Source organism: Cucurbita pepo, chromosome LG01, assembly GCF_002806865.2.
Source record: "Cucurbita pepo subsp. pepo cultivar mu-cu-16 chromosome LG01, ASM280686v2, whole genome shotgun sequence".
NCBI classification, from domain to species: Eukaryota; Viridiplantae; Streptophyta; class Magnoliopsida; order Cucurbitales; family Cucurbitaceae; genus Cucurbita; species Cucurbita pepo.
In genome coordinates, this window is record NC_036638.1 from 10,459,085 (window position 1) to 10,520,032 (window position 60,948).

The following is a 60,948-nucleotide window of genomic DNA, read 5'->3' on the forward strand; positions in this document are numbered from 1 at the left end:
CATGAGGTCCCTATATTTTCCTTGGTAATAAACATAACTTTCAAATCATAGCATGGGGTTGTGCTTCGTAGCTTTTCTTCCATTCAAAACATTTCATAGCATGTCATAGTCTAACATAACACATCATAGTACATCATGACATCTCAACATTATATAGCTTATCATGACATAATATAACATTTCATTAATACCATCATATTACTTGACATATCTGGTAAGAATACAATCATAACATCACATCCCAAAGCATATCACACATATGACACGTGCAAGACTATTGGGCAGGTGTTATCATACATAAACACAATTCTTCCAACTAGACCGATAGTAGAGCCACTTGGTTGGTCCAACCTTAGCTCAGGAATCCCACCATCATAAATTACCAACCTTAGATCAGAAATCTCACCATCATAAATTAGAGTTCTACCATGAGGATTGACTCACCTAATCTGTATAAAATAATTTAAAGCTAAGAAGTAGTCATGGCTGACCTAATTTTGCTTAAAATAATTCAAAGCTAAAAAGCAGTCATACTACCTTTACATTCAAGGGTTGAAATTAGTAAGAAAGGTTTGAATAGCTTTCAAAAGAGTTGAAAGTAGTAGAATCAACCATATTAAACTCAAGCCAGATTAGCCAAAATATCGGCTTGGAGCATTTAGAAAGTGTACTCTCCGACTGGATTCAAAGTAAGTGGGATGAAAGAAAGAAAGGACCTCCCTTTTATAAGTAGAGCTCAGCTATTGAAAGAAAGTAAGTTACTTTTGAAAGAAAGTAAGTTTGTGAATATTCAAGTCGATTCTGGCACGTACCATTTTAAGATGGAGTATTTTAAGTAACTTTTTATATATACCATTTTAAGATAAAGTATTCTAAGCCGTTTCTCGTACATACTTATAAGAACGAACGTCGTTTTAAAGAAAAAAAAGTAGGATCGTAACACCAAATTTTTTAATTTTAAATTCACCATTCCTACCATAAAATTTTCTTGTTGGGATACTCGAACAAATAATTAAGATTTTAGTAAAAAGTTAGTGTTAAAATTTTTCCATATATTTTTATATATTGAAAAATAACCTTAGAAATGTATTTTTGTAATAATTTTAAAAAATTTAGGTACAAAATGAATTTCCTATTTTCCTCTTTATCCCTTATTTTCTTAAAATTGGTTTAAACGATTATTACTTTCCCTTGACTAAACCCTACTTCACGTTCAGCCAGCCTCTACCGCCCATTACCAGTCACTGTACTCCGTCCCGCCGCCTCCTGCCCGCCGCCTCCTCCTCCCCCTCCCCCTCACATTCTCTCGCCCTCCCAAGGACTCAAGAGTCACATTTCTTTGTTTAATTCCCTCAGAAACACAGTGGTTCAGCCCCTAACCCGCGCCGTTCTTGAGATGGTGCTGCTGCCTCTCACTTTTCAGATTCCTAAGGTCTGATCTTTTTTTGTTTCTTTTTATTCTTTTTCGTTGGGTTATGCGCTTCATCCAAGGAGAAGAAAACTAATAATGTATCCCTCGCAAATTAGACAGAAAACACCGATTGAACCAACAAGTACAGAGGAACATAAAACAAACCAATTCTTGTATGAATCAGTAAATTTATAGGAGAAGTAATGTTTAAGAATGAACAATGCTTAAAAAGACCCTGTAGTTTTGTTGGCTATGAAAAACTTGTTGGAATTGAAAAGCTGTATTTGAAAACATTGAAACTATAGCAAACTATGGACAAACAAAATAGAAAACTTAACTTTTGATTTTAGTTTGATTGAATGACGTTGAGTCTTCTTGAAAATAGAAGAAACTATCCACGGAGAGAAGAAATTATTATCTATTTTTTAAAAAAATTTCATATGGAGTAGAGTTGGAAACAGAATTTTGAAGTATTAAATCCATACAAATCAGACCTATATAGAAGTATATTTAGGGGTTCCAACACGGGTTAGCTTTATCAATTATGGAGGTATATTTTATGATTTATGGGTTTTACTTTCTGTGCCTTGATTTGTCCTTTTTAGTTCAATCAAGTCTCTAGGTTTTGTATGGCCATGAAGAAGCCGGAAGAAACAGTTGTAGCTTCAAGTGATCGCTATGAGATGAGGATTCCACATGTGTTGAGTGTTGCTGGTTCTGATTCAGGAGCAGGGGCTGGAATCCAAGCGGATCTTAAGACTTGTGCTGCTCGTGGAGTGTACTGTTCCACTGTGATAACTGCTGTTACAGCACAGAACACCGTGGGGGTTCAGGTCATTATCACACACACATAATTATTATCCATATTTATTTGTTGGTGTATTTGTTTTGGCTTGAAAGGACAATGGGGAGGACTGGTGAATAAATAAATAATGTTCCTTGCCTGCCTGCTATGGTATAATGGGGTGTATAATGTTATTGTGAGTTTAGGATGATTTTTGAAAACAAGGTGCTTCTGAGTGAAAGCTTATCCTTTGTTAGCACTTTATTAAGTGCTATCCTGGGTATGTTTAGGAATGCTTTAGGCATGGTGAAAAACACCTTTTTCTTATGCTCAAAAGCATGTATCATAAATATCATGTTTGGGAGCAACAACAGATGCTTTTAAAAAAGTTAATAGTACTTATAATACTTGGTAAAAAGCACTTTTAGAGTGCTTTTGTCTAACTGGGAAGTACTTTATAAACACTTATTGATAGTGTGAAAGCAAGCATAAAGTAATCTTTCGTAAAGCAGTTCTTTTCAAAATGCTTACAGTACTTCATCCTTATTCTATAAGCACTCCTAAATACATCCGTAGTCCTTTTAATAAGTTTTCAAGTATCACTTCTAAGTATTTAACTCAAATTATGAAAACTTTGAAAATACTTTTGACAAGCCAGAAACACTTTTTACCTTTGCGAAAATCATCCTAAACTCACTCTTAGAATATACAATGCCCTTGAAGTTAGTTTTTGCTTTGTTCTCAATGAAATTAGCTGAAATGTTTTGTCCTAAATTATACTGCTTGTAACACAAATTTTATTTAAGACGAAGATGTACTAACTTTTTCAGGATGTAAACATTATGCCGGAGGGCTTTGTTTCAGAGCAGCTGAAATCTGTTCTCTCTGATATGCAAGTGGATGTGGTGAGTATAATTAAATTTTAAGTTAGGATTGCCTTGCAAGTTTTTTAGGAGCTCATATGGACAAGACTGTGGACAGTTCATGTATAGGATATTGAACAGGCTAGCTGTTATTGCTTTTTCAGTGCACGTACTAATATATACTTTATGTAAGCTGGAAAACACAGAAAGACTACTAATGATTACATTAATTCAGGTGAAAACAGGAATGCTACCTTCTACTGGCATCATTCAGGTTATACGTCAGCGCCTGAAGGAGTTTCCTGTTCAAGGTATAAAGTATTTCAGTAAGTTATTGGTGCATTTCTTTGATTTAATTATCGTTTTTTAAAGATTTTAATATGAATAAAGGCAGCTTTGGTGGTTGATCCTGTCATGGTGTCTACCAGTGGGGATGTTCTGGCTTGTCCTACAATTATTTCAGTGTTACAGTAAGTTGATTATCTGTTTATAGGGAGTATCATTAGTCCTTCAAACTAGTTCTTATGATAATTTCCTGCGCTTCCTGTTTGCATTTTTTAAATGTCCTCAGAATTAGTATATTGTTTTTTGGTTCAAAAGGACTCTGAAGCTTTTGGTATGGACTTCAAGCTTTTAGCGTTAAGGCTTACATCGAACGAACCTTTATAAGAACCTACTGAGGCTTGAAATTCTTATGCCTCATATAATAATTAGAAAAATAATACTATTTTATTGCCTATTCTCTCAAAATGTGAATGTTCACCTGTGTAAGTAATGCTTATAGCACCACAATTTATTCATGCTTTTCGCTGATGTCCATACATCCAAGTAAGGACTACATGAAACTCCCAACAATTTAATACTGTTTTTAATGGTATTGCTACTGTTTTTACTTTCACATGTTAGATTGAGTGATTTTGCAAAACCCCTTCGTTTGCAAGGGGACATCTTGTCCGTTTTTCCATATACTGTTTTGGAAGCTTTTTTTTAATAATGAAATTTCTTGCATGTTTCTTATAAAAAGAAGAGAGAGAGAGCGTGAAAAGGAGAAAAATCTTCTTGGTAGTAGCTTCTTCTTAAAGTTGCTGGTTTTTCTTGTTGAGAGAGGCTTTTAGTTTTGACTTGGCAAAACTTGTTAGTCTTTGTTTGGCTGCAATTACTCCCACAAATTTGCCTCACATTGGCCCCAAGGTGTGTCCTTGTTGGTAAGAAATTACAATATTGGAACCCCTCCCAAATCTTTAATTTAAATAGTGGGTTCTAGGGATCGAGAGAATTAATTTCCTTGCCCATCTACTAGAGCTGGGGCTGCGGGTTTTGCTGGGGATTAGAGTTGGTGGGGCCTGGATTCCCCAATTTACAGCCATAATTTGCTTAATTGAATGAAAATAATGCTTTTTCTTTAATCAAAATTCATGTCTGATCTTCATATGTTAGTTTTTCATAATTCTATGATACGTCTTTTGCTTTCAGGGATGAACTTCTACCAATGGCTGACTTGGTAACCCCAAATTTGAAGGAAGCATCTGCCTTACTTGGCGGTATGCCCCTTAATACAATTTCTGACATGCGTCATGCTGCAACGCTAATCCATCAGATGGGATCCAAGTAAGTTTTTAATCCATCACATAGCTTGCGTTCTTTTGTAATTCCATTTTATCAATGAAATGAAAATCAATGTTTCTCATGAAAAAAGAAGAAGAAATTTTATGCTACCTCTAGTCACAAGAGACTGACTTTGACACTCAATTTTCCTCATTGCCGCCTGCCTCCTAGCAGTAATGTTAATACCATTCTACTTAATTCAAAGAAGTTTTTTTAAGTCTAAATTATAAAAATACCCCTGAATTTTACTCTTTGTTTCAAAAGTTCAGAGGTGTCTTTTATAATTTAACCATTTTTAAAACTTTAATTCTATGGTTATTCGGATTACATTAGCGATCGCTAGTCATTCTCCCTCCTTTGCCACCCAATCTTCACCTTCTTATAGACCCATCGAATCTTCGCCCCCTTGCCTTCTCAATCCCTTGACCAACCCTCCTCAACAATCGCTAGCCATCCTGACCCCAATCCCTTCTTCCTTTCCCTCCTCATCAGCCAATTAACCTACCTCACTGCATTTACCAATTGGCCTCGAGATGACTACAAATTCCATGGAGTAATCAGGGACAAAAAAAAGGCTCAACGAAAATCGTGATTGGCGACGAAGAAGACAGGAGGTGTATCTGATATTGGGAGAAAACCCTTCATATTTTCCTTGACCCTTATGTTAACCTCCATCATATTCATCCGAGAGAAAGATTTAGTGGCTGTATCGATGTATCCTCCATGGGCATTCCAAATTTTCTTGAAGGATTCAAAAGATCATTTCTTGAAGGATATTTATCAATTGGAAAATTTCTGATTTTCATCCATCCCCACTGGGTAGGCACTGGAGGATCTTTAAGAAAGGACTCCATACTCAAATTTTCAAATCTTACCCTATAAGTTCCCACCTTATACCACCTATATTTCCCAAAGTAGTCTCTCGTTCTTTGCCTTCCTCCACGAGGAGTGCCCTATCAGGTTGAATGGGTCTAATAAACCCAAAATCATATACTTATTGTTAAAGAGCTCATAAAATCACATGCCCGTCATTATGAAAGTGCACAAAAGATAAAAGGATTGATCTCTGCTTGTTTCAGTGATTTTTAACCCTTTTCCACCCTCAATCAGTGATTGGTGCGCACCGTCGAGTTAGGCAGCAGGAGAGCATGGTAGGGAGGGGTGGGATTGGGTTGGGTATGTGAGAAGAGAGAGAAGGGAACATTTTTTTTCTCTTAAATCAAACAGAGTGAAAGCCAATTGGAGAGCTTTGTTGTAATTCACCAATAGTTGCTTGGAGTTTTTACTCCCGTGTTTCATCAACTAGTGAAATTGTTTCTTCTTCTTCTTCTTCTTCAAAATAATATAACAATAAATTAATAAAAATCTTTCTAGTTTTCTAACAACAAAATGTTGTAGGTGCACATGGGTGTCCATGAAATTAGTGAGGTGTCCACCAGTTGGCCTAAATGCTCAATCCATGGATATCAACGAAAGGAAGAAAAACAATGGGGTTTATAAAATTTTTGGAAGGAAGAAAAAAAAAAAGGGAGCTGCAAAAAGAGTGACGGAGGGAGGTTGAGAGAAGCAAATGTTTAGTTTAGGCTTGGGTTTACTCAAATAACAGCATCCAAATTTCTCTTAGAATTATTTGTTTATTTATTTTTCTAATTTCTTATTGATTTAAAACCCTAGCTAATTGGATCTAAGAACCCTTATCAACCCTTAGATATTCTAACCCATAAATCACAAATTCTAAAACCCCCAAATGAAGATGAGTTCATCCCAAATGATTGTAAGTATCGAGAATTCAATTTGAAGAATAAGACCTTTAGATCTAAAATATCCCAGAACTCTAAAATGACAAGGAATACCCCAAGGAAAGTTAGATCCGGATTATTTTATTGATCAAATATCTCAAGTATCACAAGGCAAGAAAACTTGTTTGAGATTTGAATCACTTCACCAGCAGAATCAATCATGTCAAGCTTAAATGATTCTAAGCATACAACCTAAACTATATAGAATTGCAAATCAACTTAGCCCTTGGCTAAGAGAAAGCATGAATGCTATTTTTACTATATTTTCTAAGTCTATCTTACAAAGACAACATGCATGGCTTTATATAGCCTCAAAATGAAACCCTTGACCTTTCATGAGGCATTTCAAAAGTTGTAACCTTCATACTTCATGGCTATAATTGGCCACTAAGGAAATGTATCCTAGAAACATCATAAATTTAGATTATCATCTACCAAAGAATTTGTAACCATCCAAGAATAAATGAAGTTCCACCTGACGTAGTTTCATTGTTGCACAATTGAAGTTTCATTGTTGCACAATTGAAGTTTCATTGTTGCACAATTGAAGCTTCATTGTTGCACAATTGAAGCTTGATTCTTCTTTAATGTGACATTAATTGCAACTTGAGCTTATCTCGTGGTAATTTGAACCACATTTTTTCACATCTTTCTGACATGATTGTTAGTTCTGCATGTTACAACTATTAAGATAATTTTGAGTTCAATTTTCTACCCAATTAAATTCAACCTTGCACATTTTAGACGCCCCCTCCGCTTCATACTACCATTTTTATCAATTTACTCCTGACTGATGCTGAAGAGCGTTATGTTTGATTTTAGAAATGTACTTGTCAAAGGCGGGGACCTTCCAGATTCATTGGATGCTGTAGATATATTCTTTGATGGTAAGTACAGTACAGATTGCATAATTCTGACAATTTGATATATATATTTTTTTGTTATGAAGGAAGCCCATCCACTGAATCCATATTTTTTTCATAGGCAAGGATCTGCATGAGCTACGATCTTCACGCATAACGACTCGCAACACTCATGGCACTGGATGCAGCTTAGCATCATGCATTGCAGCTGAGCTTGCTAAAGGGTCTTCAATGTTCTCAGCTGTTAAGGTAATAATCTACGGACACTTATTTTAAACCCACCAATAAGAAGATTAAAGTCTCAACGGTTCATAATACAACTTCCTATTGAATAGTTAAATAATTTTTTAAAAATAAACATCTTCAATTTGTTATAGGATAATAGTTGTTGAAAATAACGCTATATTCAATATGTATGCTCACTGACCTTGACAGATGATCAAGACGGGATGTTAAGAGTTACTTTAATGCTTTTTTTTTTCTGGCTTTTCATTGAAATGATGAAAAATAAAAAAATGTTCTAGGGATACAAACTCCCAAAGGGAGTGAAAAAGGGAAAAAGGAAAAAAAATACAAACAGTACATACAACCAAATAGAGATTAGTCAGGAAAATAAATAAATTTTTAAGGAACCAAGAACTTTCTCTGAACACTTGGAGAGCTTGCCAATGAATAATGAAACTGTGAATAAAACCTCTATCAAACACTGAAATTCGATAGATGCTTCAAAACTTCAAAAAGAAAACCAAGAATCGACCACAACCAACAACTCTTGAGCCAATTTTACTCGTGACACCTTCATCAACTCTTGAGCTTTGCAAGAATTACTAACCATTGTTAAAAGCTTTGTAAGAACGATCACCGACAAAGAAATAAAAAAATATCCTCATGCAAGTCAATTCAAATATTTCATGCAAGTCGATTCAAATATCCCAGTGAAGACAAAAAAAAACTTTGTAAAGCAAAACCATGACGTGGCTACCCTCTCGAGCTAATGGAGAGTCTTCTTGTCACAGTCCTGAAATAATAAGCCAAAAGTTTAAGAAAAAGAATCTACAAGAACATCAACCTCCCTACTGAAATCCATGGATGAATGAGTGATTCCACGCTGTTCAAACGTACCTGGGAGTCAACCTCAAACACGTCATTACATGGTGGTGAGTTCTTTTTCGAGTGAATGACTCCTCTCGTTAAACCTTGAGTGAAGTCAAAATGGTTGTTGAGGGGATAAGTGAAGGGGGAGGGTGGTAAGGCGACATTCTAATTGAATAAGAATTTAAAGAAGTTTCCTGGAAGCATGAATGGTAAGAAGAAAAAAGCACATCTTTTTTGTGAGAATAATGCAAATGATAGGCTGGAATATATAAACATTCTTCCCCTCCTTTTTAACACTTGTGGGCTTGGAAATCTCAATCCGTAATGGAGGCCTCTAGGATTCTCAATAAATGAGGGATATATCTTTCACAGTCCTATTTGATAATCAAGCTTTTAAAAGTTGTACTTATTTTTTCACCTTTCTTTACAGCATCTTTCCTAATGAAACATTTAAATTCACGACCAAATTCTATTTACAAACCCAAGGTTTTCAAAACTACTTTTTTATGCACTAATCAAAATATGGTTGCCACTCAATCCAATTTGGAGCTTCAAATTCTTTGGTTATTTGTTTTTTTCTTTTTCTTTTTTTTTGGATGAAAGAGACGTATCATTTCACTCCATATATATAATTTGAGTAATTCAAAACGCAATAGGCTTGGTTGTCGTTACCAGACTTGATGATTGTCCACAACTAAGGTTTTATTTATCTGGATCTTTACAGATAAGCAAACAGTTTATTGAAAGAGCATTGAGTTACAGCAAGGACATTAGCATTGGAAATGGACCTCAAGGCCCATTCGATCATCTATGTCGTCTTAAGAGTCGAGAACAAAGTTCGTATAGACAGGGGAGTTTCAATCAATCTGACTTATTCTTGTATGCTGTTACGGACTCGGGTATGAATAAGCGTTGGGACCGTTCTATCACAGATGCTGTTAAAGCTGCAGTTGAAGGAGGTGCTACTATCATTCAGATAAGGTTTGTCTACTGTTTTCCATTAATCAATTGTTGTTAGTTTGTTTGCTTAAAAATGTTTTCAGAAGTTCATACATATTCAAGTCATTACTTCAAATGTATTGAATTCCTTGTTGCATTTTAATACCTCTTAGCACCTTCTCAGTTGTTCAAAGGTTGAATGGCTTTAGAAACTTACCCATAAAGTGTAGGCTAAATATGCTCCCTCTATAGGCTAGCAATAGTGAGGTAGTAATCTTGGGTTAATAGAACCCGACTGTAAGATTTGAATCTCTTAACGTGTTGCATTATTGTTGACCGAAGTTATAAACTTGGTATAATTAAAACTTGTATTCAATTGTTAATTTGCTTCCAATGGTCGCATGATCTTATTTTTATGAACAGGGAAAAGGATGCTAAAACTCACGATTTCTTGGAAGCAGCCAAATCATGTATAGAGATTTGTCACACACACGGTGTTCCATTACTGATCAACGATCGTATTGACGTCGCACTTGCCTGTGGTGCTGATGGTGTACACATTGGTCAGTCCGATATTCCTGTTCATGCAGCTCGTAGCCTTCTTGGCCCTGATAAGATTATCGGTGTCTCATGCAAGACACCGGAGCAAGCGGAACAGGCATGGCTTGATGGTGCTGATTACATCGGGTGTGGTGGAGTTTATCCCACAAACACAAAGGCAAACAATCTGACTGTTGGGCTTGATGGATTGAAAAGGGTTTGCTTAGCTTCCAAGTTGCCTGTGGTTGCAATTGGTGGAATTAATCACAGTAATGCAGCGGCTGTGATGGAAATTGGTGTCCCAAATCTTAAAGGTGTTGCAGTTGTGTCGGCTCTTTTTGATAGGCAATGTGTTTTAGAGGAGACCTTGAAGCTACATGCAACATTAGTGGAGGCTACAGCATTATCACCTGCGAAATGAGTGAGTGAGGGACCATAGTGCAACGACACAGTTTCTTGATTTTGATGAAATCAAATGTATGAATAATTGTAATGCTTTGATTTTAGTAGAAAGGTTTTTGAAATAAATGTAATTGTCTCAATGTGATTATAATGTAACAAAAATTTAATTTCGTGATAATAAGCATGGTCATTATATATTCTTTAAAATAAGCATGGTTGATGGGGCGATTTAGCTGTGTTAAGCAAGTCGGGATCTGAGGTTGGTTGGGAGAATTTGATCCAAGTTGCTATGTAAAAGAGGTCTAGCATTATGTGGTGCTTTGTTGATCATGCTGTTCAAATTCAAACATGGAAATGGTACATACAATAAGATCGGTAGAAAAGATAACTCGTGGAGGCTCTTGAACCTAGGATGTCTCTCTATAGCCACTTGTTCCTTGTTCCAGATCCTGGCCTAAGGCTAATTGTGTCTATGGTTGATGTTATGGTACCACACTCTAAACTTGACCATAAGGAATAACAAAAAGGTTTTAGGACCTAGGTCTTAAGGTTCTATGTTATGGGTTTTGAGTTCTTGAACTCAAAAACTTATCCGTCTATTGGGTAGCCTTGGCTTATGCACTTGTGTGGTATGCACTTGTGTGGTCCCTAGCTCTAGGATGGGTTTAAGGAAAGTGGATCCCAATGTGTTGTCCGCTTCCACTCCATGCACAATACATAGCAGCTCCATGCACAATACATAGCATTAGTACTGGTCCTAAAACACTTCCCTAAAAAAAAATATGCTAGGTTACATGGTTGGTAAACAACATGAATTCGAGTATAAAAAAAAATCTATGTCCAAGATTTGAATAAAGACTCAGAATTTGAATTTGTTCTTTAACTGTCCCAATATTCTCCTATGTCTCATGCAACATAGTCCCAACGTCTCATGCCTGAGATTTGAATAAAGATCCAAAATTTGAATTCGGCATCCATCAAACTTGACATTCCCCTATATCCCTAGCGATATAGTATGAGTCCAAAATTTTGCAAAACAAAGCATCCTACAAAAAGCCTTAACAGGACATCCTACCTAAGTGAGAAAAAAATAAGATCATGATGTACCACATAGATGGGAGGTCTAGGGTGACTTGGGATATAAGGGAAGTCTGATAGAGTGGTACCTAGCTAACTGGGCGTCGTGTTAATCTTTGGGTTCGTGATTTTGACTTTAAGTGCCAATCATAAAAGGCTAAGGCACAACAAAAGCATATTATGTTCTATAAACTTCGTAAAGTCATACTTCCAAAGTATATTTATCATTTTCATGCTTAAACATGTATCATAAATTCATAATATTAGGTCATACTTTAAAATTTCATGCACAAATTTAGTGGGTTAATTTTATGATTTATGCAGTTTTAGGTTCTATTAGGTATTTACAGAGTAAAACGTTTAATTGAAGTTATAGGTTATTGACCTAACCCTTTCCTATTCACTTAATAATAAGTGAACATAACTTCGTACGACATATGTCTAAGGGGTTCTCTACGAAGTGCTTCATAAGAAAAGGCCATGACAAATTACTTGGTGAAGCCTAAGAGTCATTTCTAGCATGCTCCTTAACTCCAAGTTGCACCAAGTTCTTTCTTTGAGCAGTTTTTGTAGCTTTCAAATTCCTTTTAGTCTATGCATCTTGCCCTCCCAACACAATCTCATCTGCTAGCTAGATTCTAGTCATGAATTTTGAGTACAATACATGGTTTTGTTGGAAGGACTTTGGTCATAAGGTTTTGAGTTCTTGTGCATACTTCAATCTTGAGGACTGAGATTCTGAGTTCATGAGCATAGTTTTATTTCGAAGACATTTAGGTTTTGGATTATTAGTTCTTAGTTCTTGTTTCTTGTCCCTTGGACATTTTCCTTGGAGACTTGTAGGTTCCTATGTTGGTGAATAACGCGAACCTAATTTATGAGCAAGGTTTTATGCTTCCTCAACGACATAGTCTAAATCATGATACTTGTATCTAGGGCTACATGTATTCCCTTTTAACATAGTCTGTATGCTTGTGTCCAGGGCTTCATGTGCTCCCTATGAGATATTCTAAATACTTACCTCTAGAGCTTCATGTGTTCCCTGCAACATAGTATGAATACTAGGTCGAGAGGTTTATGTGTCCCCTACGACGTAGTCTAAGTCATGAGATCATGTTGCACCGCTCATTGGGAGGCCCTTAGAGCATGAGGTGAGTATGGGTAGAATGGTACCTAAGTAAAATTCAAGAAAAAAAAAATACTAGAATGTAGGTGGTTCTACAAACTACAACTTTACTGAAGAAATCGTCTGATTTGAGCCCTAAATTGAAAGATACAGACCCTAAATCGAAAGATACAAAAATATGAAGTTCAAGAAACCTAATTCTACTTTGCGATTTCGTCTAATAGGAGGAGAGATAAATTTTTTTGGCTAGGCTAGGGACACGCGTTGCCCATTACGTGGAGTCACGTGTTGAGCGTTGAGTGGAGCAACGTGGCTCCAGCCATTCTGTGACATGCGACATCGGCAACACACCGTTTGACCCGCAACCCGCCAATCAACCCAATCCAATCCGCAACCCAGTTGACTCACAGTCCAACCCGAGCAAACCAAACCTCTCCAAACTGGACAACGACTGCATATTTTCTGCTCGCACATGCCACTTGCGACTAGGACCATTCCCGGCACGTGAAGGCACATGGCCAGCGCATGTGAGTCTAATTTTCACCATTTGACTTCTGTTGGCCCGATTTTTCATCCTTATTTCAATTCTAACCTCATTGTATGTGAATAAGAATCTAAGGAAGAAAAATCATTATTTTTGGACACCCTATTTGTGTAGGAATGCTAAGCGAATGACACGCGTCAACCAAGTAAGTTACCATACGGTAGGAAGAAATACTTGTAGGAATCGCTTGGGTATGCATGCATACTAGTTTAATTACCTTAGGTGGTTAGATTTCCCAAAAAAAGAGCTTCGGTAATAAGATTTAAAGAATGGATGCGTAATGTGAAGTTAATCATGCTTTATGCTTCTGCTTAGTATGTATGTTCTTAATTTATGCACAAAAGAGGATGAGACATTTGTGAACTCTACGCTCCAGGTGTTGATGGATGATGTTGCCCCCATTGAGCATGTTTGCCTATTTTGCATGAACTTTGTATGATGTATCTAGATTTTTGATGTATGCACATCAAATTATTTATGATTTATTGTTATGTTGAGACTAGGGATTTGTGGTTAGAGTGACAAGTCACTATTTAGACCTAACTTTTTCGGTAGGAGCCTAACATATCACCACGACATGCGAACGACTTTAAGAGGTACCCTTAGGCTGAAAATTGTGTGAACGGTGTCATAGCTTCGTGGGGGACCAGGGGTTCCTGATTAGAATTCACTGCTCCTAGTTGTTTCGCATGGGAAACGTGAACCCCCGTCGTACAACTCACTTCCTAGGTAAGATACAAAGTAGTCTGATAAGTCATGCATGATGTAGCTCCTCATAGGTCACCACCGGTCATTCACAACTCAGCATAAGGAACTCTTAGGGTTCAAATGAAATGACGAAGAATCAAAATAGCCCCAAGGGGTTAAGACTAGAACCAGACGTCCTAGACCCAATGAGAAGTCCGTGTTTATCTGTTAAACCTAAAATGCGATGAGAGCCTACAAGTAGGTAGCTTACCGAATATAACTTTTATATTCATCCTTTCTATATCTTCTCTTTTCAGGTGCGTGAGGCGTCAGGTCAAGAAAAGACTTGTTGAGTGATGTGGATTGTCATAGAGGAAAACATGTCCCAAGGCGTCAATCCAATCTTTCTTTTTGTACACACTATCCTTCATGTTCTTCATTGTCAAAACGGATCACATATTGATTTCTTGTATTGCAACTTTCTTCTTATGAAATAAATGGTTTTTGAACTGATGTCTTCCTTTGAGTTTTCATGCACACACACTACACGTCATTGTCATTTTGAGTCATGACTCGTAGTAAAATATTGGGTCGTAACAAGATCATAACATTATTGGTATCTTTTAGATTAATTTCTAATGGTCTTATTATTTGTAAAGTTATTAAATCCATCCTATCACATGATTGAAACACTTGTACACATAAGAAATAGATTGAATTAGGTGTATTAAACAAAACAACATGCGATCTAAGCAATGTGCTTAGAAGTTAATAAAGTAATATTTAGCCACTAATATAGATATATATATATATAGTATCCAACTGGTCCGCGGGGCATCATGGCAAGGTGTCGACAACGGAAGGCAGGCCGAAAGGATCGGCGGAGAGGGGTGGGTTGAGGCCATGGTTTCAGGGGAGTCCTTCTTCAACGCCCTTTCCTCTCTTCCACATAAATATTCATTCTCCTCTTTCTTCTCTCTTCGGATTACTTTCCCTCCTTCCCATTTCCCTCTGCTTCCCATTTCCTCCTCCTAATCCAAATGCCTTTTCTTCCTCACCTTTGCGCCTAAATGCTCTTCTTCTTCGCGGGTATCTTCTTTTCTTTCCCCTTTTATTGCTTTTTCTTCCCATTGTTGTTGTTCGATTTGATTTGATGGAATGTAAGTTGTATTATTATCGATTTGGAATTGGAATTGGAATAGAGTTGTTTTCATCGTTTATTGTCAATCAGGTAATGTAAGACGTCGTTTTCGTTTCTCAATTTGGATGTGAGGAATGATGAGACGGACTAGGGATCTCTCGTACCTACAACTTGGCTTGTTGAATTGCTTAATCACATCTTGTGAAATGAAATGGATCCTGTTGTGATAATTGTTTCTTTATGTTTCTTTATTTCTTAATTGTCTGGAGCATGCTTGTTTCTTTTCTTCACTTCCTATTTCTGAGGAATCACTAACCTCATCTACGTGATATTCATAAGCTCTTATAATTTTAATAGCCCAATGTGGGACTCCTCCCCGCACTCCTCAACAATCATCTCTTCGAACAAAATACATTAGAGAGTCTCCCCTGTGACCTGGGTCCTCGAATAGCGTCTCCTTAATCGAGACTTGACTCCTTCTCTGGAGCACTAGAATAAAATACCCCACCTATTTGACAATTGAGTCATTTTTTACTACACCTTCAAGGCTCTCAACTTCTTTGTTCGACACTTAATAATTCCATTGACATAGCTAGGTTATAGACATGGCTCTGATATCATGTTAGGAATCACGGACCTCTACGATGGTATGATATTGTCCACTTTGAGTATAAGTTCCCATGGGTTTGCTTTTGGTTTTTCCAAAAGGCCTCACACCAATGGAGATGGTATTTCTTACTTATAAACGCATGATCTTCCCTTTAATTAGCCAAGTTAGGACTCCTCCCGGCCATCCACAACAGTACTTGATAGAATACTCTGTATGGTTGCTTTCCATAAAATGGGTTGTTCTGCATATTACTACAGTTGAGGTTTCCTTTTCAATGGGTAGGTTGAATGCATACCAAGATACATTGTTAAGTGGATGAGCGTTTTACCTCTTAGAATTGGTGGGTCCCCTCAGTTTGAGTGATTGTTTCATGCTTTAGTTTACTATTTAGAACTGTTCTATTTGTCTCCGAAATTAGACACTAAATTTTGTGCACAGGGGTTCTGTACAATTGTGGTGAACATTAAGAAATGGATGGAAATGGTGGGATGAAGTGGACTGGAATCCGCCATTTTGTGAGGCTGAAACAGACTCTCCAACACTGGCAAGCTGTCACAGTTAACCCGAAATCCCAAGCATCCAATAAAAATCAAAGCCAAAGCCAAAATCATAATCGTGGGATCCTTTCACCAGCAATCAACAAAAGGCTGATGAATGCCATGTGTTGTGATTCGGATGAGGAGAGCTGCCAGAGCCCTGAGCATCTATCCGATGTCCCGAAAGGGTACTTGGCTGTTTATGTTGGGCCGGAGCTTCGTAGGTTTATCATTCCCACCAGCTATCTTAGCCATTTGGTGTTCAAGGTGTTGCTGGAAAAGGCAGAGGAGGAGTATGGATTCGATCACAGTGGTGGGCTCACACTCCCATGCGAGATCGAGACCTTCAAATACCTTCTCAAGTACATGGAGGTTCAGCAGCTCGATGATCATCCTGATGAGCAGACCCCAGGTAAAAAAAGAATCCTCAACCTTCCCATATCATCATCTTTTATCAAGTTCTTGCAGTGAATTCCATTAGCAAAGTTCATATATTATATGAATTGCATGAAGATTATATTGAGAAGAATGAGGCAGCTTACATAGAAAAATGATGCATATTTGGTTTGGTTGCTGCAGCTGAGAGTTCTTTAAGCATGGAAGGATAAAAAAGGTTGTGATGAACAGCAATGAGGGCTATTGGGAAAGCCGGATGGATGTCAGATATACTGTGAAATTGATGCGTTGTGGTTTTGGTTTGAGAGTCAGAAACATTAGTAGGGATGTTTGTTTGTGTTTAATTAGTTAGAAAAGTGGAGGATGGATTAAATTAATATTACCTTTTCTTTTCTTTTGTTTTTTTTTTTTTTTTTTTTTTTTTTTTTTTTGCTTTTGGGAGGGAATAATAATCAATTAATTACCCTTTCAAGGGATATGAACTTCAATTTGCTTCCCTGTATTTGAATGTGAAGCACATGATTGTTTTATTATAAATAATAATAATAATATCCACCGTCTAATTCAGCCCTAAATGTGAATGTGGATTTTACAACCTTTCTTATCCTCCTCCATCTCGGGTCGGGTTGGGTTATACAAAAATGTGTCAACTTGTATCGTTATCGTTCTTAAATTTTCAATTTTATCAATTTCATTGACTTGTACCTCGAACTTAGATAAATATTACTTATACATTGAATCTCTTAATTTATGAAAAATCATAACAAGACATAAAAATCAAAGGATGGCTTCGGAAAACTCTATAAAGGGAGTGCGAGAAGTAGGCATTAAAGGGAATGAAGAACTCTTTATCTTTGGAGAAGTAGGCATTAAAGGGAATGGAGAACTCTGTAAAAGAACTTAGGACAAACCGTAATAAGAACACAAAAACTCTACTTTTGTAGGAACCTTAGCTTTACATGTCTTCTCAATGTAGTCCAACAATTTAAAAGTTCTCCTACATCCCACGAGATTTTCTACAACTCGAACACAAAACCAAGGCATGTGAGACCTTCAATTGAGCCAATAACAAATACAGGGTAGAAACAAAAGGCGGTCACAGCTCAAAGTAGAAGTCCAAACACAAGCTCAAAAGACGTAAGAAAACACAGACAAAACAAAATTGAAGTAAAACACTACTTTTAACTAAGCCCACAGCTCAATCCTCTTCTTCTTCATCTCCATCTCCGCCAGCAGCCTTTTTCGCAGCCGCCTTCTGGTTCTTTCTCTTCACCCGTCCAGGACGTCCGCCTCCAAATGGACTTGTGAGAGAGAAGTCTATGTGCTTTTGGGAATCAACCCTCACCATGAAAGAGGGGATGTTAACTACCTGCCTCCCTACCCTATCAAGGCAAAGAAGAAAAATGTGCTATATGTATTGAGCATCATCATGAACTAGAACGATGCAAGCAACAAAACGGCAGAAGAAATGTTGTTTACAAGCATTAATCAAGCAATATATTTGAGTTAAACTGTATATGAACTCTATTTCATTCTGGGAAAAAGATGGATAGTGAGGCACCCTACCTTATATGCTTCTGCCTGATGAGCACTCTAGCGTGGTGGATAGATTTTGCCATTCCCGACTTGAACACAAGGGTTTGGAGACGACGCTCAAGGAAATTCTCGACAGTAAGTGCCAAGACATAATCGAGCTTGTTTTGGCTTTCATCCAAAAGACCATACCTGTTCATCCTCCTAAGCAGGGCCTCTCCCTCAAAAATTCTTCGTGGATTCTTTTCATCAAGCGTCAAAAGCATCCTGGCATTATTTCGGATTCGGCTCAATGCATATTGAACACGCCATAGCTCTCTTTTACAACGAAGCCCATATTCACCTACAAGTTTGAGCTCTGCATCCAGACGCTCCTTTTCATAAGGGCGCCGAGGTTTCTTGAAGGTCTTCCCATCTATATAATGACAAATCCACAATTCAGTGATCCTAGGTCTATATAAAAGCAGGAAGAAGCAAACATCACCCAAGCATTATTGTTTTTCAAACATTTTTCTGTAACATTTACAGCCACTATCGTCATTGATTTTATAACACCCTAGAAGGTCGAGTCCAGAAAGTGAAACTTACAATGGCATCCAGTTCCAGCTTAAAACAGTCGTAAAAATGTATTGAGCTACAAGAATCTAAGCCTAGAAAATCTGAGATTATGCAATTTAATATGATGAAACCGTAGGTTCCCAGATTGAAATGAAGCAATTAAGAGAAGAAATTGAAAGGAAAAAATAGATGGTAAATTGAGCATACTCACAGTTCCTGTAGAAAGAGACGTGGACCATGGTATGCTCTCTGCTAGGGCTTCAACCAAGCGGAATGGTGGAGGTTGAAGAGGGAGGAGCTAGGGTTTAATTGTATTTTTTATTTTTTTATTTTTCGTTTATAAATAAAAGTGGAGAGGAGAGTTGGGAAGTGGGCTGGGCCGAAGTGGGTTGGGCCGAAGTGGGCTGGGCCGAAGTGTGAGATGGACTCTTACTGTTCAAGGGATACGAGTTTGAATTTTAATAAGGATTATTCATCTTTTGAATATAATTGTTTATTATGATATTTTCTAATAAAATTACGTGTATTTCTCGGATATATTCCTTAATAAAATCATGTCTCTATTCAATAAAAATAATTAATTCTTACTTTAAATAGTTTATAATTTGAATTTACAGGTTCATGTATATAGGACCGTGAAGGAACAAGATTACCAGATAGAAAATTTCGATGAATTCAACTCCAAATTCAGGATGATCTTAAAGTTTTCAGGGTCGGTGGAGCCGGGTTATATAAAGAAGACTTGGAGATGATTTTCCTTCCTTTATTGACCCATGGTTGGGCATGATGGTACTGCCCTTATAATCCTACGATTGATTTAAGATTTAGAAGTTTGGTATTGATTATTTGGATACATATACGATGATTAAACCTATCGGGACATGATGAAATCCATTTGATATAAATTTAGAAATATGACAAGTATATTAGACAATTTAGTTCGGCAAATTATTATGCCCTAATTATGACCCATGATTAGTGTCGGTGATTTGATTGACTTATTACTATAAGAGGACGATAAGGGTTTCGCTAACTAGATCCTAATTTGAGCTTGTCCTAACTGAGGAGGATTTGCCTAGCATACACTGGGTTAGACTCCCTATTTGATAGTACATTTGAGTTACTATTAAGGAGGCATGTTGCTTAATAGGGAATCTACCTGGACAAACAGGTGCATGCATTCGTACTTATGATGATACATGATATAAATCAAAACATTTCAATCATGCCATATGAATTTTAAGGAAGGATTCTTGGATGATTATAAATTTTGGGTAGATAATAATTTATAATTATTGTATTTTATTAATATATTTTAAGATTTTTAATTTACTCTTAGGTTACATTTACACTATGGCTAATTATGACTATAAAGTATAAAGTTACCACTCTTGAAATGTCTCCTAAAGTTAAAGATTTCATTTTTTTAGGCTATATAAAGTCATGCATGTTGTCTTTGTAAAGGAGACATGAAAAATAATATAATAAAAAGAGCCTTTATGTTTTCTTTTAGCTTGCAATTCTATATTAGTTTAGATTACATGTTATAATTCTTCAAACTTGACCTGATTCATCTTTCTTGTAGAGTGATTTGAATTTTAAATAAATGCACTCGCCTTGAGATATCTAATCAATAATGTAATTCAAGTATTATCAATAAGGTAATTCAAATCTTACTCTTCTTTTGGGGTGAAATCAAATTGATTTGGGGCTTTTAGCATTTGTGAACTAGGAGTTTGCATATCCAGGCACTTTTGTGGTCCTTAGATTCAACTTCCCAAAGATGATTGAATTTCAATTTCTTTGTGGTGACATTAGATATTCTAAGATGATTGAGGTTAAGTACCAAAATGACTTTAGGTATTTTAAGATCAAAAGAGATTACTCTCTTTCTCCTTATAGTGGAAGTAAGATGATTTTATTAAGAATTAAAACAAAGCATTTAATAGAAGATTAAATCTTTACCTTTGTAGAAATCATGGGTTGCAAGCTTCCCAAAGTGTATTCAAACCGTGCAAGAGTTCCTCCAAAAATCTCCAGATTAATACTTGTGAAAGCCTCTTGAAAGAAAGTCCCCTAGAACTTGGTCAACACTAACGTGTACTTCAAATCTTGAAAACTCGCTTCACAAGCCTTAGTCCACACAAACGAGATACCCCTCTTGGTCAATTGTGTGAGCGGTGATGCTATCTTAGCAAAGTCTAGCATGAAGCGTCATAGTATACTGCTAATCCCAAGAAATTAGGTACTTCGGTAACTGTAGTCATTGCTAGGCTAGGGAGCCTGATGATTATTTATAGCTTATTCAAGCGTTATACATAGTAAAGCTATATTTGGTAAATGACATATAAAGTAAATTGTCATCTAGTATAGTAAAGGTAGGGTAGATAGTTATATATAGTAGATGGTTATATCTGGTAAAACTATATATAGTAAGCTAAACCATATATATCTCCTCGGGTAGAGCTTTGAAAATCTAGTATTCGTTGTATTCTCTCTGTACATACTTGAAGTCATCAATATAAATCCTTTAGCAGAGCTCCTCTTGCATTTTCTCTATCCTGTTCTTTGTGTTCATCTAGATCGAGTGTGTACGTTGTTGTGCGATCCTAACAACTGGTATCAGAGCTAGGCGAAATTCACCACGATCTGTGAAGATGAAAAGTTCAAAGATTGAAATTGAGAAGTTCGATAGATCCGATTTTGGTTTCAGAAAGATGCAGATTGAAGATTATCTGTACCAGAAAGATCTTCGCGAACGCCTATTGGGGGTGAAGTCGGATACCATGACTACGGAGTAGTGGAAGCTCAAGGATCGACAAGCCTTAGGGCTGATCCGGTTGACGCTATCCAGAAATGTGGCGTAACATCATTAAGGAGAAGACAATATCAGATCTGTTGAAGGCGCTGTCGAATATGTATGAAAAACCGTCGGCTATGAACAAGGTGTATTTGATGCGAAAATTGTTCAATCTACAATGTCTGTGGGTGGATTTGTTGTTGATCATATAAATGAATTCAATATGATCGTAAGTCAACTGAGTTCGGTGAAAATTAATTTCGAGGATGAAATTACAGCATTGATTTTGATGTCATCTTTACCCGAATCGTGGAATACTGTTGTTGCTGCAATTAGTCATTCTCGAGGATCTGATAAACTAAAGTTTGATGAAAATCGAGATGTAGTTTTTAGCGAAAGTATTCACAAACGAGAAATTGGGAATTCATTTGGTAGTGCTCTCAGTGTTGACCAACGGGGAAGAAGTAAACCAAAGGGTCCAAACAAAGGGCGATCAAAATGAAAGAACTGAGAAAAAAACTCCAAATAAATCAAACGTAACGTGTTGGAATTGTGGAGAAAAATGTCACTTTCGGACAGATTGTACTAGCCAAAGAGGAAGCAGAATCACAAATCTGGAGATGATGATGATTCTATAAATTCAGCCGAAGACATTGGGGATGCTCTAATCCTCAGTGTGGGCAGTTCGATTGAATCCAGGATTTTGGATTCAGGTGTATCTTTTCATTCGTCTCCAAATAAAGAGTTGTTCCTGAATTTCAAGTCTAGAAATTTCGAGAAGGTGTATCTTACCGACAACAAAGATTTGGAGATTAAAGAAAAGGGGATGTTTGCATAAAAACTCCAGTAGGAAATCATTGGACATTAAACGATGTCAAATATATTTCTGATCTCAAGAAGAACCTGATCTCTATTGGTTAGTTGGACGGCACATGTTATGCAACAAAGTTAGGGAAGAGTTCATGGAAGATTATGAAGGGTGCTGTGGTGGTAGCATGTGACACAAAATCTGGAACCTTATACACCACTGCAGGGTGTATGAACATAGCTGCTGTTGCTAAGAGTGCTTCAAATTCAAGTCTATGACACAATAGACTTGGACATATGAGCGTGAAAGGAATGAAGATGCTGGCTGCGAAGGGAGTTTTCGAAGATCTGAAATCTGTTGATGTGGATCGTTGTGAGAACTGCGTTATGAGCAAGCAGAAATGAGTTAGCTTCACAAGGACTGCTAGAGAATTTAAGAAAGTGCGGTTGGAAATGGTCCACTAAGCAAGTGGGAGTTGAGCTTGAGTTGCAGGGAAACTCACCTAGTGATGTTGTGGCATATACTCATGAAACTCCTAAGACTACTGCTGAGGAACCAGATGTGGAGCAAGGTTTCAAGACCACGAAGCAAGTTGGAGTTGAGCTTGAGTTGCAGGGAAACTCACCTAGTGATGTTGTAACAGATACTCATGAAACTCCTGAGCCTACTGCTGAGGATCCAGATGTGAAGCAAGGTTTCAATACCACGAAGCAAGTGGGAGTTGAGCTTGAGTTGCAGGAAAACTCACCTAGTGATGCTGTAGCAGATACTCGTAAAACTCTTGAGACTACTGCTGAGGAACCAGATGTGGAACAAGGTTCCAAGACAACGAAGCAAGTGGGAGTTGAGGTTGAGTTGCGAAAAAATCACCTAGTGATGTTGTAGCAGATACTCAAGAAACTCCTGAGACTGTTGCAGAAGAACCAGCGGTAGAGCAAGTGACACCTGAACCGGTGTTGGATCATCTAGTACTATCAGAGTACCAGATATGTATGTATCTTCATTACACTATCTGTTGCTAATGAAAGGGAACCAGAGCCCTTTGATGAGGCCCTACAGTTGGAGGATACAACCAAGTGGGAGAAAGTCATGGATGATGGGATGTCTAGGCTTCAAAAATGTATTGTACTGAGGCTGAGTATGCGACAATAAGTGAAGTTGAAAAGAAGACGATATGGATGACTGACTATCTGGAAGAATTGGGCAAGAAGTAGCACGAAAAGATTCTTTATAAAGATAATCAGAGTGTCATACAGTTTGTGAGAAACCCGCTATCACTTAAAGATAAAACACGGAAGAAGATACCATTTCATTTGTAGGTTAGTGGAAGATGGTGATGTGTTTTGAGAAGATAGAGGGTGCAAAGAATCCAGCAAACATGTTGACAAAATGTGTTGATGTTGGAATATTGAGATTGTGCAAAGTCTTGATTGGTATAGTGCAGTGAAGATGCTCATGATCGTTTGAGAATGATGGTTGACTAGATCAGTCTCGAAGAATTTTTAGGTTATTAGTCAACCGTTATATACAGTAAAACTATATTTGGTAAATTACATAAATAGTAAATAGTCATAAATAGTAAAAAGTTATATATAGTAGATAGTTATATACCATAGATGTTATATTTGGTAAAGCTATATATAGTAAGCTAAACTATATATATATCCTCTTAGAAAGTATGCTTTGTACTATTTTTCTACATACTTGAAGTCATCAATATAAATCCTTTAGCAAGAGTTCTCTTTGCATGTTCTCTATCCTGTTCTTTGTGTTTATCTAGAACGAGTATATGCGTTGTTGTGCGATCCTAACAGTGAGGCAAGCCCACTTGGTGACTGCTTCAACCATTGTGGGGTCCACTAAAATCCTATCCTTTGACACCATATGCCCTATAAATGAGACTTGTTGTAGGCATAGTTCACACTTAAAGAACTTGACATACAATCTATTCTCCCTCGAAATAGTTAGGACTTTTTAAAGATCTAACTTGTATTCCTAATCCATTTTTCAATACACTAGAATGTCGTCTATAAACACGATAACAAACGTGTCTAGACACTCTTTGAATACTCGATTCATCAACTTCATAAATATACATGGGCATTGGTGAATTCGAACAGACTTGTATTATATCAAAGTCATCATGTTTATTTCTTTTATCGTGTTTTTCTATGTCTTTTGGCCCCGACTTTTATAGGTCCTTGGTTCGACCTCCTAATGAGAATTGAGGTCCTTGCACGCCTTATGAAGGTGTCTTCATTCTTGTTTGGGATGTGTATTGGAAAATTAGATACATCGTAGTATTTTAAACGAAAGATGCTAAGAGCAAGTGAGGGAAGGGTTATCTTGCTTTCAATGTCCACCTTGTACACCTCCCAATATATCTTTTGAGCTTTTTGCATTACTCCACCCAATAGACGAATATCCTGTTTCATATAATCCAACAATTCCCTCTTATTATTAATCAGATCCTCTACTTTCAGTTTGTCATATGGGATTGAGATAGAGCCTTTTGGTCCAAGATCTGGGCAAAGATTGTTCCCAAGGGAGCTCAGTTTGCCAGGGAGTAGATTCAAGGAGCCTCTGAAGCGGAATAACATCTTCTTACCGTAATAGACTGCTAACTCGTAAAGCCTATTGTTCCTCATCAGTGGTTTAAGCTTCAAGCTCACCTTCCGTCTTTTTCGTGTGGCTAATCGACTTTTTGATGTGTAATCAACATTGCGGATTACCCACATAACTGATTACCCAGACAATTCAAGAGGAGAAAGAAAGAGGCTTTAACACCACAATGAAGATTACCCACAATTCTTATTAATAGAAAGAAAAAGAAAAGATAGAGAACCTCTTTACACCATCTCATTAAGGATCAAGATCAGAGACAGAACTCAGGAAAATGAAATTGCCTTAGTTATAAAACCAACAATCAAAATTAGAATTATGAATCATCTAACTGTGATTTAATCTCTTTGTATCTCTCGGAAATCTCACTTTCTTTACGATTTAATTGATCATTCAGAGTCTTATTTTCTATCTGTAGTTGTATTAACTCATACCATAGAAATTCGATAATTGATTTTCCAATGTGATCTAGGGAAGACAAGTCTTTTATATTAATTGGGTCTGTATCAACCCAGACATCTTATCAACTTAATGAAATCATCCCACGATAGACGAAACACTGAAAGATAGACCGGTGGTGACCTCTATTTACGTCGTTCTCCAGACAAGGTAAGCGAACCGCAGTTCCTTACTCTGATCAAATGCTGGAGGAGACTGGATCATCACATGGTTGGGACACCTGGAAAAAATGAACAGGCGCTATAATTTTTGCCGGAAGAGTTATACTGTCTTAACCATGGATGAGAATGAGAAGATAACGGGTGATATTCCACCGACATAATTCGTTGGAGTGGGCTCCCTTAGGTCTTTGTATTCCTCTTGACAGACCTTCGGGAGACGGGATCGGGTGAAATAGCACTGAATGAATCTCGCTTTAGGATAGGGGTTTATACAATCGGTATTTAGCGGGTGGTGTATCGACTTTTGGCAATGGTGGTGTATCGAGTTTTTGGTATGGAGGATTTGGGTATGGAGGATTTGCTGTGTAATAGTACATTGCTTATTACCCACAAAACCACCTTCGGTGTCTTTGGTGTGGTGGTGTATCGAGTTTTTGGTATGGAGGATTTGGTATGGAGGATTTGCTGTGTAATATTACATTGCAGATTACCCAGAATCAGGAAAGAGGCTCATCTCGCACATATTTTGCTGTAAATTTTCTAAGTATTTTTCCTAAAATTTTCTGTTATAAAAAGTTATAAATTGTTCATAGACATGTTTAATGACATGCATATTTTCTATTACTTATTTAAACGATTTTTATTTCATGTCGATTTTTATTTAACTATGCTTAAGTTTTCAAATTATCAAACTATTTAGAGATCAATTAAAAGTCACAATTAGCCTAACAACAAGTATATATTCAAAAATAATGAAAATTATGAAAAATTTAAAATATTGTAATTAAATAGAAAAGAGTTAGAAAATATATCACTATAGTTTATAAAATGGGTCAGACAAACTTCATCCTCCAAATGCCTATTGAGAATTTGAATAAAAAACTTCTCAACCCTTTCCAAGAATCAAAGAAAAATCGCTACAATGCTCTTTTTACGAGTTCAAGAACAAACTCAATCATTTCTACATCTTAGGTAAAACCGCTGCAATGTTCTTTTTAAGGGTTCAATAACAAACTCAATTTATTCCATGATTTAAGATCAAATCGTTAAACTGCTTTGTTTATTAGTTAAAAGTAAACTCAATTGTTCCATTACACCACTTGCCCTTCGCGTCCCTTCTTCTCAACGTGTTCGCGCGGGCCATGCGTGCTTGGGCGAGAGTAGTACTAAATTGGGTGACCACTTGGGAAGTCCTCGTGTTGCACCCCTTTTTTTATTTCTTTTGCTCGTTATTTCAATTTCTCCCCGTTCTTTTCTTCCTTTCATTACAAATGGCAACCACGCCCACGCCCATCGCGTATCTTTTCCCCGACATGTCCGCGCGGGTCCCGCCGGCCGTTCCCAGCACGTGCGTGCACCCACCGTCGCCCCGATCATGCCCACCCCGCATGCGTTAAATGCAATTTGTGCGCATGGCATGTCGGGTGCGATCATACCAGCACTAATGCACCGGATCCCATCAGAACTCCGCAGTTAAGCGTGCTTGGGCGAGAGTAGTACTAAGTTGGGTGACCACTTGGGAAGTCCTCGTGTTGCACCCCTTTTTTATTTTTTATTTCTTATTTCTTTTGCTCGTTATTTCAATTTCTCCACGTTCTTCTCTTCCTTTCTTTACAAACGGCAACCACGCTCACGCCCATTGCATTTTTTCTCCCCGACGTGTCCGCGCGGACCCCGCCGGCTGATTCCAGCACGTGCGTGCACCCACCGTTGCCTCGATCATGCCCACCCGCATGCGTTAAATGCAATCTGTGCGCATTGCATGTCGGGTGCGATCATACCAGCACTAATGCACCGGATCCCATCAGAACTCCGCAGTTAAGCGTGCTTGGGCGAGAGTAGTACTAAGTTGGGTGACCACTTGGGAAGTCCTCGTGTTGCACCCCTTTTTTATATTTCTTTTGCTCGTTACTTCAATTTCTCCCCGTCCTTTTCTTCCTTTCTTTACAAATGGCAACCTCCCCCGCTCCCACGCTCACGTCCATCGCGTTTCTTCTCCCTGACGTGTCCGCGCGAGCCCCACCGGCCGTTCCCAGCACGTGCGTGCACCCACCGTCTCCTCGATCATGCCCACCCCGCATGCGTTAAATGCAATTTGTGCGCATGGCATGTCGAGTGCGGTCATACCAGCACTAATGCAACGAATCCGATCACAACAACGCAGTAAAGCGTGCATGGGCGAGAGTAGTACTAAGTTGGGTGATCACTTGGGAAGTCCTCGTGTTGCACCCATGTTTTATATTTCTTTGGCTCGTTATTTCAATTTCTCCCCGTTCTTTTCTTCCTTTCTTTACAAATGGCAACCTCCCCCGCTCGCACGCTCACGCCCATCGCGTTTCTTCTCCCCGACGTGTCCGCGCGGGCCCCGCCGCCCGTTCCCAGCACGTGCGTGCACCCACCGTCGCCTCGATCATGCCCACCCCGCATGCGTTAAATGCAATTTGTGCGCATGGCATGTCGGGTGCGATCATACCAGCACTAATGCACCGGATCCCATCAGAACTCCGCAGTTAAGCGTGCTTGGGCGAGAGTAGTACTAAGTTGGGTGACCACTTGGGAAGTCCTCGTGTTGCACCCCTTTTTTATATTTCTTTTGCTCGTTACTTCAATTTCTCCCCGTCCTTTTCTTCCTTTCTTTACAAATGGCAACCTCCCCCGCTCGCACGCTCACGCCCATCGCGTTTCTTCTCCCCGACGTGTCCGCGCGGGCCCCGCCGCCCGTTCCCAGCACGACGCTCACGCCCATAGCGTTTCTTCTCTCCAACGGTCGTATGCGTTAAATGCAATTTGTGCGCATGGCATGTCGGGTGCGATCATACTTGCACTAATGCACCGGATCCCATCAGAACTTCGTAGTTAAGCGTGCTTGGGCAAGAGTAGTACTAAGTTGGGTGACCACTTGGGAAGTCCTCGTGTTGCACCCCTTTTTTATATTTCTTTTGCTCGTTACTTCAATTTCTCCCCGTCCTTTTCTTCCTTTCTTTACAAATGGCAACCTCCCCCGCTCGCACGCTCACGCCCATCGCGTTTCTTCTCCCCGACGTGTCCGCGCGGGCCCCGCCGCCCGTTCCCAGCACGTGCGTGCACCCACCGTCGCCTCGATCATGCCCACCCCGCATGCGTTAAATGCAATTTGTGCGCATGGCATGTCGGGTGCGATCATACCAGCACTAATGCACCGGATCCCATCAGAACTCCGCAGTTAAGCGTGCTTGGGCGAGAGTAGTACTAAGTTGGGTGACCACTTCGAAGTCCTCGTGTTGCACCTCTTTTTTATATTTTTTTTGCTCGTTATTTCAATTTCTCCCCGTTCTTTTCCTCCTTTCTTACAAATGGCAACATCCCCTGCTCGCACGCTCACGCCCATCGCGTTTCTTCTCCCCCGACGTGTCCGCGCGGGCCCCGCCGCCCGTTCCCAGCACGTGCGTGCACCCACCGTCGCCTCGATCATGCCCACCCCGCATGCGTTAAATGCAATTTGTGCGCATGGCATGTCGGGTGCGATCATACCAGCACTAATGCACCGGATCCCATCAGAACTCCGCAGTTAAGCGTGCTTGGGCGAGAGTAGTACTAAGTTGGGTGACCACTTGGGAAGTCCTCGTGTTGCACCCCTTTTTTATATTTCTTTTGCTCGTTACTTCAATTTCTCCCCGTTCTTTTCTTCATTTCTTTACAAATGGCAACCTCCCCCGATCGCACGCTCACGCCCATCACGTTTCTTCTCCCCGACGTGTCCGCGCGGGCCCCCCGGCCGTTCCCAGCACTTGCGTGCACCCACCGTCGCCTCGATCATGCCCACCCCGCATGCGTTAAATGCAATTTGTGCGCATGGCATGTCGGGTGCGATCATACCAGCACTAATGCACCGGATCCCATCAGAACTCCGCAGTTAAGCGTGCTTGGGCGAGAGTAGTACTAAGTTGGGTGACCACTTGGGAAGTCCTCGTGTTGCACCCCTTTTTTATATTTCTTTTGCTCGTTACTTCAATTTCTCCCCGTCCTTTTCTTCCTTTCTTTACAAATGGCAACCTCCCCCGCTCGCACGCTCACGCCCATCACGTTTCTTCTCCCCGTCGTGTCTGCGCGGGCCCTGCCGGCCGTTCCCAGCACGTGCGTGCACCCACCGTCGCCTCGATCATGCCCACCCCGCATGCGTTAAATGCAATTTGTGCGCATGGCATGTCGGGTGCGATCATACCAGCACTAATGCACCGGATCCCATCAGAACTCCGCAGTTAAGCGTGCTTGGGCGAGAGTAGTACTAAGTTGGGTGACCACTTGGGAAGTCCTCGTGTTGCACCCCTTTTTTATTTTTTATTTCTTATTTCTTTTGCTCGTGTTGCACCCCTTTTTTTATTTTTTGTTATTTCAATTTCTCCCTGTTCTTTTCTTCCTATCTTTTCAACAAATGGCAACCTCCCCCGCCCCCGCTCACGCCCATCGCGTTTCTTCTCCCCGACGTGTCCGCGCGGGCCCCGCCGCCCGTTCCCAGCACGTGCGTGCACCCACCGTCGCCTCGATCATGCCCACCCCGCATGCGTTAAATGCAATTTGTGCGCATGGCATGTCGGGTGCGATCATACCAGCACTAATGCACCGGATCCCATCAGAACTCCGCAGTTAAGCGTGCTTGGGCGAGAGTAGTACTAAGTTGGGTGACCACTTGGGAAGTCCTCGTGTTGCACCATTATTTATTATTTTTTATTTTTTATTTCTTTTGCTCGTGTTGCACCCCTTTTTTTATNCGTCTACCCACCGTTGCCTCGATCATACCGCTCTACATGCGTTAAATGCAATCTGTGCGCAATGCATGTCGGGTGCGATCATACCAGCACTAATGCACCGGATCCCATCAGAACTCCGCAGTTAAGCGTGCTTGGGCGAGAGTAGTACTAAGTTGGGTGACCACTTGGGAAGTCCTCGTGTTGCACCCCTTTTTTATATTTCTTTTGCTCGTTACTTCAATTTCTCCCCGTCCTTTTCTTCCTTTCTTTACAAATGGCAACCTCCCCCGCTCGCACGCTCACGCCCATCGCGTTTCTTCTCCCCGACGTGTCCGCGCGGGCCCCGCCGCCCGTTCCCAGCACGTGCGTGCACCCACCGTCGCCTCGATCATGCCCACCCCGCATGCGTTAAATGCAATTTGTGCGCATGGCATGTCGGGTGCGATCATACCAGCACTAATGCACCGGATCCCATCAGAACTCCGCAGTTAAGCGTGCTTGGGCGAGAGTAGTACTAAGTTGGTCACTACTTGGGAAGTTCTCGTGTTGCACCCCTTTTTATTAATTTTTTATTTTTTANTCCCCGCCGGCCGTACCCAGCACGTGCGTGTTGAGTTATGGAATCTGCTCCCTATATTTATAGCTTGGTCAACGGCTATATCCGGGAAAGCTATATTTGGTAAAGCCATATATGGTAAAGCTATATCCGGTAAAGCTNTATTTCTTTTGCTCGTGTTGCTCCCGTTTTTTTTTTATTTCTTATTTCTTTTGCTCGTTATTTCAATTTCTCCCCGTTCTTTTCTTCCTTTCTTTACAAATGGCAACCTCCCCCGCTCGCACGCTCACGCCCATCGCGTTTCTTCTCCCCGACGTGTCCGCGCGGGCCCCGCCGCCCGTTCCCAGCACGTGCGTGCACCCACCGTCGCCTCGATCATGCCCACCCCGCATGCGTTAAATGCAATTTGTGCGCATGGCATGTCGGGTGCGATCATACCAGCACTAATGCACCGGATCCCATCAGAACTCCGCAGTTAAGCGTGCTTGGGCGAGAGTAGTACTAAGTTGGGTGACCACTTGGGAAGTCCTCGTGTTGCACCCCTTTTTTATATTTCTTTTGCTCGTTACTTCAATTTCTCCCCGTCCTTTTCTTCCTTTCTTTACAAATGGCAACCTCCCCCGCTCGCATGCCTACGCCCATCCCGTTTCTTCTCCCCGACGTGTCTGCGTAGACCCCGCCGGCCCTTCCCAGCACGTGCGTGCACCCACCGTTGCCTCGATCATGCCGCCCCGCATGCGTTAAATGCAATCTGTGCGCATTGCATGTCGGGTGCGATCATACCAGCACTAATGCACCGGATCCCATCAGAACTCCGCAGTTAAGCGTGCTTGGGCGAGAGTAGTACTAAGTTGGGTGACCACTTGGGAAGTCCTCGTGTTGCACCCCTTTTTTATATTTCTTTTGCTCGTTACTTCAATTTCTCCCCGTCCTTTTCTTCCTTTCTTTACAAATGGCAACCTCCCCCGCTCGCACGCTCACGCCCATCGCGTTTCTTCTCCCCGACGTGTCCGCGCGGGCCCCGCCGCCCGTTCCCAGCACGTGCGTGCACCCACCGTCGCCTCGATCATGCCCACCCCGCATGCGTTAAATGCAATTTGTGCGCATGGCATGTCGGGTGCGATCATACCAGCACTAATGCACCGGATCCCATCAGAACTCCGCAGTTAAGCGTGCTTGGGCGAGAGTAGTACTAAGTTGGGTGACCACTTGGGAAGTCCTCGTGTTGCACCCCTTTTTTATATTTCTTTTGCTCGTTACTTCAATTTCTCCCCGTCCTTTTCTTCCTTTCTTTACAAATGGCAACCTCCCCCGCTCGCACGCTCACGCCCATCGCGTTTCTTCTCCCCGACGTGTCCGCGCGGGCCCCGCCGCCCGTTCCCAGCACGTGCGTGCACCCACCGTCGCCTCGATCATGCCCACCCCGCATGCGTTAAATGCAATTTGTGCGCATGGCATGTCGGGTGCGATCATACCAGCACTAATGCACCGGATCCCATCAGAACTCCGCAGTTAAGCGTGCTTGGGCGAGAGTAGTACTAAGTTGGGTGACCACTTGGGAAGTCCTCGTTGCACCCCTTTTTTTTATTTTTTATTTGTTATTTCTTTTGCTCGTTATTTCAATTTCTCCCCGTTTCTTTACAAATGGCAACCTCCCCCGCTCGCACGCTCACGCCCATCGCGTTTCTTCTCCCCGACGTGTCCGCGCGGGCCCCGCCGCCCGTTCCCAGCACGTGCGTGCACCCACCGTCGCCTCGATCATGCCCACCCCGCATGCGTTAAATGCAATTTGTGCGCATGGCATGTCGGGTGCGATCATACCAGCACTAATGCACCGGATCCCATCAGAACTCCGCAGTTAAGCGTGCTTGGGCGAGAGTAGTACTAAGTTGGGTGACCACTTGGGAAGTCCTCGTGTTGCACCCCTTTTTTATATTTCTTTTGCTCGTTACTTCAATTTCTCCCCGTCCTTTTCTTCCTTTCTTTACAAATGGCAACCTCCCCCGCTCGCACGCTCACGCCCATCGCGTTTCTTCTCCCCGACGTGTCCGCGAGGGTCCCGTCGGCTGTTCCCAGCACGTGCGTGCACCCACCGTTTCCTCGATCATGCCGCCCAACATGCGTTAAATGCAATTTGTGCACTTGACATGTTGGGTGCGATCATACCAGCACTAATGCACCGGATCCCATCAGAACTCCGCAGTTAAGCGTGCTTGGGCGAGAGTAGTACTAAGTTGGGTGACCACTTGGGAAGTCCTCGTGTTGCACCCCTTTTTTATATTTCTTTTGCTCGTTACTTCAATTTCTCCCCGTCCTTTTCTTCCTTTCTTTACAAATGGCAACCTCCCCCGCTCGCACGCTCACGCCCATCGCGTTTCTTCTCCCCGACGTGTCCGCGCGGGCCCCGCCGCCCGTTCCCAGCACGTGCGTGCACCCACCGTCGCCTCGATCATGCCCACCCCGCATGCGTTAAATGCAATTTGTGCGCATGGCATGTCGGGTGCGATCATACCAGCACTAATGCACCGGATCCCATCAGAACTCCGCAGTTAAGCGTGCTTGGGCGAGAGTAGTACTAAGTTGGTTCCACTTGGGAAGTCCTTGTGTTGCACCCGTTTTTTTTATTTTTTATTTGTTATTTCTTTTGCTCGTTATTTCAATTTCTCCCCGTTCTTTTCTTCCTTTCTTTACAAATGGCAACCTCCCCCGCTCGCACGCTCACGCCCATCGCGTTTCTTCTTCCCGACGTGTCTGCGCGGGCCCCGCCGGCCGTTCCCAGCACTTGCGTCTACCCACCGTTGCCTCGATCATGCCGCTCTGCATGCGTTAAATGCAATCTTTGCGCATTGCATGTCGGGTGCGATCATACCAGCACTAATGCACCGGATCCCATCAGAACTCAGCAGTCAAGGGTGCTTGGGCGAGAGTAGTACTAAGTTGGGTGACCACTTGGGAAGTCCTCGAGTTACACTCCTTTTTATTATTTTTTTACTTCTTATTTCTTTTGCTCGTGTTGCACCGCTTTTTTAATTTTTTATTTCTTATTTCTTTTTCTCGTTATTTGAATTTCTCCCCGTTCTTTTCTTCTTGTCTTTTCAACAAATGACAACCTCCCTCGCCCCCGCTCACGCCCATCGCGTTTCTTCTCTTCGACGTGTCCGCGCGGGCCCCACCGGCCGTTCCCAGCACGTGCGTGCACCCACCGTCGCCTCGATCATGCCCACCCCGCATGCGTTAAATGCAATTTATGCGCATTGCATGTTAGATGCGATCATACCAGCACTAATGCACCAGGTCTAATTACAACTTCGCAGTCAAGCGTGCTTGGGCGAGAGTATTACTAAGTTGGGTGACCACTTGGGAAGTCCTCGTGTTGCACCCCTTTTTTATATTTCTTTTGCTCGTTACTTCAATTTCTCCCCGTCCTTTTCTTCCTTTCTTTACAAATGGCAACCTCCCCCGCTCGCACGCTCACGCCCATCGCGTTTCTTCTCCCCGACGTGTCCGCGCGGGCCCCGCCGCCCGTTCCCAGCACGTGCGTGCACCCACCGTCGCCTCGATCATGCCCACCCCGCATGCGTTAAATGCAATTTGTGCGCATGGCATGTCGGGTGCGATCATACCAGCACTAATGCACCGGATCCCATCAGAACTCCGCAGTTAAGCGTGCTTGGGCGAGAGTAGTACTAAGTTGGGTGACCACTTGGGTGCACCCCTTTTTTTATTTTTTTTTCTTATTTCTTTTGCTCGTTATTTCAATTTCTCCCCGTTCTTTTCTTCCTTTCTTTACAAATGGCAACCTCCCCCGCTCGCACGCTCACGCCCATCGCGTTTCTTCTCCCCGACGTGTCCGCGCGGGCCCCGCCGCCCGTTCCCAGCACGTGCGTGCACCCACCGTCGCCTCGATCATGCCCACCCCGCATGCGTTAAATGCAATTTGTGCGCATGGCATGTCGGGTGCGATCATACCAGCACTAATGCACCGGATCCCATCAGAACTCCGCAGTTAAGCGTGCTTGGGCGAGAGTAGTACTAAGTTGGGTGACCACTTGGGAAGTCCTCGTGTTGCACCCCTTTTTTATATTTCTTTTGCTCGTTACTTCAATTTCTCCCCGTCCTTTTCTTCCTTTCTTTACAAATGGCAACCTCCCCCGCTCGCACGCTCACGCCCATCGCGTTTCTTCTCCCCGACGTGTCCGCGCGGGCCCCGCCGCCCGTTCCCAGCACGTGCGTGCACCCACCGTCGCCTCGATCATGCCCACCCCGCATGCGTTAAATGCAATTTGTGCGCATGGCATGTCGGGTGCGATCATACCAGCACTAATGCACCGGATCCCATCAGAACTCCGCAGTTAAGCGTGCTTGGGCGAGAGTAGTACTAAGTTGGGTGACCACTTGGGAAGTCCTCGTGTTGCACCCCTTTTTTATATTTCTTTTGCTCGTTACTTCAATTTCTCCCCGTCCTTTTCTTCCTTTCTTTACAAATGGCAACCTCCCCCGCTCGCACGCTCACGCCCATCGCGTTTCTTCTCCCCGACGTGTCCGCGCGGGCCCCGCCGCCCGTTCCCAGCACGTGCGTGCACCCACCGTCGCCTCGATCATGCCCACCCCGCATGCGTTAAATGCAATTTGTGCGCATGGCATGTCGGGTGCGATCATACCAGCACTAATGCACCGGATCCCATCAGAACTCCGCAGTTAAGCGTGCTTGGGCGAGAGTAGTACTAAGTTGGGTGACCACTTGGGAAGTCCTCGTGTTGCACCCCTTTTTTATATTTCTTTTGCTCGTTACTTCAATTTCTCCCCGTCCTTTTCTTCCTTTCTTTACAAATGGCAACCTCCCCCGCTCGCACGCTCACGCCCATCGCGTTTCTTCTCCCCGACGTGTCCGCGCGGGCCCCGCCGCCCGTTCCCAGCACGTGCGTGCACCCACCGTCGCCTCGATCATGCCCACCCCGCATGCGTTAAATGCAATTTGTGCGCATGGCATGTCGGGTGCGATCATACCAGCACTAATGCACCGGATCCCATCAGAACTCCGCAGTTAAGCGTGCTTGGGCGAGAGTAGTACTAAGTTGGGTGACCACTTGGGAAGTCCTCGTGTTGCACCCCTTTTTTATATTTCTTTTGCTCGTTACTTCAATTTCTCCCCGTCCTTTTCTTCCTTTCTTTACAAATGGCAACCTCCCCCGCTCGCACGCTCACGCCCATCGCGTTTCTTCTCCCCGACGTGTCCGCGCGGGCCCCGCCGCCCGTTCCCAGCACGTGCGTGCACCCACCGTCGCCTCGATCATGCCCACCCCGCATGCGTTAAATGCAATTTGTGCGCATGGCATGTCGGGTGCGATCATACCAGCACTAATGCACCGGATCCCATCAGAACTCCGCAGTTAAGCGTGCTTGGGCGAGAGTAGTACTAAGTTGGGTGACCACTTGGGAAGTCCTCGTGTTGCACCCCTTTTTTATTTTTTATTTCTTATTTCTTTTGCTCGTTATTTCAATTTCTCCCCGTTCTTTTCTTCCTGTCTTCTCAACAAATGGCAACCAACCCCGCCCCGNGCGGGCCCCGCCGACCGTTCCGAGCACGTGCGTGCACCCACCGTCGCCTCGATCATGCCGCCCCGCATGCGTTAAATGCAATTTGTGCGCATTGCATGTCGGGTGCGATCATACCAGCACTAATGCATCGGATCCCATCAGAACTCCACAGTTAAGCGTACTCGTGCGAGAGTATTACTAAGTTGTGTGACCACTTGGGAAGTCCTCGTGTTGCACCCCTTTTTTATATTTCTTTTGCTCGTTACTTCAATTTCTCCCCGTCCTTTTCTTCCTTTCTTTACAAATGGCAACCTCCCCCGCTCGCACGCTCACGCCCATCGCGTTTCTTCTCCCCGACGTGTCCGCGCGGGCCCCGCCGCCCGTTCCCAGCACGTGCGTGCACCCACCGTCGCCTCGATCATGCCCACCCCGCATGCGTTAAATGCAATTTGTGCGCATGGCATGTCGGGTGCGATCATACCAGCACTAATGCACCGGATCCCATCAGAACTCCGCAGTTAAGCGTGCTTGGGCGAGAGTAGTACTAAGTTGGGTGACCACTTGGGAAGTCCTCGTGTTGCACCCCTTTTTTATATTTCTTTTGCTCGTTACTTCAATTTCTCCCCGTCCTTTTCTTCCTTTCTTTACAAATGGCAACCTCCCCCGCTCGCACGCTCACGCCCATCGCGTTTCTTCTCCCCGACGTGTCCGCGCGGGCCCCGCCGCCCGTTCCCAGCACGTGCGTGCACCCACCGTCGCCTCGATCATGCCCACCCCGCATGCGTTAAATGCAATTTGTGCGCATGGCATGTCGGGTGCGATCATACCAGCACTAATGCACCGGATCCCATCAGAACTCCGCAGTTAAGCGTGCTTGGGCGAGAGTAGTACTAAGTTGGGTGACCACTTGGGAAGTCCTCGTGTTGCACCCCTTTTTTATATTTCTTTTGCTCGTTACTTCAATTTCTCCCCGTCCTTTTCTTCCTTTCTTTACAAATGGCAACCTCCCCCGCTCGCACGCTCACGCCCATCGCGTTTCTTCTCCCCGACGTGTCCGCGCGGGCCCCGCCGCCCGTTCCCAGCACGTGCGTGCACCCACCGTCGCCTCGATCATGCCCACCCCGCATGCGTTAAATGCAATTTGTGCGCATGGCATGTCGGGTGCGATCATACCAGCACTAATGCACCGGATCCCATCAGAACTCCGCAGTTAAGCGTGCTTGGGCGAGAGTAGTACTAAGTTGGGTGACCACTTGGGAAGTCCTCGTGTTGCACCCCTTTTTTATATTTCTTTTGCTCGTTACTTCAATTTCTCCCCGTCCTTTTCTTCCTTTCTTTACAAATGGCAACCTCCCCCGCTCGCACGCTCACGCCCATCGCGTTTCTTCTCCCCGACGTGTCCGCGCGGGCCCCGCCGCCCGTTCCCAGCACGTGCGTGCACCCACCGTCGCCTCGATCATGCCCACCCCGCATGCGTTAAATGCAATTTGTGCGCATGGCATGTCGGGTGCGATCATACCAGCACTAATGCACCGGATCCCATCAGAACTCCGCAGTTAAGCGTGCTTGGGCGAGAGTAGTACTAAGTTGGGTGACCACTTGGGAAGTCCTCGTGTTGCACCCCTTTTTTATATTTCTTTTGCTCGTTACTTCAATTTCTCCCCGTCCTTTTCTTCCTTTCTTTACAAATGGCAACCTCCCCCGCTCGCACGCTCACGCCCATCGCGTTTCTTCTCCCCGACGTGTCCGCGCGGGCCCCGCCGCCCGTTCCCAGCACGTGCGTGCACCCACCGTCGCCTCGATCATGCCCACCCCGCATGCGTTAAATGCAATTTGTGCGCATGGCATGTCGGGTGCGATCATACCAGCACTAATGCACCGGATCCCATCAGAACTCCGCAGTTAAGCGTGCTTGGGCGAGAGTAGTACTAAGTTGGGTGACCACTTGGGAAGTCCTCGTGTTGCACCCCTTTTTTATATTTCTTTTGCTCGTTACTTCAATTTCTCCCCGTCCTTTTCTTCCTTTCTTTACAAATGGCAACCTCCCCCGCTCGCACGCTCACGCCCATCGCGTTTCTTCTCCCCGACGTGTCCGCGCGGGCCCCGCCGCCCGTTCCCAGCACGTGCGTGCACCCACCGTCGCCTCGATCATGCCCACCCCGCATGCGTTAAATGCAATTTGTGCGCATGGCATGTCGGGTGCGATCATACCAGCACTAATGCACCGGATCCCATCAGAACTCCGCAGTTAAGCGTGCTTGGGCGAGAGTAGTACTAAGTTGGGTGACCACTTGGGAAGTCCTCGTGTTGCACCCCTTTTTTATATTTCTTTTGCTCGTTACTTCAATTTCTCCCCGTCCTTTTCTTCCTTTCTTTACAAATGGCAACCTCCCCCGCTCGCACGCTCACGCCCATCGCGTTTCTTCTCCCCGACGTGTCCGCGCGGGCCCCGCCGCCCGTTCCCAGCACGTGCGTGCACCCACCGTCGCCTCGATCATGCCCACCCCGCATGCGTTAAATGCAATTTGTGCGCATGGCATGTCGGGTGCGATCATACCAGCACTAATGCACCGGATCCCATCAGAACTCCGCAGTTAAGCGTGCTTGGGCGAGAGTAGTACTAAGTTGGGTGACCACTTGGGAAGTCCTCGTGTTGCACCCCTTTTTTATATTTCTTTTGCTCGTTACTTCAATTTCTCCCCGTCCTTTTCTTCCTTTCTTTACAAATGGCAACCTCCCCCGCTCGCACGCTCACGCCCATCGCGTTTCTTCTCCCCGACGTGTCCGCGCGGGCCCCGCCGCCCGTTCCCAGCACGTGCGTGCACCCACCGTCGCCTCGATCATGCCCGCCCCGCATGCGTTAAATGCAATTTGTGCGCATTGCATGTCGGGTGCGATCATACCAGCACTAATGCACCGGATCCCATCAGAACTCCGCAGTTAAGCGTGCTTGGGCGAGAGTAGTACTAAGTTGGGTGACCACTTGGGAAGTCCTCGTGTTGCACCCCTTTTTATATTATTTTCTATTTCTTATGTCTTTTGCTCGTTATTTCAATTTCTCCCCGTTCTTTTCTTCCTGTCTTTTCAACAAATGGCAACCTCCCCCGCCCCCGCTCACGTCCGCGCGGGCCCCGCCGGCCGTTCCCAGCACGTGCGTGCACCCACCGTTGCCTCGATCATGCCGCCCCGCATGCGTTAAATGCAATCTGTGCGCATTGCATGTCGGGTGCGATCATACCAGCACTAATGCACCGGATCCCATCAGAACTCCGCAGTTAAGCGTGCTTGGGCGAGAGTAGTACTAAGTTGGGTGACCACTTGGGAAGTCCTCGTGTTGCACCCCTTTTTATATTATTTTCTATTTCTTATGTCTTTTGCTCGTTATTTCAATTTCTCCCCGTTCTTTTCTTCCTGTCTTTTCAACAAATGGCAACCTCCCCCGCCCCCGCTCACGTCCGCGCGGGCCCCGCCGGCCGTTCCCAGCACGTGCGTGCACCCACCGTTGCCTCGATCATGCCGCCCCGCATGCGTTAAATGCAATCTGTGCGCATTGCATGTCGGGTGCGATCATACCAGCACTAATGCACCGGATCCCATCAGAACTCCGCAGTTAAGCGTGCTTGGGCGAGAGTAGTACTAAGTTGGGTGACCACTTGGGAAGTCCTCGTGTTGCACCCCTTTTTATATTATTTTCTATTTCTTATGTCTTTTGCTCGTTATTTCAATTTCTCCCCGTTCTTTTCTTCCTGTCTTTTCAACAAATGGCAACCTCCCCCGCCCCCGCTCACGTCCGCGCGGGCCCCGCCGGCCGTTCCCAGCACGTGCGTGCACCCACCGTTGCCTCGATCATGCCGCCCCGCATGCGTTAAATGCAATCTGTGCGCATTGCATGTCGGGTGCGATCATACCAGCACTAATGCACCGGATCCCATCAGAACTCCGCAGTTAAGCGTGCTTGGGCGAGAGTAGTACTAAGTTGGGTGACCACTTGGGAAGTCCTCGTGTTGCACCCCTTTTTATATTATTTTCTATTTCTTATGTCTTTTGCTCGTTATTTCAATTTCTCCCCGTTCTTTTCTTCCTGTCTTTTCAACAAATGGCAACCTCCCCCGCCCCCGCTCACGCCCATCGCGTTTCTTCTCCGCGACGTGTCCGCGCGGGTCCCGCCGGCCGTTCCCAGCACGTGCGTGCACCCACCGTTGCCTCGATCATGCCGCCCCGCATGCGTTAAATGCAATCTGTGCGCATTGCATGTCGGGTGCGATCATACCAGCACTAATGCACCGGATCCCATCAGAACTCCGCAGTTAAGCGTGCTTGGGCGAGAGTAGTACTAAGTTGGGTGACCACTTGGGAAGTCCTCGTGACGTGGCCCTTTTTATATTATTTTCTATTTCTTATGTCTTTTGCTCGTTATTTCAATTTCTCCCCGTTCTTTTCTTCCTGTCTTTTCAATCACGCCCATCGCGTTTCTTCTCCCCGATGTGTCCGCGCGGTCCCCGCCGGCCGTTCCCAGCACGTGCGTGCACCCACCGTTGCCTCGATCATGCCGCCCCGCATGCGTTAAATGCAATCTGTGCGCATTGCATGTCGGGTGCGATCATACCAGCACTAATGCACCGGATCCCATCAGAACTCCGCAGTTAAGCGTGCTTGGGCGAGAGTAGTACTAAGTTGGGTGACCACTTGGGAAGTCCTCGTGTTGCACCCCTTTTTTATATTTCTTTTGCTCGTTACTTCAATTTCTCCCCGTCCTTTTCTTCCTTTCTTTACAAATGGCAACCTCCCCCGCTCGCACGCTCACGCCCATCGCGTTTCTTCTCCCCGACGTGTCCGCGCGGGCCCCGCCGCCCGTTCCCAGCACGTGCGTGCACCCACCGTCGCCTCGATCATGCCCACCCCGCATGCTTTAAATGCAATTTGTGCGCATGGCATTTCGGGTGCTTTCATACCAGCACTAATGCACCGGATCCAATCAGAACACCGCAGTTAAGCAAGCTTGGGCGAGAGTAGTACTAAGTTGGGTGACCACTTGGGAAGTCCTCGTGTTGCACCCCTTTTTTATATTTCTTTTGCTCGTTACTTCAATTTCTCCCCGTCCTTTTCTTCCTTTCTTTACAAATGGCAACCTCCCCCGCTCGCACGCTCACGCCCATCGCGTTTCTTCTCCCCGACGTGTCCGCGCGGGCCCCGCCGCCCGTTCCCAGCACGTGCGTGCACCCACCGTCGCCTCGATCATGCCCACCCCGCATGCGTTAAATGCAATTTGTGCGCATGGCATGTCGGGTGCGATCATACCAGCACTAATGCACCGGATCCCATCAGAACTCCGCAGTTAAGCGTGCTTGGGCGAGAGTAGTACTAAGTTGGGTGACCACTTGGGAAGTCCTCGTGTTGCACCCCTTTTTTATATTTCTTTTGCTCGTTACTTCAATTTCTCCCCGTCCTTTTCTTCCTTTCTTTACAAATGGCAACCTCCCCCGCTCGCACGCTCACGCCCATCGCGTTTCTTCTCCCCGACGTGTCCGCGCGGGCCCCGCCGCCCGTTCCCAGCACGTGCGTGCACCCACCGTCGCCTCGATCATGCCCACCCCGCATGCGTTAAATGCAATTTGTGCGCATGGCATGTCGGGTGCGATCATACCAGCACTAATGCACCGGATCCCATCAGAACTCCGCAGTTAAGCGTGCTTGGGCGAGAGTAGTACTAAGTTGGGTGACCACTTGGGAAGTCCTCGTGTTGCACCCCTTTTTTATATTTCTTTTGCTCGTTACTTCAATTTCTCCCCGTCCTTTTCTTCCTTTCTTTACAAATGGCAACCTCCCCCGCTCGCACGCTCACGCCCATCGCGTTTCTTCTCCCCGACGTGTCCGCGCGGGCCCCGCCGCCCGTTCCCAGCACGTGCGTGCACCCACCGTCGCCTCGATCATGCCCACCCCGCATGCGTTAAATGCAATTTGTGCGCATGGCATGTCGGGTGCGATCATACCAGCACTAATGCACCGGATCCCATCAGAACTCCGCAGTTAAGCGTGCTTGGGCGAGAGTAGTACTAAGTTGGGTGACCACTTGGGAAGTCCTCGTGTTGCACCCCTTTTTTATATTTCTTTTGCTCGTTACTTCAATTTCTCCCCGTCCTTTTCTTCCTTTCTTTACAAATGGCAACCTCCCCCGCTCGCACGCTCACGCCCATCGCGTTTCTTCTCCCCGACGTGTCCGCGCGGGCCCCGCCGCCCGTTCCCAGCACGTGCGTGCACCCACCGTCGCCTCGATCATGCCCACCCCGCATGCGTTAAATGCAATTTGTGCGCATGGCATGTCGGGTGCGATCATACCAGCACTAATGCACCGGATCCCATCAGAACTCCGCAGTTAAGCGTGCTTGGGCGAGAGTAGTACTAAGTTGGGTGACCACTTGGGAAGTCCTCGTGTTGCACCCCTTTTTTATATTTCTTTTGCTCGTTACTTCAATTTCTCCCCGTCCTTTTCTTCCTTTCTTTACAAATGGCAACCTCCCCCGCTCGCACGCTCACGCCCATCGCGTTTCTTCTCCCCGACGTGTCCGCGCGGGCCCCGCCGCCCGTTCCCAGCACGTGCGTGCACCCACCGTCGCCTCGATCATGCCCACCCCGCATGCGTTAAATGCAATTTGTGCGCATGGCATGTCGGGTGCGATCATACCAGCACTAATGCACCGGATCCCATCAGAACTCCGCAGTTAAGCGTGCTTGGGCGAGAGTAGTACTAAGTTGGGTGACCACTTGGGAAGTCCTCGTGTTGCACCCCTTTTTTATATTTCTTTTGCTCGTTACTTCAATTTCTCCCCGTCCTTTTCTTCCTTTCTTTACAAATGGCAACCTCCCCCGCTCGCACGCTCACGCCCATCGCGTTTCTTCTCCCCGACGTGTCCGCGCGGGCCCCGCCGCCCGTTCCCAGCACGTGCGTGCACCCACCGTCGCCTCGATCATGCCCACCCCGCATGCGTTAAATGCAATTTGTGCGCATGGCATGTCGGGTGCGATCATACCAGCACTAATGCACCGGATCCCATCAGAACTCCGCAGTTAAGCGTGCTTGGGCGAGAGTAGTACTAAGTTGGGTGACCACTTGGGAAGTCCTCGTGTTGCACCCCTTTTTTATATTTCTTTTGCTCGTTACTTCAATTTCTCCCCGTCCTTTTCTTCCTTTCTTTACAAATGGCAACCTCCCCCGCTCGCACGCTCACGCCCATCGCGTTTCTTCTCCCCGACGTGTCCGCGCGGGCCCCGCCGCCCGTTCCCAGCACGTGCGTGCACCCACCGTCGCCTCGATCATGCCCACCCCGCATGCGTTAAATGCAATTTGTGCGCATGGCATGTCGGGTGCGATCATACCAGCACTAATGCACCGGATCCCATCAGAACTCCGCAGTTAAGCGTGCTTGGGCGAGAGTAGTACTAAGTTGGGTGACCACTTGGGAAGTCCTCGTGTTGCACCCCTTTTTTATATTTCTTTTGCTCGTTACTTCAATTTCTCCCCGTCCTTTTCTTCCTTTCTTTACAAATGGCAACCTCCCCCGCTCGCACGCTCACGCCCATCGCGTTTCTTCTCCCCGACGTGTCCGCGCGGGCCCCGCCGCCCGTTCCCAGCACGTGCGTGCACCCACCGTCGCCTCGATCATGCCCACCCCGCATGCGTTAAATGCAATTTGTGCGCATGGCATGTCGGGTGCGATCATACCAGCACTAATGCACCGGATCCCATCAGAACTCCGCAGTTAAGCGTGCTTGGGCGAGAGTAGTACTAAGTTGGGTGACCACTTGGGAAGTCCTCGTGTTGCACCCCTTTTTTATATTTCTTTTGCTCGTTACTTCAATTTCTCCCCGTCCTTTTCTTCCTTTCTTTACAAATGGCAACCTCCCCCGCTCGCACGCTCACGCCCATCGCGTTTCTTCTCCCCGACGTGTCCGCGCGGGCCCCGCCGCCCGTTCCCAGCACGTGCGTGCACCCACCGTCGCCTCGATCATGCCCACCCCGCATGCGTTAAATGCAATTTGTGCGCATGGCATGTCGGGTGCGATCATACCAGCACTAATGCACCGGATCCCATCAGAACTCCGCAGTTAAGCGTGCTTGGGCGAGAGTAGTACTAAGTTGGGTGACCACTTGGGAAGTCCTCGTGTTGCACCCCTTTTTTATATTTCTTTTGCTCGTTACTTCAATTTCTCCCCGTCCTTTTCTTCCTTTCTTTACAAATGGCAACCTCCCCCGCTCGCACGCTCACGCCCATCGCGTTTCTTCTCCCCGACGTGTCCGCGCGGGCCCCGCCGCCCGTTCCCAGCACGTGCGTGCACCCACCGTCGCCTCGATCATGCCCACCCCGCATGCGTTAAATGCAATTTGTGCGCATGGCATGTCGGGTGCGATCATACCAGCACTAATGCACCGGATCCCATCAGAACTCCGCAGTTAAGCGTGCTTGGGCGAGAGTAGTACTAAGTTGGGTGACCACTTGGGAAGTCCTCGTGTTGCACCCCTTTTTTATATTTCTTTTGCTCGTTACTTCAATTTCTCCCCGTCCTTTTCTTCCTTTCTTTACAAATGGCAACCTCCCCCGCTCGCACGCTCACGCCCATCGCGTTTCTTCTCCCCGACGTGTCCGCGCGGGCCCCGCCGCCCGTTCCCAGCACGTGCGTGCACCCACCGTCGCCTCGATCATGCCCACCCCGCATGCGTTAAATGCAATTTGTGCGCATGGCATGTCGGGTGCGATCATACCAGCACTAATGCACCGGATCCCATCAGAACTCCGCAGTTAAGCGTGCTTGGGCGAGAGTAGTACTAAGTTGGGTGACCACTTGGGAAGTCCTCGTGTTGCACCCCTTTTTTATATTTCTTTTGCTCGTTACTTCAATTTCTCCCCGTCCTTTTCTTCCTTTCTTTACAAATGGCAACCTCCCCCGCTCGCACGCTCACGCCCATCGCGTTTCTTCTCCCCGACGTGTCCGCGCGGGCCCCGCCGCCCGTTCCCAGCACGTGCGTGCACCCACCGTCGCCTCGATCATGCCCACCCCGCATGCGTTAAATGCAATTTGTGCGCATGGCATGTCGGGTGCGATCATACCAGCACTAATGCACCGGATCCCATCAGAACTCCGCAGTTAAGCGTGCTTGGGCGAGAGTAGTACTAAGTTGGGTGACCACTTGGGAAGTCCTCGTGTTGCACCCCTTTTTTATATTTCTTTTGCTCGTTACTTCAATTTCTCCCCGTCCTTTTCTTCCTTTCTTTACAAATGGCAACCTCCCCCGCTCGCACGCTCACGCCCATCGCGTTTCTTCTCCCCGACGTGTCCGCGCGGGCCCCGCCGCCCGTTCCCAGCACGTGCGTGCACCCACCGTCGCCTCGATCATGCCCACCCCGCATGCGTTAAATGCAATTTGTGCGCATGGCATGTCGGGTGCGATCATACCAGCACTAATGCACCGGATCCCATCAGAACTCCGCAGTTAAGCGTGCTTGGGCGAGAGTAGTACTAAGTTGGGTGACCACTTGGGAAGTCCTCGTGTTGCACCCCTTTTTTATATTTCTTTTGCTCGTTACTTCAATTTCTCCCCGTCCTTTTCTTCCTTTCTTTACAAATGGCAACCTCCCCCGCTCGCACGCTCACGCCCATCGCGTTTCTTCTCCCCGACGTGTCCGCGCGGGCCCCGCCGCCCGTTCCCAGCACGTGCGTGCACCCACCGTCGCCTCGATCATGCCCACCCCGCATGCGTTAAATGCAATTTGTGCGCATGGCATGTCGGGTGCGATCATACCAGCACTAATGCACCGGATCCCATCAGAACTCCGCAGTTAAGCGTGCTTGGGCGAGAGTAGTACTAAGTTGGGTGACCACTTGGGAAGTCCTCGTGTTGCACCCCTTTTTTATATTTCTTTTGCTCGTTACTTCAATTTCTCCCCGTCCTTTTCTTCCTTTCTTTACAAATGGCAACCTCCCCCGCTCGCACGCTCACGCCCATCGCGTTTCTTCTCCCCGACGTGTCCGCGCGGGCCCCGCCGCCCGTTCCCAGCACGTGCGTGCACCCACCGTCGCCTCGATCATGCCCACCCCGCATGCGTTAAATGCAATTTGTGCGCATGGCATGTCGGGTGCGATCATACCAGCACTAATGCACCGGATCCCATCAGAACTCCGCAGTTAAGCGTGCTTGGGCGAGAGTAGTACTAAGTTGGGTGACCACTTGGGAAGTCCTCGTGTTGCACCCCTTTTTTATATTTCTTTTGCTCGTTACTTCAATTTCTCCCCGTCCTTTTCTTCCTTTCTTTACAAATGGCAACCTCCCCCGCTCGCACGCTCACGCCCATCGCGTTTCTTCTCCCCGACGTGTCCGCGCGGGCCCCGCCGCCCGTTCCCAGCACGTGCGTGCACCCACCGTCGCCTCGATCATGCCCACCCCGCATGCGTTAAATGCAATTTGTGCGCATGGCATGTCGGGTGCGATCATACCAGCACTAATGCACCGGATCCCATCAGAACTCCGCAGTTAAGCGTGCTTGGGCGAGAGTAGTACTAAGTTGGGTGACCACTTGGGAAGTCCTCGTGTTGCACCCCTTTTTTATATTTCTTTTGCTCGTTACTTCAATTTCTCCCCGTCCTTTTCTTCCTTTCTTTACAAATGGCAACCTCCCCCGCTCGCACGCTCACGCCCATCGCGTTTCTTCTCCCCGACGTGTCCGCGCGGGCCCCGCCGCCCGTTCCCAGCACGTGCGTGCACCCACCGTCGCCTCGATCATGCCCACCCCGCATGCGTTAAATGCAATTTGTGCGCATGGCATGTCGGGTGCGATCATACCAGCACTAATGCACCGGATCCCATCAGAACTCCGCAGTTAAGCGTGCTTGGGCGAGAGTAGTACTAAGTTGGGTGACCACTTGGGAAGTCCTCGTGTTGCACCCCTTTTTTATATTTCTTTTGCTCGTTACTTCAATTTCTCCCCGTCCTTTTCTTCCTTTCTTTACAAATGGCAACCTCCCCCGCTCGCACGCTCACGCCCATCGCGTTTCTTCTCCCCGACGTGTCCGCGCGGGCCCCGCCGCCCGTTCCCAGCACGTGCGTGCACCCACCGTCGCCTCGATCATGCCCACCCCGCATGCGTTAAATGCAATTTGTGCGCATGGCATGTCGGGTGCGATCATACCAGCACTAATGCACCGGATCCCATCAGAACTCCGCAGTTAAGCGTGCTTGGGCGAGAGTAGTACTAAGTTGGGTGACCACTTGGGAAGTCCTCGTGTTGCACCCCTTTTTTATATTTCTTTTGCTCGTTACTTCAATTTCTCCCCGTCCTTTTCTTCCTTTCTTTACAAATGGCAACCTCCCCCGCTCGCACGCTCACGCCCATCGCGTTTCTTCTCCCCGACGTGTCCGCGCGGGCCCCGCCGCCCGTTCCCAGCACGTGCGTGCACCCACCGTCGCCTCGATCATGCCCACCCCGCATGCGTTAAATGCAATTTGTGCGCATGGCATGTCGGGTGCGATCATACCAGCACTAATGCACCGGATCCCATCAGAACTCCGCAGTTAAGCGTGCTTGGGCGAGAGTAGTACTAAGTTGGGTGACCACTTGGGAAGTCCTCGTGTTGCACCCCTTTTTTATATTTCTTTNAAAAATCATGTTAGTGGAATTTTGAGGTGTCAAAATTTGGTTTAACCAAACTTGCATGTTTGCCAAATAAACCCCACAAGTTTGAGTGGAATTTTGAGTGTCAAAATTTGGTTAACTCAAACATGCATACTTGCCACATAATCCCAAACATTTGAGTGGAATTTTAAGTGTCAAAATTTGGTGATCTCAAATTTGCATGAATATGCAAACATGACTCTTTAACTAGAGTGATCATGTTACATGGAAGGTTTCTTCTTGTTGGTGGAAAACTTTGAGAAAAACCTCTCACAAACACTCTCTTCACATATACAAAATCCCTCCCAAGTTTAGTCACTCATTGGATTCCACAATCCCGTTCTAAGGCCGGAGGATAGTGGAGAAGACACTAGTGGTGGTTCGAAACCGGTTCGTGAGGAAAAAGAAGTTTGAACTACAAAAGGTACTTATCTAAACTAATTAAGTTTTAATACTTATGAACATGCTAGTTATATACTATAATTAATGTTCTAAAATTGTCTAAGATCCAAATTACTTCCGCATGTGTTATATTAACACCATCAGTTCCTTCTCCCCAACGTGTCCGCGCGGGACCCATTAGTCGTTCCGAGCACGTGCTTGCACCCACCGTCGCCTCGATCATGCCTGCCGCCTGTTCCGAGCACGGGCGTGCACCCACCGTCGCCTCGATCATGCCCGCCGCCCGTTCTGAGCACGCGCGTGCACTCACGTTCTCCTTGATCATGCCACCCCGTATGCGTTAAATGCAATTTTGTGCGCATTACATGTTGGGTGCGATCATACCAGCACTAATGCACCAAATCTCATCAAAACTCCGTAGTTAAACGTGCTTGGGCGAGAGTAGTACTAAGTTGGGTGACCACTTGGGAAGTCCTCGTGTTGCACCCCCTTTTTTTTATTCTTTTACTCGTTATTTCAATTTCTCCCTCTCTAATCTTCCTTTCTTTACCAATGGCAACCGCCCCCGCTCGCACGCTCACGCCCATCGCGTTCCTTCTCCCCGACGTGTCNTTCAATTTCTCCCCGTTCTTTTCTTCCTTTCTTTACAAATGGCAACCTCCCCCGCTCGCACGCTCACGCCCATCGCGTTCCTTCTCCCCGACGTGTCCGCGCGGGTCCCGCTGGCCGTTCCGAGCACGTGCGTGCACCCACCGTCGCCTCGATCACGCCCGCCGCCCGTTCCGAGCAAGCACGTGCACCCTTCGTCGCCTCGATCATGCCACCCCGCATGCGTTAAATGTAATTTTATGCGCATTGCATGTCGGGTGCGATCATACCAGCACTAATGCACCGGATCCCATCAGAACTCCGCAGTTAAGCGTGCTTGGGCGAGAGTAGTACTAAGTTGGGTGACCACTTGAGAAGTCCTCGTGATGCGTTATTTCAATTTCTCCCCGCTCTTATCTTCTTTTTTTTACAAATGGAAACCGCAGTTAAGCGTGCTTGGGCGAGAGTAGTAGTAAGTTGGGTGACCACTTGGGATGTCCTCGTGTTGCACCTTTTTTTTTTTAATTGCTTTTACTCGTTATTTCAATTTCTCCCTGCTCTTATCTTCCTTTCTTTACAAATGGTAACCACCCTCGCTCGCACGCTCACGCCCATCGCGGTCCTTCTTCCCGACGTGTTTGCGTAGGCCCCGCCGGCCATTGTGAGCACGTGCGTGCACCCACCGTCGCCTCGATCATGCCCGCCGCCCGTTTCGAGCACGCGCGTGCACCCACCCTCTCCTCGATCATGCTGCCCCGCATGCGTTAAATGCAATTTTGTGCGCATTGCATGTCGGGTGTGATCATACCAGCACTAATGCACCGAATCTCATAAGAACTCCGCAGTGAAGCGTACTTGGGTGATTGTAGTACTAAGTTGGGTGGCCACTTGGAAAGTCCTCGTGTTGCACCCCTTTTTTTTATTTCGTTTATTGTTATTTCAATTTCTCCCCACTCTTATCTTTCTTTCTTTACAAATGGCAACCGCCCCCTTTCTTTACAAATGGCAATCGCCCTCGCTCAGAGGGCAAATGGATCCCGTCGCCTCGAGCACATCTGGAGTTCTAATTCACTGGATCTCATGAGAACTCCACAGTTAAGCGTGCTTGGACAAGGGCAAATGGCATGAGTTTAGCTATCCTCCTAATTTCAGCACTTACCTAATTCAGCTAATAGAGAGAAACCCCTCCAAACTTTTTTTATGATTCTTTATGTAAATGGTGATTCCTTGTGGATTAAATGGACAGTTTTACCTGCATGGCCGCACTGGCCATTTTGAGTGCTGACGTGCATCCATGTTGATATGTTATGGCAGATTCATATACGTACAAAAAGAGAAAAAAAATAGAATTATCTTAGATATGAAAAATTGCTTTGGTTGAAATCTCAAAGAGGTGAAATGTGGAAGAAAAATTTTTATAAGCAAAATTTAAGGTCAAAACGGCCATATTTTGGGATGAAGGGTTAGGCAAGCCGGCTTGCCTACGTGTAGATCTCAAAAAGTTACATAAAATGAAAAAAAAAATCATCTAATTTGATTAATCGTGGTCAAAGATATGGCATTTTAACGTTTCAACTTAACTCTAAGATAAAAGGGAGAGCATTAAAGGTCTCGATTCTCTAAAATTTTTGTTTGCTCGTAACCACAATGTTATAGATCATGGAAAAACGTATGAAAATGAGTACTCATACAGCAAAAACAAGGTTCTATCGAGGAATATATGTTGTTCGAAATGTTTACTCTATGTTGTACAGGTTTGATTTCTCGGCTTAAAAGCAATTTGCAATCGAGTACGCTCTTAGAGTAAAGTAAGACGCAAAGGTGAATAAAAAAATAATTCCATACCTTTATCAATTTTTATTTCTCTCCTTTTATTTTATTTCTTGATACATTATTATATAGATGGTAGTTTTGAAGTTATAGTGTACATAAGGAATAATATATACTATGCGCTTACCACTAATATACTTTTATATCATCGTGTGTACTTCACAAGCATAACATGAAGTTCTCTTTTTACTCTTTTTTTTTATTTAAATTTGTTAAGATTCAGCACAATATTTACCAACTAGTCATTCTATCTAAATGAGAACATGCAAAAGGGTGCAAGGGACCATGAAAGAGTCATAATTCTTAAGAGCCTTTAAAAAGTTAAATCCACCCATGTTTGATAGAGGTAAGGTATATCTTGTGGCAGTGAGACATAGCTAGAAGCAATAGAAACAACGTTTCAATATAATTACTGCATGAAAATCTACAAGGTTCTACGCCACTTATAAGTTAAAGGGCATATGCACCTTTTTTTGTGCCATGCACCAAATCTAGGAGGAGTTCCTGAGCCTCAAACATAAAAGTAAGACATTGGAAGAGTATGCCTGGAGTTCACTAGGTTAAGCAAGTTCACGTTAGAACTAATTGATACAACAAAAGAAGAAGATCTTTAATTTTATTACGGGTTTAAGGGAGGACATCCAAGGGCCTATAGCGGTTCGTGCATCCGGTTTAACGGAGGACATGTAAGTATCCACTATCACAAGTAGCAAGTAATAACTAAATTATTGATTGCATAGAAAATCTATTTTGTTTAGTTATTTTTGTTGCTGAAAATTAAGTGATTTTTTAGTATCATTCAAATGTGTGTTGATGAGCTTAAATTATTTAAACAAAATTTACACAGAGTGTCAATTAGGGTAGAAAAACAAAGAGCAATGAGAAAATCAAGAGGAAGGTTGGGCCACGAGAGTTTAAATAGATAAGTTGTTGAAATTTATGGTGGATTTTATAAATTCTCAAGTGCTCTTTTTGAGAGGGTAATGCATAATGCTTACTTTCCTAATTGTTTTGTAATTTCTATTAACAAGAATTATTTCAAACACTTCCATTACCTTCAAGTATCCATGCAATGAAACTAGAGTATTAAAAAGAATTTTTTTTGAAGAGAAGAACTATGTATCTAAAAGTGGCTAACTAAACAAATTTGTAAATCACTAATATCAACTTTTTAACAAACTAAAAATTACACTGTTAACACATAAAACTCTCCCGCTTCCCTTATAAGGTTTAGCTCTTATTTAAACAAATGAATCATCATTTTAATCATGTAAAATTCATAGAATAAGAAAAGAGAGTAAATGATTAGAGAGTTATCNGTATTGAATTCCTCTCCTTTGAGCTCTCTCATCCACTTCTTCGTCTTAATCTATCCTTCTGCTTTGTTTTATGTCCTAAAACTCATAGTTTGTAAACAAAAGCATACTATGTTTTCAATAAAGTTATTATTGATGTTTATTCAGTAAAGATTGTTACTGAATAAAGTGAATGTTATGATCATTAATCCAAATCCAATAAACTAAGAATACTCTAGCTATAGTATGATTACTAGAACTATATGTAGAGACATAAGAGTGGATCAAGTTCAAGTATATAGTCAAAATGATCTATAGTACAGGGATAAGGTTGAGTACCTTATTCTGGGGACACTATGGATGCGGCCCACTTTTGTATATGATATAAACAATGTGATCACTAAATTGTACATGTGGAGATATGTGAGTGGGGGCGTCCTATGCAATGAGTATTGCATAAGATCGGACCATGAAGAAAACCACTCTCACTTTATAATGTCGTTTACTATTGAGACTCATTTTTTCATTCGATAACCTAGGTAACTCAATCTTAATCCTGAGCTAACTATGAACTCCTGTTTATTCAGAATTATCTTTAGATTTGCATGGTGAGAGTGGCCCGAGTTCACCGACTCAATAAACCTCCCATCTCAGGGGTAATACTGGATGAATAGCTGGGGACATAGAGTGTAAGATGGAATTCACTCCTACCCACTTTTAGGGATAGTAGAGGGGTTGTTCCCTTAAGTACTAACTCCAAGTCTTGAACAAGGGGCCCCACCCTCTCATTGGCTTGGGAGGGATTCGGTTTGGTGGTTGGACCACAAACCAATTGTTCATGAGAGGATCGGTGGGACTAACTTTAGGGGTAAAACAGTAAATTGACCCAACTCTAGTTACGAACAACCTGTGAATGATCGACTTACTAATCATGGTTATATCAAATGGACAAAAATATATCTATAATGAGGGGAGTGCAACTACTAGGTTATAGTGGAGTGTCCTAGTAGTTAACGAATGTTGGTTAACAAGGTTAATGAGTTTAGCCAGTTAATCTCGGATCATTGGAGCCCATGATCTGTAGGTCCATTAGGTCCCCCTGCTAGCTCATATCAGACTAAACCTTAGAACAGTGTGACGAATGAGTTCGAAGTGTTTGAATTCAAATTATGGAATATATGCTAAATATATACAATATATTTAACCGCATTTTGTTTTAATTATGAATTAAACAAAAAAAAGAGAATTTGAGATATTTAAATAAGATTTAAATATTTTAATTATGAATAGGATTTATAATCAATATATGCTGGAATTGATTGGGATTGACATTTTATTTAATGTTAAATATTAATTAAATGGTTTAATTAATCATTTAATATTATTTTGATTTGAAATTAATTATTTAAATTAAGGAAAGTCAAAAGGTTGAGTTCACCTAATGGAAAAATCCATGTTTGAGTTAGTGGATTATGTCCATTGATATAATCATTACAAGCAAGTCGACCTTCACGAGTTGTTCATAATTACAGCTTGGTCAAAAGTCCGTTTTACCCCTATAATTACATCTTCCACCTTAAGTACCATTGATTCTCTAATGAACAATTTGTTTATGATCCAATCATAAACCAAGTCCCTCTCGAGCCAATGAAAATGTGGGGCCCCATTGTTCAAGTCCCGAAATCAGTACTTAAGAAAACATGTAACGACCCTAAATTTCCACATATCTAGAGTCGCCACTAACGTCTCATGCTCATCTCTAATGCAGAATAAAAACCTAAGCATGCTCATCTTTACTAGCGGAAAAATTTAAAACTTCAGAATACGTTAAAACATTGGAAAACACTGCCGGACTTACGTGTTTCAAACATCATGCTGGAGTTCAAAAGACAAAATAAAACGATTACAAATTAATTAATATAAATGAATGAAATGCAAACGCCCTATCCTAACCAAGACTAGGAATTTTAAATATGCAACTATCCTATGCACGCGCCACAGTCTCTGATCACGATGCCACCGTCAACCGTACATGGGAGCCTTGCCTTTACCTGAAAAACAATATGGCACACGGCCTGAGTATTTCGAAGAAATACTCAGTAAGTGACCCCACTATAGGGGCCATGCTAATGCAAACACATGCAATCATGAATAGGGACCTATCTCTAATCATCTTAGGGGTGGCCTCCAGTCTCGGACAAATTGGATGTGTAGTACTTCCCTACACACGACTCACACGTGCGAGTGTGAGTCCCCAGGGCGCTCGCACACCCCCTGGACCCTCTGGTCAAGCTAATCTGTAGCGACGTCCGGAGGTCAGCGGAACCCCATAGTGTCATGCGCCTCATGAACACCCTCATCTGTGTGCTTTCGCACCTGTGCGCATTCGCGCTCATCATAAGGTGCGCGTCCGCACTCATCATCTCTAGGGGAAGTAGCCCTATGCTTATGAACATACAAAATGCATGAGGTCCCTCTAAATCCATCGTAATGTCTCTTCTGACACAACCCTCTAGTCTCATCTCTTTGTTACTCTAGGTAACGCATATCGTGGATATTTATATTAATATCATTTTCATGCTCTTAGGGTTGTGTCCTACGTCGATCTAACGACATGATGCAATATGGCACTCATCATCATCTAGCATGCTCAATATGGAAAACATCATCATATTAAGGTAAAAATCATGCAATCATCATGCTCATCATAATGCCACAACGTGCGTCAAACATATTAAGCGTCACTCAACAAAATATGTATAAACTGGCACATATCATCAAGCATCATACAATTTATATAGCCTATCCTATAGTAAGGCCACTTACTTGGTTGGCCTCGGCCGAAGTACTCCCTAAATAGCTAAACGTAAGCTCCCGTTCCGTGAGAGCTGCTTCCTACTTCGCTGGGGTTTGTTTCCTATCACACCGTTCACCACTTTCCGTTAGTATTTCACAATTAATTTACCTAATTTAATAAATGTGAAATACGGCTCTAAAACGGCCTCGGATACCTTAATCGGGGCCGAAAACAGATCCGGGAGGGTCGAAACAGTGGAAACCGGGCTGAAAACAGGTGAGCCGAGCCGAACAGCCGCTGGAGCCGCCGGAGGAGCCGCCGGAGCGTCACCGGAGGGAGCCCGAGCCGTTTGCGCCGAGCCGAGCCGAGGACTGCCGCGCCGCTGTGTGACACGTGGCAGCAGCAGAGAAAGCCACGTCGGGCGGTAGTGTCGGGTCGAAGCGCGGGTCGCAGTCCGGTTCGGGTCGTGGTTCGGGTCGCGGGCTGTGGAAGGCTACTGGGCCAAGGCTAAACGTTGGGCCTCGGCTTACTGGGCTGGGCCGCAAGTGTTTGGTTTGCAGGCCGGCTCAATTGGACCGTGGGTCTAGTCTGGGTTGGTTCAACTGAACCGTAGCTTCTGGGCCGGTTTGAGGTTTGGGCCGCTGTAGTTGGGCTGGGCCGAAGGCAGAGGCCAAGGGGGGAAACGGGCTGGCTCTCCCGGGTTCTGGGTTCGGGTTGACCCGGATCCGTGGATCTCGTCTTCCTTACCCGACTTTGGCCGATTTTCCGGCGAGTTTTCTCTCTCCTTCCCGCGGCGTTTTCGTTGCCGATTTCGGTCCTCTTCCTTCTCTTTTCCTCTTTGTTCGTCGTCCTTCTTTCCTTTTTGGGAGTTTTGCGGCCTAAAAGCTCCTAAAAGCCATAGATCTAAGAATCGATTAAGAAACCTAACTTTCCGACCTCGGTTACCGACGACGACGCTTACGAAATAACACCAAATGCCCCTGAGTTATTGTGCTTTCGTTAGGGATCTCTCTTACGGTAGTAACAGGTTGTTTGGTGTCGGTTTAAGGGTGGTTTGAGGGCTCGTCGGAGAAACTGAACACTCGCCGACGTTTGTCCGAAATCTCTCTCTCTCTCTCGAAATTTTTCTCTCTTTTCTCCCTTTGCAGGCGTTCTGAAGATGCTGGGCTGAGGGTGGGCGTGCTGTGGCCGTCGTTTCGCGTGGGTTCCGCGAAACACGGCGGTCGCCGAAAAACTCGCGGGTTTTCCGGCGACTGGGTTTTTTTTTTTTTTTTCGTTTTCTGGTTTTCATTTATTTTATATATATATATATAATATTTTCTTTTTCTTTCTTTCTTTCCCGGGTCGTTACAAAACATCTCGTCTACTTTCTTTATATGAAACGGAGTGAATTCCATCTCATGATATTATGTTCCCTTATTTGGTTAAGTCCCCAAAATGGTAGGCATGTTGAATCGGCTAAAAGAGCCATTCTCACCCATGTAAATCAAAGGACAAGACCATATAGGTAGGAGTTCATAACTCACTCAGAATTAAGATCGAGTTGCATATGATCATCATGTGAAATGTTAATCTTCTCGATTAACGAATTTATAAAGAGAGATTAAATATTTCTTGGTTCAGTTTTATACAAACTCATTACATAGGATACCCCCACTTACATGTCTCCACATGAACGATTTGGATCAAATCATTTGTAACGATTACAAAGTGAGCCGTATCAAATAGTGTTACCAGGATAAGGCACCCAACCTTATCCATATATTATAGACTCTTTAGGTTATTACTTGACCACGATCCTCTTGTATGTCAACCCTCTTGTATGTCAACCACATACTATTCGAAATTACATTAATAACCTTAGATTTTCATACCATGGATAACAATTAAATTACGAATACAATAATAAAAATTATTTTTAAAAACTAAATAACTAATTACGAGGCTTTAGGGCATAAATCCCAACAATCTCCCACTTGCACTAAAGCTGGTGAGACATGTGTTCTAGGGCATACTCTATATCCAACATATTCTCCCACTTGTCCTAGAGAAGATGAGACATGTCTCGTAATCCTGGACATTGTAGATGACCCTTAAACACTTTAGCTTAAAGAGCCATTTTATATAAATCAAAATAATTATCATTAAAGGTCATCTTGGTCACCACCAGGATACTTTCTCTCTCAATATCATTCTTTATAGATTGATATTTTATAATTTCCTTATATTAGTCTTTGTATCACTTTCATCACAATGAAAAGTGACAGACTAAATCACATCTATAACACCTTTCAAATGTTTAAGAAATTATTATAGTCATACAAGTCATTTGGTTGCTTTAAAAGTATAAAAAATATTCCGCTTGTATACTTACTCCACAATCTAAGGTAAAATTGATCTTAACATAAATTTCTCTAAATTTACGTAACTAGTGTATCATTTAAAGATCAAATCTTTAACTCCATACACAAAATAAACAATTCTCATTATCCATCCATACTTGGAGAAAACTTTATTTTTTCACTTAATGGTCATACCATTCGTTTAACTAATATAATCTAATTGTATATTTAACGTTAATTCTCATCTACCCATTAATTGTCTCCTACTCTGGAAAGATAATTAATCATAATCTCAACATTTGAGGTTACTTAGGATACTATTCCTCTGACTTCATATTTCAATGATCATTATCATTTTTTGAAGTCTTGCATCAAATATTTGACAACAATTTTGTCATTATAATATATATAAGACAATATTAACATTTATTCTTAAACCTCTATTTTTAGAACATATAGAATTATTTCAAATCATTTATTTGTGATGGATTATATAGTCATCTAGATTGAAAAATTATGAATGATTAATATGTCATTCACATAAAATAAAAAAAAGTAAATTTTTTTTTTTTTTTAGAAAATCCATCAACCAAATAGTAATTTTCTCATTACAATTTATTATTAAAGTCCTAGGTTATCAAACTTTTTATTAAAAAATCTATAAGTTAAATTCATTTCAAAAATGAATTTTACTCCTTTAGCAAACTTTTTGCTTTTTATCTTTAATAATAAATCCATATAATAGTATGATAGATACATCTTCTTAGATTTTTTTTCACAAAAAAATTTAAAATATTTATTTATCATATCTCATATAAAAATGAGTAAAAGAACAATAATAGACTCTAAATGACAACCGGAGAGAAAGTCTACTTCTAGCTACTTTCTCCAGTTAAATTCAACTTTTTGTCATGAGTCTTATTTTGAAGATTTATATCTTTTTAATATATAATTTTCCTTTTGTAGATCCATTCTTATCCTTTGAGTTTAACCTCATCAAAAACATCTACAAAACCCTGGATTTTATGACTTTTAACTTATTCATCCCTGGTTGTCATTCCTCATAACTATTTTGAGGGTAATAAGCTTTCCACTCAGTCATCTAACATGACAATTTTGATATCAATAGGATTGAGTCATCTCATAACTCTCCCACTACGAAGCTTATCCAATAAATGACTAGGATCCACTTGCCTCTCAAGTGAAATTAAATTGTTAACAACTTTGGTTAACTATTAGCTGCTTCACTTGAAATTATTCAATTAACGCTATCTCACCTTATTAAAGGTGTATGTCTTTTATTTGAACTTCTTTAGAAAATCACATTTTTCATACAAATATGTTTTTCTATTTAGAATTAAATCTAAATAGAAAAACTATTTTGTTTCTCTTTAGGAGTAGCCTACACTTACGCATAATTTTGAACATATTTGTCTCAGCATATATACTCGATTACAAGTATTGAAGTGTTGTAAACTAAGTTTACTACACTTTCAAAATCTTAAACATTGTCTCATAGACAATTTTGAAGGCAATCAGGATTTACTATGCAATCCTTATTGCATATCCTAACAAGAGTTTGGCAATGGTGTACAATTTTTTTGTTTAATACGTGACTATATCTAATATAGTCTTGTTTTCTCCTCTTACACCACAGTTTTACAAAATTGTATTATGCTTGGAAATCAATTCCACTTTCTATCAATTAATTTTAGTACACAATGTTCTCCTACGGTATAGTAGGATCTGATCATAAGGTTTTAATAGATTTACCAAAATGGATTTTAACTTTAGTCTAATTTTTTCTTGAACTTTTCAAAAAAAAAAAAAAAAAAGTTACATTTGGTAAGGATACTTATATATTGAATAATCATCAATCCGATTGATAAAATCTTAACAATATTCTTTGACTTTTGCATTCATCACACCACTTGGGTTAGAAGAATGCATAAGGTGAAAAAGCTCTTTGGTATTGCAGCCTTATTCAATAAAAGCTCAATGATTATTATCTTGCATGAAAAGCCAAATCTATAGACATGTAAAGTAATTAACTCTAGCGATTAGAGAATTACCTTTTACTAGTCTTTTTATCGTATTCAATTTAATGTTAATCAAATTAACGGCCAAAGACAAGTATCATCTCCTAGAAGAAAACAATTTGTCTTTTTATTCTTGATTCTCTAATCATGAATATCTCAATATTTCGTAGTATAATAAGTGTTAACGTTTTAACATATACTAATTGTCTTCATTTAAGCCTAACATATTTTCAAACAATTTTGAAAATATAAACTTTAATAGTTCAAAGTAATTCATACTATATGAACTAATTTCTCTCATGGTTACTAAAAACACCATGTTCAACATTTGAGATTGATTTCCTAGTGTCAACCAGTAGAATCTATTCTACCTCATCAAGTATTTTTCAAGAATTACATATAAATGTAACAAAGAGCAAATCTTGATAGTAGATCTTATATCGACTATTCAGGTGGTGTCACCTAGTCTCCACCAAAAATCTAGTAAATGAAATTTACTTTCATTTAGATTTTTCTTTCGATAGAGTAATTTCGAAAAGTTCTCCCACTATGACGGTTATGGCTAATTAAGAACTATTTCCTATCATAGCTTTAGTCATAAGATTTTTCTTGAATTTTGTAATACTTAATTTCGAGATCATTTAGATAATTATCTAAATTTAGCTTATCAACTTAAACATCTCATATGTTTTTGTCATTTTCTTATCTTTTAGTCATGACATCCAACATGTCAACTAGAAGATATGAACAAAGCTTTCTCATCACCTTTGATTCACCAATCATGTACTCTTGGAATAATTCGATTCACATTGACAATAGGTCTTGAGAACATTTCTCAATAAAGACAACAATTTTTTTTCTTGTGCATCTACTTCTTTCACTTGACCTCTGACTTTGTAAATCATAGCTTCATGTCCATGTTGATTGCATTTGGAGCAGAAGGCGTCAGGTCTTCTCCAACACTGGTATGGTGGATGACCTTTCTTCTCACAATGGCGGCAAGGTGGATAGGATTCTTTGGAACCTCCTCCTTTTGTCTTTTGATAATTGGTAAATAAATCTCCATTCGTCGATGGGTGTTGGGAAGTTTTCTTGTTTTTATACCTGTTGTTGTCTTGATGCTTAATAAGGCATCTTCAATCACCCCTTCTTGCCTCATAGACCTTCTTTGCTCTTGTGCTTGTAAAGCATTCAACAGCTCTGTAAGAGAAATCTTTGATAGGTCTTCGGTGTTCTCCAAAGTAGTAATGGTGGCTTCAAACTTCTCTGGAATAGTGACTAGCAACTTTTCAACAATACTGGAATTATTTAACACAGAACCAAGCAATCTCACCTTATTGGCAATGCTGAGAAGTCTGTCAGACTACTCTTTCACCGACTCAGACTCCTTCATCTTCTGCAACTCGAAATCCCTACTAAAATTCAGGACTTTTATTCCGCGAATCCTCTCATCTTCTTCATATTAAGCCTTGAGGTAATACCACATTTCCTTTGCTGTTTTGAGGGACATTATTCGCATGAAGATCATTTGAGATATAGATGCAAATAGGCAAGCTTTTACCTTTGATTTTCTTGTCTTCTTTTCCTTCTGTGCTTTGATTTGTACTACAGTAGCATTTGTTGGAAGTGGAGGGACCTTGTAATCCTCTTCTATTGCTTCCCAAAGATCCAAAGCCTCTAGATAAGTCTCCATACGAATTGCGCGCATTTGATAATTGTCTCCATCGAAGACTTGTGGTGCAACAGCTGAAAAACTGGATTGTCCTCCCATTTTGATATCACATATCCCTTAAGAAGACGGCTCTGATACCA

General features: G+C 43.4%; 3 protein-coding genes, 59 non-coding genes and 5 pseudogenes across 63 annotated transcripts; 66 read left to right on the plus strand and 1 right to left on the minus strand.

Moving 5' to 3' along the window:
* The first annotated feature begins 1,174 nt into the window (after nucleotides 1–1,174).
* Nucleotides 1,175–10,441, plus strand: LOC111808461 (thiamine biosynthetic bifunctional enzyme TH1, chloroplastic). Of its 2 annotated transcripts, none has more exons than XM_023694450.1 (10): nucleotides 1,175–1,432; nucleotides 2,017–2,244; nucleotides 3,026–3,100; nucleotides 3,294–3,369; nucleotides 3,453–3,528; nucleotides 4,532–4,666; nucleotides 7,285–7,349; nucleotides 7,447–7,574; nucleotides 9,145–9,401; nucleotides 9,783–10,441. In XM_023694450.1, exons 1-10 carry the CDS (start codon nucleotides 1,397–1,399, stop codon nucleotides 10,318–10,320), a joined length of 1,614 nt encoding a protein of 537 aa, XP_023550218.1. In that variant the 5' UTR covers nucleotides 1,175–1,396; the 3' UTR covers nucleotides 10,321–10,441. The 2 variants fall into 2 exon arrangements, with proteins under 2 accessions (XP_023550218.1, XP_023550227.1); XM_023694459.1 differs by having other exon boundaries at nucleotides 2,027–2,244.
* A 4,134-nt stretch (nucleotides 10,442–14,575) lies between these two features.
* On the plus strand, nucleotides 14,576–16,993 carry LOC111779593 (auxin-responsive protein SAUR71-like). The gene is made up of 3 exons (XM_023659670.1): nucleotides 14,576–14,824; nucleotides 15,925–16,434; nucleotides 16,602–16,993. The coding sequence occupies exons 2-3, from the start codon at nucleotides 15,957–15,959 to the stop codon at nucleotides 16,628–16,630; spliced, it is 507 nt and encodes a 168-aa protein (XP_023515438.1). The 5' UTR covers nucleotides 14,576–14,824; nucleotides 15,925–15,956; the 3' UTR covers nucleotides 16,631–16,993.
* A 338-nt stretch (nucleotides 16,994–17,331) lies between these two features.
* Nucleotides 17,332–18,820, minus strand: LOC111779587 (40S ribosomal protein S9-2-like). The gene is made up of 3 exons (XM_023659658.1): nucleotides 18,721–18,820; nucleotides 17,985–18,366; nucleotides 17,332–17,800 (listed from the first exon to the last, which is right to left on the minus strand). Exons 1-3 carry the CDS (start codon nucleotides 18,746–18,748, stop codon nucleotides 17,617–17,619), a joined length of 594 nt encoding a protein of 197 aa, XP_023515426.1. The 5' UTR covers nucleotides 18,749–18,820; the 3' UTR covers nucleotides 17,332–17,616.
* Nucleotides 18,821–26,781: 7,961 nt separating this feature from the next.
* LOC111782334 lies at nucleotides 26,782–26,900 on the plus strand. The gene has a single exon (XR_002813089.1). It is a non-coding gene; the product is annotated as a 5S ribosomal RNA (ribosomal RNA).
* A 226-nt stretch (nucleotides 26,901–27,126) lies between these two features.
* Nucleotides 27,127–27,245, plus strand: LOC111782965. Its single transcript, XR_002813246.1, has one exon. It is a non-coding gene; the product is annotated as a 5S ribosomal RNA (ribosomal RNA).
* A 227-nt stretch (nucleotides 27,246–27,472) lies between these two features.
* On the plus strand, nucleotides 27,473–27,591 carry LOC111782815 (annotated as a pseudogene).
* Nucleotides 27,592–27,818: 227 nt separating this feature from the next.
* LOC111783170 lies at nucleotides 27,819–27,937 on the plus strand. Its single transcript, XR_002813302.1, has one exon. It is a non-coding gene; the product is annotated as a 5S ribosomal RNA (ribosomal RNA).
* A 227-nt stretch (nucleotides 27,938–28,164) lies between these two features.
* Nucleotides 28,165–28,283, plus strand: LOC111782594. Its single transcript, XR_002813154.1, has one exon. It is a non-coding gene; the product is annotated as a 5S ribosomal RNA (ribosomal RNA).
* A 227-nt stretch (nucleotides 28,284–28,510) lies between these two features.
* LOC111782600 lies at nucleotides 28,511–28,628 on the plus strand. Its single transcript, XR_002813155.1, has one exon. It is a non-coding gene; the product is annotated as a 5S ribosomal RNA (ribosomal RNA).
* Nucleotides 28,629–28,855: 227 nt separating this feature from the next.
* LOC111783235 lies at nucleotides 28,856–28,974 on the plus strand. The gene has a single exon (XR_002813328.1). It is a non-coding gene; the product is annotated as a 5S ribosomal RNA (ribosomal RNA).
* Nucleotides 28,975–29,200: 226 nt separating this feature from the next.
* On the plus strand, nucleotides 29,201–29,319 carry LOC111783301. The gene has a single exon (XR_002813344.1). It is a non-coding gene; the product is annotated as a 5S ribosomal RNA (ribosomal RNA).
* A 227-nt stretch (nucleotides 29,320–29,546) lies between these two features.
* On the plus strand, nucleotides 29,547–29,665 carry LOC111782399. Its single transcript, XR_002813108.1, has one exon. It is a non-coding gene; the product is annotated as a 5S ribosomal RNA (ribosomal RNA).
* Nucleotides 29,666–29,931: 266 nt separating this feature from the next.
* LOC111782535 lies at nucleotides 29,932–30,050 on the plus strand. Its single transcript, XR_002813138.1, has one exon. It is a non-coding gene; the product is annotated as a 5S ribosomal RNA (ribosomal RNA).
* Nucleotides 30,051–30,177: 127 nt separating this feature from the next.
* LOC111782488 lies at nucleotides 30,178–30,296 on the plus strand. Its single transcript, XR_002813122.1, has one exon. It is a non-coding gene; the product is annotated as a 5S ribosomal RNA (ribosomal RNA).
* Nucleotides 30,297–30,523: 227 nt separating this feature from the next.
* On the plus strand, nucleotides 30,524–30,641 carry LOC111782583. Its single transcript, XR_002813152.1, has one exon. It is a non-coding gene; the product is annotated as a 5S ribosomal RNA (ribosomal RNA).
* Nucleotides 30,642–31,066: 425 nt separating this feature from the next.
* On the plus strand, nucleotides 31,067–31,185 carry LOC111782554. Its single transcript, XR_002813145.1, has one exon. It is a non-coding gene; the product is annotated as a 5S ribosomal RNA (ribosomal RNA).
* A 226-nt stretch (nucleotides 31,186–31,411) lies between these two features.
* LOC111782619 lies at nucleotides 31,412–31,530 on the plus strand. The gene has a single exon (XR_002813162.1). It is a non-coding gene; the product is annotated as a 5S ribosomal RNA (ribosomal RNA).
* A 227-nt stretch (nucleotides 31,531–31,757) lies between these two features.
* LOC111782684 lies at nucleotides 31,758–31,876 on the plus strand. The gene has a single exon (XR_002813176.1). It is a non-coding gene; the product is annotated as a 5S ribosomal RNA (ribosomal RNA).
* A 227-nt stretch (nucleotides 31,877–32,103) lies between these two features.
* LOC111782577 lies at nucleotides 32,104–32,220 on the plus strand. Its single transcript, XR_002813151.1, has one exon. It is a non-coding gene; the product is annotated as a 5S ribosomal RNA (ribosomal RNA).
* Nucleotides 32,221–32,449: 229 nt separating this feature from the next.
* On the plus strand, nucleotides 32,450–32,568 carry LOC111782754. The gene has a single exon (XR_002813185.1). It is a non-coding gene; the product is annotated as a 5S ribosomal RNA (ribosomal RNA).
* A 226-nt stretch (nucleotides 32,569–32,794) lies between these two features.
* Nucleotides 32,795–32,913, plus strand: LOC111782819. The gene has a single exon (XR_002813197.1). It is a non-coding gene; the product is annotated as a 5S ribosomal RNA (ribosomal RNA).
* A 227-nt stretch (nucleotides 32,914–33,140) lies between these two features.
* On the plus strand, nucleotides 33,141–33,257 carry LOC111782648. Its single transcript, XR_002813168.1, has one exon. It is a non-coding gene; the product is annotated as a 5S ribosomal RNA (ribosomal RNA).
* A 240-nt stretch (nucleotides 33,258–33,497) lies between these two features.
* On the plus strand, nucleotides 33,498–33,616 carry LOC111782653. Its single transcript, XR_002813169.1, has one exon. It is a non-coding gene; the product is annotated as a 5S ribosomal RNA (ribosomal RNA).
* A 289-nt stretch (nucleotides 33,617–33,905) lies between these two features.
* On the plus strand, nucleotides 33,906–34,024 carry LOC111782800 (annotated as a pseudogene).
* A 227-nt stretch (nucleotides 34,025–34,251) lies between these two features.
* Nucleotides 34,252–34,370, plus strand: LOC111782748 (annotated as a pseudogene).
* Nucleotides 34,371–34,597: 227 nt separating this feature from the next.
* Nucleotides 34,598–34,716, plus strand: LOC111782829. The gene has a single exon (XR_002813203.1). It is a non-coding gene; the product is annotated as a 5S ribosomal RNA (ribosomal RNA).
* Nucleotides 34,717–34,943: 227 nt separating this feature from the next.
* On the plus strand, nucleotides 34,944–35,062 carry LOC111782874. The gene has a single exon (XR_002813214.1). It is a non-coding gene; the product is annotated as a 5S ribosomal RNA (ribosomal RNA).
* A 227-nt stretch (nucleotides 35,063–35,289) lies between these two features.
* LOC111782931 lies at nucleotides 35,290–35,408 on the plus strand. Its single transcript, XR_002813238.1, has one exon. It is a non-coding gene; the product is annotated as a 5S ribosomal RNA (ribosomal RNA).
* Nucleotides 35,409–35,635: 227 nt separating this feature from the next.
* On the plus strand, nucleotides 35,636–35,754 carry LOC111783003. The gene has a single exon (XR_002813255.1). It is a non-coding gene; the product is annotated as a 5S ribosomal RNA (ribosomal RNA).
* Nucleotides 35,755–35,981: 227 nt separating this feature from the next.
* On the plus strand, nucleotides 35,982–36,100 carry LOC111783069. The gene has a single exon (XR_002813275.1). It is a non-coding gene; the product is annotated as a 5S ribosomal RNA (ribosomal RNA).
* Nucleotides 36,101–36,301: 201 nt separating this feature from the next.
* On the plus strand, nucleotides 36,302–36,420 carry LOC111782732 (annotated as a pseudogene).
* A 227-nt stretch (nucleotides 36,421–36,647) lies between these two features.
* LOC111783123 lies at nucleotides 36,648–36,766 on the plus strand. The gene has a single exon (XR_002813288.1). It is a non-coding gene; the product is annotated as a 5S ribosomal RNA (ribosomal RNA).
* A 227-nt stretch (nucleotides 36,767–36,993) lies between these two features.
* On the plus strand, nucleotides 36,994–37,112 carry LOC111783128. The gene has a single exon (XR_002813291.1). It is a non-coding gene; the product is annotated as a 5S ribosomal RNA (ribosomal RNA).
* A 227-nt stretch (nucleotides 37,113–37,339) lies between these two features.
* Nucleotides 37,340–37,458, plus strand: LOC111783130. Its single transcript, XR_002813293.1, has one exon. It is a non-coding gene; the product is annotated as a 5S ribosomal RNA (ribosomal RNA).
* A 227-nt stretch (nucleotides 37,459–37,685) lies between these two features.
* LOC111783135 lies at nucleotides 37,686–37,804 on the plus strand. Its single transcript, XR_002813294.1, has one exon. It is a non-coding gene; the product is annotated as a 5S ribosomal RNA (ribosomal RNA).
* Nucleotides 37,805–38,031: 227 nt separating this feature from the next.
* LOC111783142 lies at nucleotides 38,032–38,150 on the plus strand. Its single transcript, XR_002813296.1, has one exon. It is a non-coding gene; the product is annotated as a 5S ribosomal RNA (ribosomal RNA).
* A 227-nt stretch (nucleotides 38,151–38,377) lies between these two features.
* LOC111783148 lies at nucleotides 38,378–38,496 on the plus strand. Its single transcript, XR_002813297.1, has one exon. It is a non-coding gene; the product is annotated as a 5S ribosomal RNA (ribosomal RNA).
* Nucleotides 38,497–38,723: 227 nt separating this feature from the next.
* LOC111783156 lies at nucleotides 38,724–38,842 on the plus strand. The gene has a single exon (XR_002813298.1). It is a non-coding gene; the product is annotated as a 5S ribosomal RNA (ribosomal RNA).
* A 227-nt stretch (nucleotides 38,843–39,069) lies between these two features.
* On the plus strand, nucleotides 39,070–39,188 carry LOC111783163. The gene has a single exon (XR_002813301.1). It is a non-coding gene; the product is annotated as a 5S ribosomal RNA (ribosomal RNA).
* Nucleotides 39,189–39,404: 216 nt separating this feature from the next.
* Nucleotides 39,405–39,523, plus strand: LOC111783174. The gene has a single exon (XR_002813307.1). It is a non-coding gene; the product is annotated as a 5S ribosomal RNA (ribosomal RNA).
* A 216-nt stretch (nucleotides 39,524–39,739) lies between these two features.
* On the plus strand, nucleotides 39,740–39,858 carry LOC111783179. The gene has a single exon (XR_002813309.1). It is a non-coding gene; the product is annotated as a 5S ribosomal RNA (ribosomal RNA).
* Nucleotides 39,859–40,074: 216 nt separating this feature from the next.
* LOC111783186 lies at nucleotides 40,075–40,193 on the plus strand. Its single transcript, XR_002813316.1, has one exon. It is a non-coding gene; the product is annotated as a 5S ribosomal RNA (ribosomal RNA).
* Nucleotides 40,194–40,436: 243 nt separating this feature from the next.
* On the plus strand, nucleotides 40,437–40,555 carry LOC111782605. Its single transcript, XR_002813156.1, has one exon. It is a non-coding gene; the product is annotated as a 5S ribosomal RNA (ribosomal RNA).
* Nucleotides 40,556–40,772: 217 nt separating this feature from the next.
* LOC111783193 lies at nucleotides 40,773–40,891 on the plus strand. The gene has a single exon (XR_002813319.1). It is a non-coding gene; the product is annotated as a 5S ribosomal RNA (ribosomal RNA).
* A 227-nt stretch (nucleotides 40,892–41,118) lies between these two features.
* LOC111782705 lies at nucleotides 41,119–41,237 on the plus strand. The gene has a single exon (XR_002813181.1). It is a non-coding gene; the product is annotated as a 5S ribosomal RNA (ribosomal RNA).
* A 227-nt stretch (nucleotides 41,238–41,464) lies between these two features.
* Nucleotides 41,465–41,583, plus strand: LOC111783198. Its single transcript, XR_002813320.1, has one exon. It is a non-coding gene; the product is annotated as a 5S ribosomal RNA (ribosomal RNA).
* Nucleotides 41,584–41,810: 227 nt separating this feature from the next.
* LOC111783205 lies at nucleotides 41,811–41,929 on the plus strand. Its single transcript, XR_002813322.1, has one exon. It is a non-coding gene; the product is annotated as a 5S ribosomal RNA (ribosomal RNA).
* A 227-nt stretch (nucleotides 41,930–42,156) lies between these two features.
* On the plus strand, nucleotides 42,157–42,275 carry LOC111783211. Its single transcript, XR_002813324.1, has one exon. It is a non-coding gene; the product is annotated as a 5S ribosomal RNA (ribosomal RNA).
* Nucleotides 42,276–42,502: 227 nt separating this feature from the next.
* Nucleotides 42,503–42,621, plus strand: LOC111783218. Its single transcript, XR_002813325.1, has one exon. It is a non-coding gene; the product is annotated as a 5S ribosomal RNA (ribosomal RNA).
* A 227-nt stretch (nucleotides 42,622–42,848) lies between these two features.
* On the plus strand, nucleotides 42,849–42,967 carry LOC111783224. Its single transcript, XR_002813326.1, has one exon. It is a non-coding gene; the product is annotated as a 5S ribosomal RNA (ribosomal RNA).
* A 227-nt stretch (nucleotides 42,968–43,194) lies between these two features.
* Nucleotides 43,195–43,313, plus strand: LOC111783230. Its single transcript, XR_002813327.1, has one exon. It is a non-coding gene; the product is annotated as a 5S ribosomal RNA (ribosomal RNA).
* Nucleotides 43,314–43,540: 227 nt separating this feature from the next.
* On the plus strand, nucleotides 43,541–43,659 carry LOC111783241. Its single transcript, XR_002813329.1, has one exon. It is a non-coding gene; the product is annotated as a 5S ribosomal RNA (ribosomal RNA).
* Nucleotides 43,660–43,886: 227 nt separating this feature from the next.
* On the plus strand, nucleotides 43,887–44,005 carry LOC111783247. Its single transcript, XR_002813330.1, has one exon. It is a non-coding gene; the product is annotated as a 5S ribosomal RNA (ribosomal RNA).
* Nucleotides 44,006–44,232: 227 nt separating this feature from the next.
* LOC111783251 lies at nucleotides 44,233–44,351 on the plus strand. The gene has a single exon (XR_002813332.1). It is a non-coding gene; the product is annotated as a 5S ribosomal RNA (ribosomal RNA).
* A 227-nt stretch (nucleotides 44,352–44,578) lies between these two features.
* Nucleotides 44,579–44,697, plus strand: LOC111783257. Its single transcript, XR_002813336.1, has one exon. It is a non-coding gene; the product is annotated as a 5S ribosomal RNA (ribosomal RNA).
* Nucleotides 44,698–44,924: 227 nt separating this feature from the next.
* LOC111783263 lies at nucleotides 44,925–45,043 on the plus strand. Its single transcript, XR_002813337.1, has one exon. It is a non-coding gene; the product is annotated as a 5S ribosomal RNA (ribosomal RNA).
* Nucleotides 45,044–45,270: 227 nt separating this feature from the next.
* On the plus strand, nucleotides 45,271–45,389 carry LOC111783269. The gene has a single exon (XR_002813338.1). It is a non-coding gene; the product is annotated as a 5S ribosomal RNA (ribosomal RNA).
* A 227-nt stretch (nucleotides 45,390–45,616) lies between these two features.
* Nucleotides 45,617–45,735, plus strand: LOC111783276. Its single transcript, XR_002813340.1, has one exon. It is a non-coding gene; the product is annotated as a 5S ribosomal RNA (ribosomal RNA).
* A 227-nt stretch (nucleotides 45,736–45,962) lies between these two features.
* LOC111783280 lies at nucleotides 45,963–46,081 on the plus strand. Its single transcript, XR_002813341.1, has one exon. It is a non-coding gene; the product is annotated as a 5S ribosomal RNA (ribosomal RNA).
* Nucleotides 46,082–46,308: 227 nt separating this feature from the next.
* Nucleotides 46,309–46,427, plus strand: LOC111783286. Its single transcript, XR_002813342.1, has one exon. It is a non-coding gene; the product is annotated as a 5S ribosomal RNA (ribosomal RNA).
* Nucleotides 46,428–46,654: 227 nt separating this feature from the next.
* On the plus strand, nucleotides 46,655–46,773 carry LOC111783294. The gene has a single exon (XR_002813343.1). It is a non-coding gene; the product is annotated as a 5S ribosomal RNA (ribosomal RNA).
* A 227-nt stretch (nucleotides 46,774–47,000) lies between these two features.
* Nucleotides 47,001–47,119, plus strand: LOC111783308. The gene has a single exon (XR_002813345.1). It is a non-coding gene; the product is annotated as a 5S ribosomal RNA (ribosomal RNA).
* Nucleotides 47,120–47,346: 227 nt separating this feature from the next.
* On the plus strand, nucleotides 47,347–47,465 carry LOC111783315. Its single transcript, XR_002813346.1, has one exon. It is a non-coding gene; the product is annotated as a 5S ribosomal RNA (ribosomal RNA).
* A 227-nt stretch (nucleotides 47,466–47,692) lies between these two features.
* LOC111783322 lies at nucleotides 47,693–47,811 on the plus strand. The gene has a single exon (XR_002813347.1). It is a non-coding gene; the product is annotated as a 5S ribosomal RNA (ribosomal RNA).
* Nucleotides 47,812–48,615: 804 nt separating this feature from the next.
* LOC111782658 lies at nucleotides 48,616–48,734 on the plus strand. Its single transcript, XR_002813170.1, has one exon. It is a non-coding gene; the product is annotated as a 5S ribosomal RNA (ribosomal RNA).
* Nucleotides 48,735–49,109: 375 nt separating this feature from the next.
* On the plus strand, nucleotides 49,110–49,228 carry LOC111782611. Its single transcript, XR_002813161.1, has one exon. It is a non-coding gene; the product is annotated as a 5S ribosomal RNA (ribosomal RNA).
* Nucleotides 49,229–49,627: 399 nt separating this feature from the next.
* LOC111782787 lies at nucleotides 49,628–49,746 on the plus strand (annotated as a pseudogene).
* Nucleotides 49,747–60,948: the final 11,202 nt, after the last annotated feature.

What these genes read in the sequence shown, in the direction of transcription:
- LOC111779587 (XM_023659658.1), bottom strand. Translation starts at nt 18,748, where the DNA reads ATGGTCCACGTCTCTTTCTACAGGAACT. An exon ending in CGTCTCTTTCTACAGGAACT is followed by an intron (nt 18,367 to 18,720) that starts GTGAGTATGCTC and finishes GTCATTATATAG; the next exon opens with ATGGGAAGACCTTCAAGAAA. An exon ending in ATCAGGCAGAAGCATATAAG is followed by an intron (nt 17,801 to 17,984) that starts GTAGGGTGCCTC and finishes TTGCCTTGATAG; the next exon opens with GGTAGGGAGGCAGGTAGTTA.
- LOC111779593 (XM_023659670.1), top strand. Translation starts at nt 15,957, where the DNA reads ATGGATGGAAATGGTGGGATGAAGTGGACTGGAATCCGCCATTTTGTG. An exon ending in TCCTGATGAGCAGACCCCAG is followed by an intron (nt 16,435 to 16,601) that starts GTAAAAAAAGAA and finishes TGGTTGCTGCAG; the next exon opens with CTGAGAGTTCTTTAAGCATG.
- LOC111808461 (XM_023694450.1), top strand. Translation starts at nt 1,397, where the DNA reads ATGGTGCTGCTGCCTCTCACTTTTCAGATTCCTAAG. An exon ending in GAAGGAGTTTCCTGTTCAAG is followed by an intron (nt 3,370 to 3,452) that starts GTATAAAGTATT and finishes GAATAAAGGCAG; the next exon opens with CTTTGGTGGTTGATCCTGTC. An exon ending in ATCCATCAGATGGGATCCAA is followed by an intron (nt 4,667 to 7,284) that starts GTAAGTTTTTAA and finishes GTTTGATTTTAG; the next exon opens with AAATGTACTTGTCAAAGGCG.